The 70,798-nt window shown below is 42.7% G+C and overlaps 5 protein-coding genes and 1 non-coding gene across 13 annotated transcripts in view; 3 read left to right on the plus strand and 3 right to left on the minus strand.

The window, feature by feature from the left end:
- The first annotated feature begins 4,244 nt into the window (after positions 1-4,244).
- On the plus strand, positions 4,245-29,657 carry LOC139394159 (sodium/potassium-transporting ATPase subunit alpha-3-like). Of its 2 annotated transcripts, none has more exons than XM_071142208.1 (22): positions 4,245-4,510; positions 4,645-4,738; positions 16,910-16,990; positions 17,457-17,516; positions 18,020-18,223; positions 18,590-18,703; positions 19,119-19,253; positions 19,360-19,477; positions 19,956-20,224; positions 20,789-20,987; positions 23,056-23,300; positions 23,457-23,649; positions 24,006-24,318; positions 24,506-24,656; positions 25,027-25,195; positions 25,527-25,681; positions 25,916-26,039; positions 26,372-26,517; positions 26,778-26,908; positions 27,232-27,333; positions 27,982-28,073; positions 28,216-29,657. In XM_071142208.1, the coding sequence occupies exons 2-22, from the start codon at positions 4,733-4,735 to the stop codon at positions 28,242-28,244; spliced, it is 3,036 nt and encodes a 1,011-aa protein (XP_070998309.1). In that variant the 5' UTR covers positions 4,245-4,510; positions 4,645-4,732; the 3' UTR covers positions 28,245-29,657. The 2 variants fall into 2 exon arrangements, with proteins under 2 accessions (XP_070998309.1, XP_070998301.1); XM_071142200.1 differs by having other exon boundaries at positions 4,273-4,510; positions 16,871-16,990.
- Positions 29,658-31,431: 1,774 nt separating this feature from the next.
- Positions 31,432-38,417, minus strand: LOC139394175 (prenylated Rab acceptor protein 1-like). 6 transcript variants are annotated; one of them, XM_071142219.1, is made up of 7 exons: positions 38,314-38,406; positions 37,667-37,806; positions 37,232-37,255; positions 36,865-37,077; positions 36,537-36,634; positions 33,827-33,928; positions 31,432-32,611 (listed from the first exon to the last, which is right to left on the minus strand). In XM_071142219.1, the coding sequence occupies exons 2-7, from the start codon at positions 37,780-37,782 to the stop codon at positions 32,520-32,522; spliced, it is 645 nt and encodes a 214-aa protein (XP_070998320.1). In that variant the 5' UTR covers positions 37,783-37,806; positions 38,314-38,406; the 3' UTR covers positions 31,432-32,519. The 6 variants fall into 6 exon arrangements, with proteins under 6 accessions (XP_070998320.1, XP_070998338.1, XP_070998328.1 ...); XM_071142237.1 differs by having other exon boundaries at positions 37,667-37,761; positions 38,314-38,404; XM_071142227.1 differs by lacking the exon at positions 37,232-37,255 and having other exon boundaries at positions 36,865-37,110; positions 38,314-38,417.
- Positions 38,418-39,723: 1,306 nt separating this feature from the next.
- LOC139405937 (zinc finger protein 782-like) lies at positions 39,724-41,927 on the minus strand. The gene is made up of 2 exons (XM_071148390.1): positions 41,728-41,927; positions 39,724-41,331 (listed from the first exon to the last, which is right to left on the minus strand). The coding sequence occupies exons 1-2, from the start codon at positions 41,918-41,920 to the stop codon at positions 40,172-40,174; spliced, it is 1,353 nt and encodes a 450-aa protein (XP_071004491.1). The 5' UTR covers positions 41,921-41,927; the 3' UTR covers positions 39,724-40,171.
- Positions 41,928-59,302: 17,375 nt separating this feature from the next.
- Positions 59,303-64,000, minus strand: LOC139394224 (triosephosphate isomerase B-like). Its single transcript, XM_071142250.1, has 7 exons — positions 63,789-64,000; positions 61,867-61,990; positions 61,620-61,704; positions 61,198-61,330; positions 60,543-60,628; positions 60,209-60,296; positions 59,303-59,979 (listed from the first exon to the last, which is right to left on the minus strand). Exons 1-7 carry the CDS (start codon positions 63,895-63,897, stop codon positions 59,861-59,863), a joined length of 744 nt encoding a protein of 247 aa, XP_070998351.1. The 5' UTR covers positions 63,898-64,000; the 3' UTR covers positions 59,303-59,860.
- Positions 64,001-64,612: 612 nt separating this feature from the next.
- LOC139406222 (U7 small nuclear RNA) lies at positions 64,613-64,668 on the plus strand. Its single transcript, XR_011633946.1, has one exon. It is a non-coding gene; the product is annotated as a U7 small nuclear RNA (small nuclear RNA).
- Positions 64,669-66,720: 2,052 nt separating this feature from the next.
- The window catches only part of LOC139394236 (lysophospholipid acyltransferase 5-like), an 11,859-nt gene continuing 7,781 nt past the window's right edge, over positions 66,721-70,798 (plus strand). Inside the window, exons 1-2 of one of the 2 annotated variants that reach the window (XM_071142270.1) lie at positions 66,721-66,876; positions 69,384-69,491. In XM_071142270.1, the coding sequence (XP_070998371.1) occupies positions 66,792-66,876; positions 69,384-69,491 (193 nt within the window). In that variant the 5' untranslated portion in view covers positions 66,721-66,791. The remainder of the gene's footprint in view (positions 66,877-69,383; positions 69,492-70,798) is intronic. The other variant, XM_071142261.1, reaches the window with a different exon arrangement.

A 70,798-nucleotide genomic window follows, 5' to 3' on the forward strand; every position in this document is an offset into this window, starting at 1 on the left:
ATAATAAAAAATGGTTAAAAGTACATGTACATCCTTTCCCATAAACAGTTCCTTCATACAAGCTCTTTACATCCCAAAAAGAAAAGCAGAAGAACATTTATTCTATTGGCCCACCCCTTTATCTCTGTCATCCCCTTCTCTCATTCATTCCATCATTTGACACAGTCCTTTGTACCCCATGATCTCACTCCCTTCCTCTTTTTGTCCATCTCTCGCCGTCTCTCTCTTCCTCTGTTCCTCCCCTCCCCCTGTTCTGGACGCTGTGAGTGGAACATAGATTATGTCAGACATTTATAAAACCGGATTAACAAGGATCACCTTCACACACAGAGACAAACACACACACACACACACACACACACACATACACACACACACACACACACACACACTTTCTCTCTCTTTCTCTGATCCTCACACTCTACCTCCCACATGCTCCATGACACTCACACATCCTCCTTGCCGCCTTCACACATAGAACATAAACACACACCCTGTCCCTGACCCTCACACACACACCCAATCCTATACTGACCCTCACACACATGCTCCATGACACTCACAAATGCTCCATGACAGCATCTGCATCACACATTTCCACCCATCCTGACTGTCGCATACTCACACTCTCTACCTCCCTCGCTCTCTCTCTTTCTCTCAAGAAGCCTGACTTAAACCATTGAACAAATGAACACATTTCTATAACCCTTCTTTAAAACCTACGATTCATGCATATATTCCCACACACACTTCAGCCTCTCTCACACATGCAATCACACAGCTACTACATTAAGCAATGCAAGACTAACATTAGGGGGTATGTAGAGATACAGTAGGATGACATTTGCATAACCTTTCCTTAAGACACAAACACATGCACATCACGACCACACATCACAACCACTCAGCACGACCACCCATCACAACCACTCCTAAGACTAAGCTACTTTTAGTAACAGTTTAACAATCAGACACTGACATTCAGGGCCGGCTCTAGCCTTTTGGGGGCCCAAAGTGGGATTTGGTTGTGGAGCCCTCCCCCGCCAAGTGGGGAAGAGAAAAATTGTGGCCCCCGTCTTGCCAGCGGAGAAAAAATGTATGTTTTAACGTTCATTTCGTGCAATTCTATACATTTTGACATGGGGCAGAGAAAAACTGGCAATTTTATAACAGATTCCATACAATTCTACTTATTATGCCATGGAGCAGAGAGGCATTTTAGCAGTTTTAAGTCTAATTTCTACTTATTTTGCCATGGGGTGGAGTGACATTTTTTGTGGTTTTAAAGCTAATTTCCTGCAATTATACACATTTTGCCATGACTTATGCCATGTTTATGATATATGTGTGAGAGTGAGTAACAAAATCAATCACACATGGAGGTCAGGGGCCCTGGGCACGTGCCCTGCCAGCCCAGTTGGTATTCGGACATGATTACTATAAGTTTAGATAATTGCTAAACCAATTTACCAGTCTAAAAATTGTTAGCTAACATGGCTAATTCAGTGACAGTCAGTGACTGAGAAAACAAGAAAAAATTGCTGATGCAGAAACAAATCTAATTCTAATTCTAAAAGTCTAATTTACACCTTGTGTATTCTACTAGTTTAACTCTTAACAGTAAGTTGAGATCCTGACTGAGTTCCTAAAAATAAAAGAGGGGAAAAATCTGCAATGTCACTTATGCCTGACATAAGAGTAGAGGAGAAATAGGATGACACGACATTATTTACACATCAAAGGTTTGCACATTATCCAGCATCAGAGAATGAAATGATGGTGGGTTCCATTTAATCTCTCTCTCTCTCTCTCTCTCTCTCTCTGTTTCGCTATATTCTGTTCTCCATCTTGTTCAATCCTTCAATTTCTCTGACTCAGCAGTATGATTCGGAGACAAGGTCACCTGACTACTGTTGCTATGGAGACTGAGAATTTGGGGATTTTCCCCCTCCTCCTTCTCCCTCTACTGCAGGGCAGTGAGAGAGAGAGGGGGGGGGGGGGGGGGGGGGGGGTGGAGAGAGTGGTAGGGAATGAGAGACACGGAAGCAGGATGGCAGAGGTTAAAGAAGGATACTGCTGTCAGCCATTTTGTTTGAAAGGAGCTTGAATAACTTTATTAGTAGCCATACATGCGATGGCACAGTGCTATATTGCTGTATGGAATTGTAATGCACTGTACTCTTACCATCACTACATTACACTGCCTGGGGAGCAAAAGTGCTTTCATAGAGAAAGATATACAATAACTTTGATAATAATAAGTATAATAATAATAATTTGAAACAGAGCCAGTAACAGAGGTAATAGGGTAATAATAACCAACGTGAGACTACATTGCTCTACACTGATATAAGGCCTATTTCATGTCATCTATGTGCACCACCACTCCCCCTGATTCAGAGGGCTTGGGTTAAAATCGGGAAGACACATTTTGGATGAACGCATTCAGTTGTGCAACTGACTAGGTATCCCCTTTCCCTTTCCCTCGTTTCAGCCTGATCTGTGGAAATCACTGGGATATTTTATTGCCTCAATAGCAGAGCGAGTCAAGACACTGAAGGCAGTATCACCACAAGGACATACAGTACATCGCATTCTGAAATGGCATAGCTACAAAGGTTATTCCACTGGTAGTTAATCTGACACTGGGCCTGTGTCATGTCAAGTGCGTCCCTCATCTAAAGACCAGTGGGAATGAATTGGGACACCACCTTGTTAATAACACATATAACCTTCATTTAACCCTTGTCAAAGCTTTATTTCTTGTGGTTATTTTCCCCTCTGGTCATCCTTTCAGACATCTTGTGAGGGGCAGTGGAGGCAGCAGTGCTATGCATCTCAGTCGGAAGGTGAACCGTGACTGTGTGCTTTCCCTTGCAAATCAGCCGCGAGGCTGCGTGCAGCCTGTGTACTGCAGCATTCATTCTCCACTTACTATAATACAGATAGGGGTAAAACAACACACGGAAAATCCGTGACCTGCAATGGCAACTCACTCACTTCTACACGTAGGACAGCTGTCTCTTTCTCTCTGTCAGTTCCTCTCTGTCTCTCTCCTTTCTCATGGCCTCTCTCTCTCTTTCACTCTGTCTCTCTCTCCACTTCTAGCAACTTCATACTGCGTACTTCATGGTGCCACACCTCTGTCTATTTGTCTCACTCTTTCTCTGAGAGAGAGAGAGAGAGAGAGAGAGAGAGAGAGAGAGAGAGAGAGAGAGAGAGAGAGAGAGAGAGAGAGAGAGAGAGAGAGAGTGCTTTTTTACTTCAACAAGAAGACGTAGATGCATGGGTGTAGTCTGCCTGATAAGCAGACATACAACATCTGTAACAGACATGCAGATAGTGGTTTGCTTAACCCAGCTGCAGTTGGACACCACTGATAATCTCTCACTCTAATTTTGACGGTTGTTAGTTTTGTTGTTTGTTTTGAACTCTTCTCGTCCACATCTGTCGTCTCACACACACACACACCATACAGTAAATAGGCATAGACTATCACATGGAGAGAATCTGGTTGTCTGAGCAATGGGTGTGAGACCAGTCACAGCCTATCCATACTTACTGTCTGATATCGGAAATATTATTCTGAAATCTATTCGATTCTATACTACCCGGCACAGCCAGAAGAGGACTGGCCTGGTTCTTCTCTAGGTTTCTTCCTAGGCTCCTGCCTTTCTCAGGAGTTTTTTTCTAGCCACTGTGCATCTACATCGGCATCGCTTGCTCTTTGGGGTTTTAGGCTTGAGTTCTGTATAAGCCCTTTGTGACATCTTAATTATAGGACCTAGGTCTATTATCTTCTATCAGTGTAGCCTATTCTCTCCATCGTCTGCTATGTAATTGCAGGCCGAGGGGAGGCATTGAAGTGCAGTGACCTACACGACCAGAAAGACAGCGGTGATTATCACATGCAATACAGCACACAATGCCATCAATTTATAAAACATAGATAAGCTACATGAATACAAGACAAGCACGACAATAGTATCTAACCTTGTACGTCCATTTACACAACATTTCGGCCTAGGGGCTCAGGATGCTGATGGCCAACTGGCCTTGGAATTCTGCAGTAAAGAAGGAGGGGCAGATTAGGCCTTCTGTTGGCCAGTGTTACATACTTGTGACGATTGGCTAGATTGCCTGTCATCAGATAGTTGCTCAGAATTCCTATTGGCCAATTCAGTGGTCATTGGGCGGGTTTACGCGGTCCATGGTTTATCAGCTTTGCTAGAATGGGGCGCTGCGATCACTCACACCCACCGGCGCTTCTTCATAGGCGGAGTGGTAGTGTGTAGAGAAGGAGGTACTGCGGCAGCCAACAGAGCCGCGGAGGGAGATCAAATCCTAAAAAACCAGAGCAGTGCGGCTTCTTAGTTTCACCGGTCTTTTACCGCAACTATCAGAGCGCAAGAGAAGGACCCGCATCCTCGCGTGATGCTCTGCTTGAGACCGCAACATTTCATTTGAAAGACGTTTAGGTGGAGGGGGAAAATACTGTAACCTTTTGGAGGTTAGAGACACAATCTGTTTATTTAATCAATTAACCCATTTCTTTTATAGAAATTTGCTTGACTGACGTCTTTGTCGCTTTTTTTCGTTTTTACCTGAATAACTGAATACAAATCTTTCTTACGTTTTTAAAAGGCAATACCATTTTGATATAATTCCACCTGAGGGGCTGACACCTCTCAAGCTTTGCATCACCTGAGGAGAGAAGCCTGACTGCGCCAACATGGGGGTAAGCCCGGCGTCTACCAACTTTACAACTGCCTTATTGATGCATGAAAGTTATCAAATGCCTTGAAAACTGTTTAAAACCCCAGATGCTGACGGGGAAGGGCACCATACTGCAGTGTCATGTTTTTTCTGCTCTGGAAATATTTGAGTGACATTGACTCCAATGCGGATTTTTTTTTTTAGGCTATATAGTCTACGGTCTCATAGACTGCGACAAATTGATGTGACAAGTAGGCTAGAGCAGGCACAAAACAGCTCTCTGTAATGTATACTGCAGTTGTAAGGTTTCAACTTGACAATGAATTGGTCAGAATCTACTGATGGAATAATTGAATGTCATTTACTGTAATTTGCTGCTGTTTCCTTTGTTTCTCATACACTATGGAACGAACAAGTTAGTGATAAAAAACAATGATTGAATAGTCTCATTCAGGGGTTTGCCATATGCATTAATATAGGCGATGGGCTATATTAGGCATATCGTGACACTTTGTCTATAACCTTGCCATGGTAATCGGTTTATTCTGACAGCCGGCTCTCGTGAGAGAGAGAGAGAGAGAGAGAGAGAGAGAGAGAGAGAGAGAGAGAGAGAGAGAGAGAGAGAGAGAGAGAGAGAGAGAGACCACTGCGTATAGGCTTCACTTGGCATGTCACTGAGGGATTTCAATGAGACACAATGTTCTGTTATTCACCTGCCGTTATTATTAGCCTGTATTTGATGATTTTAGAATGTGTGGCTGTGTATTCGAATGGGCGCATGATTACAGTATCCCCTCCCCCTATTGCCATGTAAATTATCCTCGCATCATCGCGACCCAATTGTCTACTTCTTTAAATCTGCGATAGTGCAGGTAACTACTTCTACGCAACATTTGACGATAGATAGCTAGTGTGACATAGGAAACCCTATCCTAGTCTACCCGGCTACTGAGGACATTGCGTATGTCGGTATGGTATGCGATGCCTGAGCGCACTGAAGCCTCGTTGGCCCATGCGTCATAATGCGGTTACCGGGAATAAGCGCTTCACCAACTTTTTTCCCCTTTAATTTGTGACAACAGGGACGCGATAATCGTTGACAGTGAATACACGATATATTAAAAATATGTCCTGTGAATGCTGGGTGATGATACATTTGGGACTGGATTTGTAAGTGAATAGAATGCACACGAAGTTCTGACTCCCTCACTGCGTCAAATGGGGGATGCGGCCCGGCGCTGGATGATATTTTGGAAAATATCACGTCTCAATAAAAGTATCGATTGAAATAACACCATAATAACACCAATATTTTACTGTTTTGTAAAGCCAATAATAATTTGACTATGAATAGTTCTGTAGGAACATTTCGAGGTGATGCTGCGACTGTCGTTGTGGACTGTTGCGCAATTTCTGCCTCATCATTTATCTTGCGTATATGAGAGTTTAAGATTTAATCCCCGACTCGGTTCTGGGTGTTGACTTAATTTGATGACATGATGCCACAACATCCCAGTGGCTGATGAAGCTGGATCACCCACGGTTACCGAACATGATTGAAGAGACACCGACAGAGCAGGCACGAATGATATCAGCTATCTCCATCTATGACCTGGGCGGGCCTTGCAGGCATTTCTCCCGGTCGAAGTCTGCTGTGGAGCGGCGAGAAATGAAGCAGTCGTTGGTGATAGGCTATTCATGAGGATGCGATAATCATCCGTAGCAACAGGCACTGCGTCAAATGGGACGGAGTGCAAAAAGTGCTTACGCACGAACCACTTCCGTGGTAAAGTTAGATCAGCCCGTGTAGCCTATGTGTAAATGAGACAGGGGGTGGGGGTCCTCATCCGGCGCGCAAATAAAATATGTGTGTGACCTCTGATAATAATGACATTTTCAAATAATTGGAAGGCATATGTTCTTTACCTTAATCCATCTCACCCCTATGATTATTTGACAACATACAAGACATTCTGCGAAGTCGATCTGGCGCTTGACGCGCTGTGCCGTGGCACTGCCAACTGCCTGCCCCCAAGGCCGCAGGCTGCCGCGTCAAAATGGGGGCGGTGCCGTTCGAATGGAAATTCCCTTTAAAAAGCTGTGATTGGCGGACTCGGGGAGTCACGCAGAAAGGGATGTTTTAGCAAGGGATGTAAGGAAGCAAGCAAACACTGAGGCAAAGTGTCAGCGGTACTGAAGACAGGCAGACAGACAGACAGACAGCCTTTTTCATTTGTCACACCAATTGTGAGCAATAGAGGTTGCTGATGTGGCGAATGTGTGTATAGTTGCTCTGGTACAGTCAGTGATGGGGTAACCTAATGATGCTGAGAGAGAGAGGGGGGGGGGGGGGGAGTGAGTGAGAAAGAGAAATGGGAGAGGAGAGCAAGTGAAGACGGCTGCACACATTTCACCTTCAGACACATGAGCCATAGCGAAAAGGAGGGGGAGGACAGAGGGAGGGTGGGTGCAGGGCGAAGAAGGGAGGGGGATGAGATGAGTTGTGACTGATCTGCAAGTGTAGAGAGAGAGAGGGAGGGCTGTATCCTGTTGTGGGATAATGACCTGAGCTCACATTGCCATGGCTCCTGTTTCCCCTGCTTGCCTCTGCTCTTAGGGATTGGTTACCACAGAGACAGGAGGCAGATGGGATGACAGGACAGGGTGGAGGTATAGGTATTCAACCCCTATGGGATACAGAGAGGTGGTGGGGGATATCAGGGAGAGCTCACTGGACAGGGACTGAGGAGCATGAGGGAGCACTCCTTGATATCCCCCATCATCTCTCTCATTGAAAGGGAGAAAGGGAAGTGATATACAGTATAAAGCAAGGGCATATTGGTGTAGGTGGTGTGGAGATAAATCATTGCAGTGGCAGAGAGCTGAACGCTTGGCGATCTCCTTAACTGGCCAGGTGTACAGGACGGGTATAGGAAAGGGCAAGGGTGTAGGTATTTAGGTAAGGCTTGCTTGGTCATGATGGGACAAGGTACACTCTTAGACAAAATGGTCCCAATAGGGTTATTCGACTGTCCCCATAGGAGAACCCTTTTTGTTTCCAAATAGAACCATTTTTGGTTTCAGGTAGAACTGTTTTGAGTTCCATGTTGAACCCTTTGTGGAAAGGGTACTACATGGAACACAAAAGGATTCTACCTGGAATGAAAAAAGGTTCTTCAAAGGATTCTCCTATGGGGACAGCCAAAGAACCCCTTTAGTTTCTAGATTGCACCTTTTTTTCTAAGAGTGTAGATGTAGCTGTGGCCCAACCCAGTGTTTGGTGCAGAGTAGCTAGCCCACTCCCCTCCTCACTGCATCTGCAGTCATTCGTGTCCTGCTGCTGAGTCTGGAGGGTTTGCGCAGTGCACTGTATGTCGACCGAGCCGTCCTGGGCATCCTACTAATAGTCAATGATCAATATACTAGTGGGATATTCATGAGGGTTCTGTCCTTAAAGAGTCATTTGGAAGGACATGGTTTGAATGTTAGTCTTCTAGCATAGCTAGAAGGACCTACTTTAAGGGTAGGGTGATACGGTAGGGTAATAGGGTATTGTGTAAGTATTTGGGGACTTTTGGGGAAATTTGGCATTATGGTTTGTTTGAGTTTTGATGAGTCCCTTACCCTTCAAAGCAGACTGAGTTCCTTACTAAGGTCATGAGTTAATCAAATAACATAAACATTTGATCGATTGTAATGCAAGATTGGGCAGCCTGGTTAGTTAGCGTTGCTGCAATGTTCGGGAAATGTTAAGTGGGGGTTTGCAGAGTGAGAGACAGAGGAGAGTTGGGTTCCCTGCCAACACAGTCATTACTAATTCAGTGTCCTCCCAAGCTTGTGTGTGTGTGTGTGTTTGTGTGCGCGTGTGTGTGTATGTTTTCTTCCCCCTTTCATTATCAACTACGTCAATTGAATTTGTCTCATTTGAAAATATACAGAAATGCTTAAATGTATTTATTTATCTCAATTCTGCCCAAATGACATTTCCTTTCACAGAGCGTGTCACAGGCAACACAGTACTTCAAAGACCAGAAGACAAGACAGTACACAGAGCAGGAGTTGCTATGTGTTCTCTGTCACCTAAATCATCTGCATTAAACACAGAATATCCTCAGGAAACCCCTCATAGGAAAAAGAGAGAATCTACAGTTGTCCCTACAAGGGCCACTAAACACTCAAGATTTACGATACCAATCTAGACAATGCTATTCTCACTGAGGAGCACACACACACACAGACACTCACACTCACACTCACACTCACATCCACACACATGTACATGTACACCAGGGTTTCCGTTAGCCGACTTTTGGCCGATAATGCTTTTTAGTCTTTTCATCGATGGAAATACCAGTCGATTGTAAATGCATTTGACCAGTCATGCTTACTGGTCTACAGGTTCATTTGCATCCTTTCATGGAATTAAATTGCCGCGTGTATTTTCGTTAGTCGTTTATCTCAAGCGCACAACATACAGATACAGAGCCTATGAGCGAAAAAATCTGTCTGACAGTGCGAGAGCTGCTGCTACAGATTCTCAAACAGCTCATTTGTTGTTTCTGGAGTGAAACGTGTGCTTTTATAACAATTCTAAATGCAATTGCATGTTAAAAACAGTTTTGATGGCCATGATTAAAAATAACTACTATTTTTATTTCTCAACTGGTAATTGAAGCGCGCTTCCCATTCGCCATTCAAGTGCGCCACTTTTTCCTAAAGAAAACTCTGACAATACACTCACAATGGGTGAATGGTATACACACTGAGAGACAAGGACACATGCAGACTCTAAACTGGAGCACAGCTGCCTGCCAGGATGAACAGATCAGGGGATGGACAGATGGGCATGGGGGAAGGATGAAGAGATGAGGGTAGGGGAGGACAGGTGGGGTAATGCCATAAGATGGGATTTTGTTTTCGTTTTGCTGTTTTTTTTAGAAGGGAACACAAATTATTTGTCAGTGAGAGCTAAATTAGGATACAGGACATTTGGCGTGTGTGTGTTCACATGCACATAGATACTCAGTGTATAATTTCTGCTATAAGCAGAGGTCATGACCTCAGGGTCTGGCTGGAATTCCATACCTCTGAACATCAAAACAATTTAATTGAATTTAATATAACTTTATTTATATACAGTGGTGTAAAGTAAAAATGTGTGAAGTAAAAATACTTTGAAGTTCTACTTAAGTTGTTTTTTGAGGTATCTGTACTTTACTCTACTGAACAAAAATATAAACGCAACATGCAACAATTTCAACAATTTTACTGAGTTACAGTTCATATAAGGAAATCAGTCAAGTGAAATAAATAAATTAGGCCGTAATCTATGGATTTCACATGACTGGCAGGAGCGCAGCCATGGGTGTGACTAGGAGGGTATACGCCCACCCACTTGGGAGCCAGCCCTCCCCCTAGTGAGCCAGGCCCAGCCAATCAGAATATGTTTTTCCTTACAAAAGGGCTTTTGTATAGACAGATACACTTCAGTATCATCAGCTGTCCGGCTGGTCTGGTCTCGGACGATCCCGCAGGTGAAGAAGCCTGATGTGGAGGTCCTGGGCTGGCGGGGTTACACATTGTCTGCGGTTGTGAGGCCGGTTGGAGGTAATGCCAAATTTTTTATGCCAAATTTTCTAAAATGAAGTTGATAGAGAAATAAGCATACATTCTCTGGCAACAGCTCTGGTGGACATTCCTGCAGTCAGCATGCCAATTGCACACTGGCAAAACTGCACATTTTAGAGTGGTCACAAGGTGCACTTGTGTAATGATCATGCCGTTTAATCAGCTTCTTGAAATGCCACTGCTGTCAGGTGGAAGGATCTTGGCAAAGGAGAAATGCTCACAAACAGGGATGTAAACAAATTTGTGCACAACATTTTTGAGAAATACGTTTTTTGTGCGTATGGAACATTTCTGGGATCTTTCATTTCAGCTCATGAAACATGGGACCAACACTTTACATGTTGCGTTTATATTTTTGTTCAGTATATTTATATTTTTGACAACTTTTGCTTTTACTTCACTAGATTCCAATTGGGTACATTTTCCACCACTGTTTATATATTTATTAAATTAAGAAAATCACCATTTGAGAAGAAGTTGGGCATCCAGAAATTAAATTAACTGTCATTGTGACAAAAAGCAACACCAAGTATTTTACAACCAAGACGTGTCTTGATATGAAACCATTTTTAGATATGCACCTTAGAGGCTGCTGCCCCATATACATAGACTTGGAATCACTGGCCACTAATAACGATACATTAGTCACTTTAAAAATGTTGAAATAATGTTTACATACTGCTTTACTCATCTCATATGTCTATACTGTATTGTATTCTACTGTATTCTAGCCAATGCTACTCCGACATTGCTCAATCTAATTCCATTCTTTTACTTTTCAATTTGTGTGTTGTTGTGAGTTGTTAGATACTACTGCACTGTCGGAGCCAGGAACGCAAGCATTTCGCTACACCCGCAATAACACCCGCGGCAGTGGTTAGAGCGTTGGACTAGTAACCAGAAGGTTGCAAGTTCAAACCCCTGAGCTGTCATTCTGAACAGGCAGTTAACCCACTGTTCCTAGGCCGTCATCGAAAATAAGAATTTGTTCTTAACTGACTTGCCTAGTTAAGTAAAGGTAAAAAAATAATTAAAAAAACATCTGCTAAATATGTGCATATAACCAATAACATTTGATTTGATTTTCCTATAGTTCTTAATGCACCGATTTCCTCCGTTTCATTATCACTCTTTAATATGGAGAAGAACGTCTCTACTGGAAGTTAGCTAGGGAGAGGTACTGTATTTGGTGTACAATACAGTAGACTAATGAAGACAAGAGCAATCAGTCTAGCTAATCCTACTAGCATGAGCCTCCAGGCCCAACCACCGACCCAGCCCAGCCCCCCTACCCCTAGGCCATGCCCCCTGTGGCTACCTAGCCCTATTCCCCAGGGCTGTTGGAACCAGATGTCCCTATCAAATCAAATTGGATTTGTAACATGCGCCGAATACAACAGATGTAGACCTTACAGTGAAATACTTACTTTACAAGCCCTTAACCAACAATGCAGTTTATCCCCAACAATGTTGTACACACTCCCATATAGTATATAGTTCACATAAAGGCCTAAAGCAGTGATATTCCAGCTTTTTCAGCAGCGGGATCACATTTTTTCCGCCAGAATTTCTGGGGATGCCATTTTTTTCCCCCCAAGAATTTGTTGTGACCCCATCCCATCCCAAATCTAATAACACAACCTGCACATGCAGATTTTTACATCAACAAATCACATTTAATTCATTGCATTTTCATCTCCTATCAAAACGAAAAGAAACCAATAAATACATTTACTCAGTTTATTCACAGCAGGACTGAATGGACATATAACTGTCACCATCACTACCCTCCACCCCCACACCTTCCCCATTGGCTAGGATCCCTTCACATCAGCCTATCAACTAGTAGTGTCATGTGGGTCATGGCTGGCCTGATAGGCTTACAAGAGATGATCAAACTATATTGGGAGAAGGATGTTGCACAGCCATGATACAGCCAGATACTGTCACTTATAAAGTATAGTTATTCACCACACACAGGGCACAGTTCGTGAGGATTTGTCTCCAATGGCACCCTATTCCATACATAGTGCACAATCAAAAGTAGTGCACTACATTAGGAAAAGTATGGGTCTAAAGTATTGCACTACATAGGGAATAGGGTGTCATTTGGGAACCACTCAAGGTAATGAGGTTTATATAACTTGTTTCAGGAAGTGTGTAGTATGGAGAAATATATCTACCATCTTAGTCAATTCAAGCTTCACACACAATCAAACTGTTTTCCTGCAATAGTTACTATTTCCCCTTTTGTAGGTCCCCTAAAACGGGAACCCAAACAATGCAACTTCTTCCCGCCTCTTGTGAAACCCCTCACCTGTCATGCATACCAGGAGAGGCTGGGATGCCACGCCTCATGCCCAAGCAGGTCCATCACCGTTAGGGGGCATGCCCAAGCCTGTGTGCCCTAGACAGACAGACTGACAGACTGGCATGCTCCTGATGGAGGGTATTGGCTACTGTGGTTCACTGCAGTGTGGAAGTGTTCAACATATGAAACATGCCCCGTGTTCACTTCACTTCAGAACGAATGAGTCTGATTAATAACTGAGAAAACATTACATATAAGACATTGTCTGTTTTAATATCTCCTCCTAGTCTCCTATTTTTCCCTTCTCTGTTCCTAATACTATCTGCCCCCCCCCCCCCCTCACTCTCTCGCTCTCTCTGTCTGCCGCAGTGCGTGTTCTCGCTGCGCAGACAGACTGTAGCCACCTCGACAATGACTCACCTCTGCCTAGCTGTTGGCAGGCTTATAGCTTGCGCATATAAGAAGGTATCTCGTTCTTTCTTATAAAGATACACACACACACACACACACACACACACACACACACACACACACACACACACACACACACACACACACACACACACACACACAGACGTGTTGGCTATCTCCTCGAATGTCCAGTTACCGAGGCATCAATTATAACTGAGCGATCAGATCAGGGGGATCCTACAGTACTAGGCCACCGCCCACCACTAAGCCTCGGTCACCATGCCAACCTCCATGGTAATGTGACCTCCTAACCAGGCGCTTAGCTCCGGGAAAAACGGGACAAAACCAGAACAGAACATTAGAACCAGACAAACCACAGCAGCATGACATCGATAGAATGTCACGAACTCTTGCTCGTTTCTTTTCAAACATAGTGTACACACACCCAATGATGTTCTACTATCCCCTGGTAGATTAGCACACTAGTAGCTTTAGTAATCTGCTCCAAAGTGAATGTGCCTGTCTTCCTTGTTCCGGGCAGTCTGTCTTCTACTTGAAAAGATTAGAATGTGTGGAGGAGATGCGGTAATATATACTGTAGCATCTGTCTGGTTGTTAAGTCACCGACACCAGTTCCTCCAGTCTGTGTCTGTCAGTAGGTCCGTCTGTCTTTCTCTGTCCGTCTGTGTGAGAGCTAGTGGTTGTAATTTCAGCCTGCAGTCTCTGTTTCTTCTCTGAAACAACATCCTTGAATTACATTTCGCCCAACAGCAAATGGTAGAAACAGACTGGCAGACAGACCTACAGATAGACAGATAGATGACATGTTGTATTGAACAATGAGGAACAAAACGACGCTCTCTAAATGTTTTTGCTTGTAACTAAGGCGATAGTCGTGACCTCGTAACCACAATGAAGAAATCTTGCCACACAGCTTGAGAGTTGTGGGTGAAAGGAGAAGCTTGGGTTGTTCCTTGCGTGTCATGAAAGATTGAGTGGCATTAGCCCACACACACATGCCTGCACGCATGTTAACACCCTCACCACACACACACGGTAAAGAGCCAACATCCACTTTCTGGGTCGCAGGTTGTAAGGTCGCGACCCTGCAGGTGGGGTTGTTTGTTTTACAGTGTTATAGAACAATCTGTTAGAGTGGGATCCCAGTCACGCTGTCACTCACTGATATACACAGCCTGAGTCAACTGACAAAGAATAGTGGTCAATATCTAATTAGTGGTGTGAGAGAGAAGAGCTCTTCTCTCCCTCTCTCTCACCTCCCACTGCTGTCTCTCTTTCCATCTGCCCCATCACTGTCTTTCTCTTTTTTTCATTCATCTCTCTCTGTCCAGCCCTCTCTTGTAATGCCTGTTTCACCTGTCTCCGCTCTTCCAGTGTTTGTATTAGCATTAAATTGTGTGTGTGTGTGTGTGTGTGTGTGTGTGTGTGTGTGTGTGTGTGTGTGCCTGCGCGCGTGGGTGCGTGATGAGCAGGTGTGCTGTCAGACCTAACAATGTACTCTAAGTGCATTTCAATGGCCCACTCAGTGTTAGCCATTGGAAAACCTGCCTAGCTAGAAACTCCACACCTTGTGTGCCTAACCCAGACCTGTTAGCTTATCTATAATATCTACCCTACACTGTTTGGCTAAAGATGCTTATCTCGATGCCAACCAGAGTATTTAATGTGCATGTTATATTGAAGTACCCACACACACACACACACACACACACACACACACACACACACACACACACACACACACACACACACACACAGAGGCAGGCCAATCTCAAAGGGCATGAGTAGCAGTAGTCTTCTATCAGTCTCTCCTTTGTTCTGCATTCGGCTCTCTGGGCCTGTCTGGTCTTGTTGCAGCGAGAGCTCACTCACATTCTCGGTTGACGACATCCACATGCACATGTGTGTGTGTGTGTGTGGGAAGGTTGATTTTGTGCACTTTGTAGTCAACTTGTGTGTTGTTTGTGGGGAGTTCTGTTCGGGTCGACTGTTTGAACCAATCTCTTCAGGGTTAGTTTGTGTTCAAGGGAGACTCACTCTAGTGTGTTCCAGTATTACTACTGTAAATCAGGGGCAGAGTGGAGACCTGTAGTGTTCACTATAAATCCTCCTCAAACCTTTCTGACCACAATGAACCACTCAGACTGGTCTCTTTTACACGTGGAAGATTCTAGGCATCTGAAATTTCTCAACTGAACTCGCGTTAAGCACTGGGACTTTCAGTGGCAGGTTTACTCACCCATTCATGGCATTGTACTTCGTCAGTCAAGTGTGTTTATCAGGGCGTGGGAGATTAGGTCATGTATGTTTAGCTCGGTATAGGCTATTTATTTGGTTTGCGATGGACCAGGGCAAAAATGAAAACTTGACTTGAATGTGTATTTGCCCTTTATTATTCAGAATAAATTAACAGGTAGGTGTCAACCATACCCAAAGAAGGCCAGTGTAGGTGCAGGCTTTTGTTCCAACCAAGCAGTAACACAGTTGAAACCCAGTCAAACCTAGGCAGTAGGCCAAGCTTGTTAGAGCATGTCATCTTGACAATAGCCACCAGGGGGCTCCCCTGTGTTTCCTTGAACGCGACACCGTACAGTCACTTGGTGATGATGCTAGAACAAATAAAAGTGACCATATAGTCAGAATGGATGAGAAAGATTGAGCTACATGTTCTTAATGGAGGGTGATGGGTGTGGTAAGAGACAGACAGATTGCCTTTTGGATGTATTTTGGACTCTGCTGTCCTTTAACCCTTCTGGTCCTTCATTACATCACTGATTGTATTGATCCTGCAGCAAGGTCAGTTTCCTTGATGAGTTGGCTGTGTCAATGAGCGGCTTTTCCACTATAACCCTCCTGGGAGCCATTTTCTCTCTCTCTTTCTCTCTCTCTCTCTCTCTCTCTCTCATTCTGTCAACTGAGGGACTCTGGTCAGGGGCTTCTGTATTGATTTGAGCATCCGTTAGTGTAAATCGTAACTTGAGCTAATGCAACACTTTGTGCTCCCTAGAAGAGAGACATCTGTCTGTGTGTGTGTGTATGTGCGTGTGTGTGTGTCTGCCAAACTGTTTCATATTCAACACATCACAGTCACATTGATGTATCCAATCTAATTGAATAGATATTCATCTAATCTAGGGGTTCCCGAGTGGCGCATCGGTCTAAGGCACCGCATCTCAGTGCTAGAGGCGTCACTCTGGTTCGATTCCAGACTGTATCACAACCGGCCGTGATTGGGAGTCCCGTAGGGCGGCTCACAATTGACCCAGTGTCGTCCGGATTTGGCCGGTTCAGGCCGTCATTGTAAATAAGAATTTGTTCTTAACTGACTTGCCTAGTTAAATAAAGGTTCAATTTAAAAAATATATCTAATCATTAGAGAGGTTTTGAAGACTGAGAGAATGCACTGTATCTGCACTGTGTTTCTCTTTCAGGGCTTCTGTGCCCCACCACCAGCTAGTGTGTGTGTGTGCGTGTGCGTTTGCGGAGAACATACAATAGTCGCTGTTGACAGAAATGACAAATGAAGCAGGTGGCCAGTGGATACAAACTGTGATAGCGGGTCCCCGAGATGAGACAGACACTGCAGTAAAGCCAGACGGTCGTTTGATCCTTCTGTCTGTGATCTCTGTGAAGATCAAATGGGTATCAGAGAAAATAATGAAGTCCCTCTCCCCATCTGTTGTGTCTGGTGCTTTAACCATGTTTCTATTTAAATAATAGTGAAAGTATCCCCCCCCCCCCTAATCCCTTCCCCCCTCTCTTACTGTCCCCCCCACCGCCCAGTATGGGCGGTCGGACAGTTACCGCGTTGCTACCTCGCAGGATAAAGATGGCAAATCTTCTCCCAGCAAGAAGAACAAGAAGGGGAAGGACATGGATGAACTCAAGAAAGAAGTACCGATTGTAAGTGACTGGCACACAGTGGAACACACACACACTGCCCTGCTCAAGGGGCACGCTGGGCACCCCCATAACTATTATTGTAATACTAACATATGCCTCTCCGTAAGTTAGAGTATGAATATTGATCGAATACTTTCAGGGTACCCCCCAAGAGTCAATGTGTAACTGGAACACACACTCTCTAAATAGTTTGGAGAAAGACCTTAAAGTGAATGATAGTAATTAAGTCAAAATCCTACTAGTTTGTTTTAAATTCATTGTTATGATATTTATGGCATATTCTCAATGTTTCTCTGTTTCTCTCTCCCACACAAACACACATACATATGCACTCTCTCTCTCTCTCTCTCTCTCTCTCTCTCTCTCTCTCTCTCTCTCTCTCTCTCTCTCTCTCTCTCTCTCTCTCTCTCCCTCTCTATCTGTCTCTGTCTCTCTCTCTTTCCCTCCCTCCCTCTCTACCTTTCAGACGGAACACAAGATGTCCATAGAGGAGTGCTGCAGGAAGTTCAACACCGACATTGTCCAGGTGACTCCTCCTACTGTACTGTCCCATAGAGGTCTGTCTATGTTGTACCATGGAGACACGAGATGTCCTGCCGAGTCCTGCTGTGTCACTGACAGAGCCGCTACTAGGCCACTAGGTGGTGGTGTTTTACTATTTTACATTCACTCATGCCACACGGTCGGTGTGTTTGAGGGGATCAGTTGGAGCAACGTTTTAATGCCTTCTAAGACTACGCAAGACCCCTTATAAAGTCTCAATTATAATCTTATAATTATCCTTTCCTACGTTACAGCCTTTTTGAGTCGGGTGAAAATGTTCTACGTAAAGACAACACATTTTAAGCCTCGTTATAATATTGTAAAGACTCATACATGCTTATAAGTAGTCATAAAGCATTATACCTGCAGGCTTAAAGTTCTACCCATATAATTACATATTAGATTTAATAGGATTTTTATGGTGCTACCCCTAATTTCAACACACTCAGTACTAGGTTTAACCCACCCCACTCTCTCCCCACCCAGGGTCTGACCAACGCCAAGGCGGCTGAGTTTCTGATCAGGGACGGTCCCAATTGCCTCACCCCTCCCCCGACCACCCCCGAGTGGATCAAGTTCTGTCGCCAGCTATTCGGTGGCTTCTCCATCCTGCTGTGGACCGGCGCCATCCTTTGTTTCCTGGCCTATGCCATCCAGGCCGCCACGGAGGACGAGCCGGCAGGAGACAACGTGAGTCACCCACAAGCACACCCTCACGCACACACATGCACCCAAACACTAAACGTTAACACGGCCACAGAATAAGGGACCGTTAGAGCCACACACAGCCGAATCACACATACCTACGTTGACCAAACCTCACACACACTGACAGCAGCGCCAGTCCCTAACCTTAATTCTAACATACATCCACATGGCTAATGTACTTGGTCATTGACACTTCTTTTCTGTTTTTGCATGATCATCTAGTCTAGTGACTATTACCGTGTTGGTCTGTGTTCAGTTTGAAGCTAAATACTCCTGCTATGCATTGACCTGCAATGTACACAGTGTAACAGTGGGATTTCATGTCTCTCTCTCTCTCTCTCTCCTCAGTTGTACCTCGGTATCGTGCTCTCTGTAGTCGTCGTGGTCACCGGTTGTTTCTCCTACTTCCAGGAGGCCAAGAGCTCCAAAATCATGGAGTCCTTCAAGAACATGGTGCCCCAGGTAAACACACGACATGCCAAGAGTGTGCAAAGCTGTCATCAAGGCAAAGGGTGGCTACTTTGAAGAATATAAAATATAAAATATATTTTGATTTGTTTAACACTTTTTCGGTTCCTAAATGATTCCATATGTGTTATTTTATAGTGTTGATGTCTTCACTATTATTCTACAATGTTGAAAATAGTAAACATAAATAAAAACCCTTGAATGAGTAGGTGTGTCCAAACTTTTGACTGGTACTGTACTGTCACACACACTGAACACATACACACACCTTTCCAAGCTTTCTTTGCAATCCACACGCTCAACAAAACAAACAGTATTTTGTCTGAGGTGTGTGTGTGTGTGTGTGTGTGTGTGTGTGTGTGTGTATGTGCATGGGCTACCTAACCCTCCCTCTGTGTTCTCCCTGTAGCAAGCCTTGGTGATCCGTGAAGGCGAGAAGATGACGATCAACGCTGAGGAGGTGGTGGCAGGAGACCTGGTGGAGGTGAAGGGAGGAGACAGGATCCCCGCCGACCTCAGAGTCGTCTCTGCTCATGGCTGCAAGGTACCAATCACACACACGCACACACAGTTCAGATAACACACACTCACACAGCTACACATTTTACTTAACATTTTTTGGCCTTCTGGGTTTTGTCCTTCTTCTATAGGTGGATAACTCCTCCCTGACTGGCGAATCAGAACCCCAGAGCAGGTCACCTGACTGTACCCATGACAACCCCCTGGAGACCCGCAATGTCGCTTTCTTCTCTACCAACTGCGTTGAAGGTAACTGTAGAAACTGCTAACTCACAGACAAGCAGACAGACACATCAGCTGTTCTGTCCCTGACAATTCTCCTATCCTCTTTTCTCTATTCCTGCGTGTCAGACTCGACCTACCAAATTCAGTCAGCAGGGTCCTACTGCAGTATTGGATGCTGCACCCCAGCAGCACTAAGGCTTGCTAGGCTTTTGACTGGTTCAACTAAGCTGATTCAAACGTAATATTATACCATAGAGCTGCTGTTGACGCAGAAGTTACCCACATAAGCATACAAGAGTTCCCACTTTTACTTCTCTTCTCTCATTTCAACCTCTCTTTTTTTCCTGAATTAATATATGCCCTCTATTTCCCCCTCTCCCTCTCTCTCTCTCTCTCTCTCCCTCCCTCTCTCTCTCTCTCTCTCTCCCTCCCTCTCTCTCTCTCTCTCTCTCCCTCCCTCACTCCCTCTCTCTCTCTCTCTCTCTCTCTCTCTCCCTCTCAGGTACGGCGCGTGGCATCGTGGTGTGTACCGGCGACCGTACCGTTATGGGCCGTATCGCCACTCTCACCTCCGGTCTGGAGTCGGGCAAGACCCCCATCGCCAAGGAGATCGAGCACTTCATCCACCTGATCACAGGCGTGGCCGTGTTCCTGGGCATCACCTTCTTCATCCTGGCCGTCTGCCTGGGCTACACCTGGCTGGAGGCCGTCATCTTCCTCATCGGCATCATTGTGGCCAATGTCCCCGAGGGCTTGCTGGCTACTGTCACTGTGAGTGGCCCTGGCCGTTTCTCTGTGAATCCTATCTCTATTGAACCTCATACCTGTGGGTTCAATTCCCGGGACCACCCATATGTACAATCTATGCACTCATGGCTGTGAGTCATCTGCTAAATATCATGTATTATATCAGTGCATTCGGAAAGTATTCAGACCCCTTGACTTTTTTTACATTACAGCCTTATTCTAAAATGGATTCAATGTTTTTTTCCCCCCTCATCAATCTATACACACAAAGCAAAAACTGTTTTTTAGAAAAAAAATTGCATACTGTAAATGAGATTCATTCTAGATCAACTAGACTGTAGATCTAGACCAACTAGACAGCTAACTACACAATTAACACAGACATACTACACATTGATTAAGACAAGATCCAGACCAATTATAACTTCTACCAGGCATATATTATAGATCTCTAGACCAACTAGACAGCTGAAGCAAGCACACACATTTTCTCCAGAATAGGTAACCTTTCTAGTTTGTTGGTACTAGTACCCTCCTTCGTTCTGGCTCCTGGATAACCCCTGTCTTTCCCCTGTCTCTGTGCTGTAGGTGTGTCTGACTCTGACTGCCAAGCGTATGGCGAAGAAGAACTGCCTGGTCAAGAATCTGGAAGCTGTGGAGACCCTGGGCTCCACCTCAACCATCTGTTCCGACAAGACAGGCACCCTGACCCAGAACAGGATGACCGTGGCCCACATGTGGTTCGACAACCAGATCCACGAGGCTGACACCACAGAGGACCAGTCTGGTAAGAGGAGATCAGGAGGGTTAGGGTTGTAGTTGATGTTAGATATAATGGTAGAGTTTGGGCTCAGACACACCAATAGCGTTTTCTGGCCGAGAGCACTTCTGGCCGAGAGCACAAATTACACCTCTGAATGTAATTTGCGAACCAAGTGCGCAGCGATTTTACATGTAGAACTGCATGAAAAAATGAAATATTGGCTGGCGAATGCTAGATCCACATTCAGTGTGATGTGCGCTAGCCTTTAGAGTTTGGGTTGGAGTTAATGTAAGAGTTAGTGTTAGAGTTAGTGTTAGAGTTAGTGTTAGAGTTAGAGTTAGAGTTAGTGTTAGAGTTAGTGTTAGAGTTAATGTTAGAGTCAGTGTTAAGAGTTAGTGTTAGAGTTAATGTTAGAGTTAGTGTTAGAGTTAATGTTAGAGTTAGTGTTAGAGTTAGTGTTAGAGTTAATGTTAGAGTTAGTGTTAGAGTTATTGTTAGAGTTAATGTTAGAGTTAGTGTTAGAGTTAATGTTAGAGTTAATGTTAGAGTTAGTGTTAGAGTTAGTGTTAGAGTTAGTGTTAGAGTTAGAGTTAGTGTTAAGAGTTAGTGTTAGAGTTAGAGTTAGAGTTAGAGTTAGAGTTAATGTTAGAGTTAATGTTAGAGTTAGAGTTAGAGTTAATGTTAGAGTTAGTGTTAGAGTTAGTGTTAGAGTTAGTGTTAGAGTTAATGTTAGAGTTAATGTTAGAGTTAATGTTAGAGTTAATGTTAGAGTTAGTGTTAGAGTTAATGTTAGAGTTAGTGTTAGAGTTAATTTTAGAGTTAGAGTTAGTGTTAGAGTTAGTGTTAGAATTAGTGTTAGAATTAGTGTTAGAGTTAGTGTTAGAGTTAGTGTTACAGTTAGTGTTAGAGTTAGAGTTAGAGTTAGTGTTAGTGTTAGAGTTAGAGTTAGTGTTAGTGTTAGTGTTAGAGGTAATGTTAGAGTTAGTGTTAGAGTTAGTGTTAGAGTTAGTGTTAGAGTTAGTGTTAGAGTTAATGTTAGAGTTAGTGTTAGAGTTAGAGTTAGTGTTAGAATTAGTGTTAGAATTAGTGTTAGAATTAGTGTTAGAGTTAGTGTTACAGTTAGTGTTAGAGTTAGAGTTAGTGTTAGTGTTAGTGTTAGAGGTAATGTTAGAGTTAGAGTTAGAGTTAGTGTTAGAGTTAATGTTAGAGTTAGTGTTAGAGTTATTGTTAGAGTTATTGTTAGAGTTAATGTTAGAGTTAGTGTTAGAGTTAATGTTAGAGTTAATGTTAGAGTTAATGTTAGAGTTAATGTTAGAGTTAGAGTTAATGTTAGAGTTAGTGTTAGAGTTAGAGTTAGAGTTAATGTTAGAGTTAATGTTAGAGTTAATGTTAGAGTTAATGTTAGAGTTAATGTTAGAGTTAGTGTTAGAGTTAGTGTTAGAGTTAATGTTAGAATTAGTGTTAGAATTAGTGTTAGAGTTAGTGTTACAGTTAGTGTTAGAGTTAGAGTTAGTGTTAGAGTTAATGTTAAAGTTAGTGTTACAGTTAGTGTTAGAGTTAGAGTTAGTGTTAGTGTTAGTGTTAGAGTTAGTGTTAGTGTTAGAGGTAATGTTAGAGTTAGTGTTAGAGTTAGTGTTAGAGTTAGTGTTAGAGTTAATGTTAGAGTTAGTGTTAGAGTTAGTGTTAGTGTTAGAGTTAGGGTTAGAATTAGTGTTAGAGTTAATGTTAGAGTTAGTGTTAGAGTTAGTGTTAGTGTTAGAGTTAATGTTAAAGTTAGTGTTACAGTTAGTGTTAGAGTTAGAGTTAGTGTTAGTGTTAGAGTTAGTGTTAGTGTTAGAGGTAATGTTAGAGTTAGTGTTAGAGTTAGTGTTAGTGTTAGAGTTAGGGTTAGAATTGGTGTTAGAGCTGGAGTTTGGGTTGGATGTTGGTGTTAGAGTTCAAGTTTGGGCACAGTCACGTTTAGAGACAATTTTAAGTTTAGGAATCCCTCTTGAGTTTAAGTAGTTCTATAACCTACAGACAAGTACAGTTTAATTACAGGTTAGGAATAGATATTGTTTTATCATCTCTAATCGGCCACCTCTCTCTCTAGGTGCCTCCTTTGACAAGACCTCAGCCTCATGGGCTGCCCTGGCTCGCGTCGCAGCTCTCTGCAACCGTGCTGTGTTCAAAGCCGGCCAGGACCAACTGCCCATCCTGAAGAGGGACACCGCTGGTGATGCCTCCGAGTCTGCCCTGCTCAAGTGTATCGAGCTGTCCTGTGGCTCTGTCAAACAAATAAGAGAGAAGAACAAGAAGGTGGCCGAGATCCCGTTCAACTCCACCAACAAGTACCAGGTACGTAACACACATATGTGTACATACACACACGCACAAACACAACACTCAAATGGATTGGTTTCTAACACTGTGACCATGTCCGATCTCACCTCTCCCCTTTCTTCCCCCCTATTTCTCTCGCTCTCTCCCTTCCATCCTCAACCAACCCCACAGCTGTCAGTTCACGAGACAGAGGATCCCAATGACAACCGCTACCTGCTAGTGATGAAGGGAGCCCCAGAGAGGATCCTGGACCGCTGCACCACCATCATCATCCAGGGCAAGGAGCAGCCCATGGACGAGGAGATGAAGGAATCCTTCCAGAACGCCTACATGGAGCTGGGAGGACTGGGAGAGAGAGTACTCGGTGAGAGAGAGGGTGGGAGAGAGAGTACTCAGTGAGACAGGGAGAGTGAAAGGAGGGGGGGGGGGGTTTGAGAGAGAAATGTGGAGGGAAGGTTGAGAAGAAGGAAGAGAGAGAAATGGACCTTGCAGAACGCATAAGAGGAGTGGGGCGGGTTGTTAGAGGGAGGGGAGGGGGGCAGAGAGAAAGAGTCTGGAGGAGGAGGAAAGGATGGAAGGTCAGGATGTTGGTTCTAGGAGAATGAGTCAAATGTACCTTATCCAATAGTGAATAAAAAAATGAGAGCTGAAGGATTGACTGATTTAGTAGAGGATGAGTAGAACAAGTAAATCAAGCTAACCCCTCCTGTTACTCCCCAGGTTTCTGCCACCTGCTAATGCCAGAGGACCAGTACCCCAAGGGCTTTGCCTTCGACTGTGACGACGTTAACTTCACCACAGAGAGCCTGTGCTTCGTGGGCCTCATGTCCATGATTGACCCTCCCCGTGCCGCTGTGCCCGACGCTGTGGGCAAATGTCGTTCGGCTGGCATCAAAGTCATCATGGTGACAGGTGATCATCCAATCACTGCCAAGGCCATCGCTAAGGGCGTGGGCATCATCTCCGAGGGCAACGAGACAGTGGAGGACATCGCCTCTCGCCTCAATATCCCCGTCAGCCAGGTCAACCCAAGGTGAGAAACATAAGACACACACACACCCACACACGCCAGCACAATACATAATTTCACAATGACGGTGAGACCACAAGGGATCCCGTTCTGCTAATTCATTGTGCTCATTAATGTTCCCTCTCTTGTCACTTTTGCCCTGTCTCCGTGGATCCAAGCTAACTATTCTGATGTGTGTGTGTGTCTCCAGGGATGCCAAGGCTTGTGTGATCCATGGTACAGACCTGAAGGAATTGTCTCAGGATCAAATGGATGACATCCTCAGAAACCACACTGAGATTGTCTTTGCCAGGACCTCCCCACAGCAGAAACTTATCATCGTAGAGGGCTGCCAGCGACTGGTGAGACACACACACACACACACACACACACACACACATAGACACACACACACACACAGAAAGACACACACCACCTGAATCCATCACCCGATCAACAAAAGTGAACTTGCTTTCCACGACTACACTAATATAAGTCTGTGAACAAGGTTGGGGTTCATTCCGTTTTCAGTTCGGGGAGATTGTTGAGATTTTATTCATGCATTTGAAAATGAATTGATTGAATTGAACAGGGAATTGACCCCATCACTTCCCCCTAGTTTTGGTACAATAGTGACTTTCTATAGGCCATGCTCAAAAGCACTGCTAAAGTGCGCTATGAAGGGAATAGGGTGCCATTTAGAACACAGGCTAACTCTTCTGTCCCTCTCAGGGTGCCATCGTGGCTGTGACAGGTGACGGTGTGAACGACTCTCCTGCCCTGAAGAAGGCTGACATCGGCGTTGCCATGGGAATCTCCGGCTCTGACGTATCCAAGCAGGCCGCTGACATGATCCTGCTGGACGACAACTTTGCCTCCATCGTCACCGGAGTAGAAGAGGGTGAGAAATAGGGAGAGAGAGGAGAATAGATGGAAAGAGTAGAAGGGCGTGTGAGAGGGATAAGTGGAAGAAAGGTGAAAGAGGGCAGAAAAGAAGAAGATGGGAGGGACTGGTAATATGAGCCTGTATGTTTTAAGCATCGCAGAGTAGGTGCTGATCTCCAATCAGTTTGGACTTTTTAGTGAATAAGATCACATGGACAAGAGGGGCCTGATGCAAGATCAGCCCTCCTACTCTGAGACACTTTATGAATAAGGGCAGACCCTGATCCAACCTTGAGTGACCTTTGCCTTTGTCAGAGTTCAGTGTGTGTCCTCCTGTCTCCCTGCAGGTCGTCTGATCTTTGATAACCTGAAGAAGTCCATTGCATATACCCTGACCAGTAACATCCCTGAGATCACACCCTTCCTCCTCTTCATCATTGTCAACATCCCCCTACCCCTGGGTACCATCACCATCCTCTGTATCGACCTGGGAACTGACATGGTAAGGCACACACACACACACACACACACACACATAACACACACACGCGGGACCAACACATACACACACACAAACACACACAAAATACGAAATTGTGCATTGTTGAAAATAATGTCACATGTAAACTCGATATGCCCTATCTCACAATGGAGCAATCAATCAAATATACATCAATGTGAAATATTTGTTTCTCATACAAACTCACATCTGTGACCTGTGACCCCCCTCCCCCAGGTGCCCGCCATCTCCCTGGCCTATGAGGCAGCCGAGAGTGACATCATGAAGCGTCAGCCCAGGAACCCCACCAGGGACAAGCTGGTGAACGAGAGGCTCATCAGCATCGCCTACGGACAAATCGGTGGGTCCCCATTAGCTCCTCTATCTGGTTGGGGCCATAAAGACAGTGCATATGTAACTGGACATGTTATCATAGCCCACAGCCAGATCAATGATCAATACTTCCCCATGAAGTCCTTGAGCATTAGTCGTGAGATTAGTCTTCCACCACCCTGTTGTAGAATCTGACAGACTGATGAGTGTATCGATGCTTATAGATCATACATCTATGGCTAGTGGATTATAGTTCACAAGTCTATATGAGAAGTCAATGGCTTCTCCTTGTGGGATCCGGTAACATCATTTCCAGAGTGAACATGTGTTAATGCATTGTGTCTATGTCTGTGTGTGAAGGTATGATCCAGGCTCTGGGAGGCTTCTTCTCCTACTTTGTGATCTTGGCTGAGAATGGATTCCTACCCTCAATTCTTGTGGGTATCAGGCTCAACTGGGACGACCGCGCTTGCAACGACCTGGAAGACAGCTATGGCCAGCAATGGGTAGGTACACGCTACAATTATGAGCCAAAATAAGTATTCAAAATATAGCCATACAGTATATTACAAGTACATATGCAAATTCATTGTTTACACTATTTCACCATAGTTGATCAGATTCTATGAATAAATATTCCCTGACCAAGATTGCTGTCCTTTTAGTCACACTGCCGGGATGCCAATGTCCATTCTATTGTTCTATTTCATTCTATGATTCAAATATTGTGTCTCACTCCCTTTCTCCTCTCTCTGTGTGTGTGTAGACATATGAACAGAGGAAGATCGTGGAGTTCACGTGTCACACAGCCTTCTTCGTCAGTATCGTGGTGGTACAGTGGGCTGATGTCATTGTCTGCAAGACCAGGCGGAACTCTGTCTTCCAGCAGGGCATGAAGTGAGTCTGTCTGCCTGTCTGCCTGTATGTTTCTGTCTCTCTTTTCCTGTGTCTGTCTGCCTGTCTGTTTCTGTCTCTCTTTTCCTGTCTGTCTGTCTGCCTGTCTGCCTGTCATTCTGTCTCTGTCTGTCAGCCTGTCTTGTTTCTGTGTCTCTTTTCCTGTCTGTCTGTCTGTCTGTCTGTCTGTCTGTCTGTCTGTCTGTCTGTCTGTCTCTACATTTGTTAATATACAGTATGCTTGGTCTCTATGTATATTAGTCTCTCTCACCCTCTTATATTTATTCTCATTCTCATGTCTCTCCTCTGCACTACTCTCCTCTTAGGAACAAGATCCTGATCTTTGGCCTGTTTGAGGAGACAGCTCTGGCTGCCTTCCTATCCTACACCCCAGGCATGGATGTGGCACTCAGGATGTTCCCCCTAAAGTGAGTGGAGTAAACCCAGAAATACACCTACACAAACAGATAGACATAGACATACATCTACACAAACAGACATACATACATCTACACAAACAGATAGACAGACATACATACATCTACACAAACAGACATACACCTACACAAACAGATAGACATAGACATACATCTACACAAACAGACATACATACATCTACACAAACAGATAGACATAGACATACATCTACACAAACAGATAGACATAGACATACATCTACACAAACAGACATACACCTACACAAACAGATAGACATAGACATACATCTACACAAACTGAAAGACAGACATACATCTACACAAACAGATAGACATAGACATACACCTACACAAACAGAAAGACATAGACATACATCTACACAAACAGATATACATAGACATACATCTACACAAACAGACATACACCTACACAAACAGATAGACATAGACATACACCTACACAAACCAAACAGATAGACATACACATACACCTACACAAACCAAACAGATAGACATAGACATACAAACATACTGTACATACACCTACACTGACAACTATTGACCTATCTGCCATGCTGTGTGTTTATTAACCTCTGTCCACCCCCCCCCCCCCCCCCCCCCCCCCCCCCCTCTCTCCAGGCCCAGCTGGTGGTTCTGTGCGGTCCCCTACAGTGTCCTCATCTTTGTGTATGATGAGATCCGAAAACTGCTCATCCGTAGGAACCCAGGAGGTAAATGGCTGTCTCTTTCTCTATGTATAACATTTAGGCCCGAATCCTGTCATGAGATTTGCATTTGTAACTTCACACACACTAAAACAAGAAAACTCTCTAACGCCTCTCTTTTCTCTTCCCCTACCCTCTCCTCCTACAGGTTGGGTGGAAAGGGAGACATACTATTGAGTGATGGATACCGTCTTTACTCATACCCCTACATTTTCCATTTGTTTCTCCCCCCTTTCATTCCATCCCTGGCAAGACACGTCTTCAGATGCCCCACCCCGTAAAAGACAACGACCGCTTCGAAGCAATTTTCATCACAACTGCCCCAAAGATTAAAAACAGCAAAGCACCTTTACGACTTCCTACATCAACCCCCCCATCTCCATCTCCTATGATACTCTTTGCATGTGTTCTCTCACTGCTGTGTACATAAACCAATATATCTACCAAACGGCAGCTGCATATTGTGTATGTAGATTTGAACGAGCTATGATCTTAAAGGGAGTTTCTACGCTCGGCAAAAAAAAAAGGGCCATACCACTCCTTCCTCCCTTCCCCTTCTTTCCCCCCTCTATCTCTACACCTCTGTTCCTCCCTCTCTTCCTTCTCCTGCGACCCTTTGCTCGTCCTCCGGTCACACACAGATCTACGGATCACAAGCGAGATCCCACAGCTGACACCAATACGAGCCGTCCCCTCTCGCCCTCTCCTGTCTGCAGGAGGAAGAGCGGATGTCTTTCTCACTCCGACCGTTTCCTTTTTCTTCAACAGTGTTGTTGTTGTTTTTTTTATAATATGGGGTGGGGGTTCATTGGTTTTACTTGTTTTTTTATTTATATAATGGGAGGGGGGGGTGTGTGAGAGCTGCTTTCCCTCATTTAGGCATAACAAAGCACACCCCGCCATGGCGTCCCCAGTCCCCCTTCCCTTTCTGTCTCTCACACCCTCCTCTCCCCTCTACTCCCTGTTTGTCTGTATGTGTGCACTGTGTGAACCATTGTCCTTGTTAAATACTACAGTACACCCCCAGTTGGAAAATACAACTCAATCTTTCTGTGTGTTCTAGGAAAACTATATAATTCTATACCGATTTAAAGAAATAAAAATATGTTGAAAATAAAACATCTCAAGATACACATTCAGTGAAAAAGAACATCGGCGGCATTGTTGAGCGTGCTATGGAAAAAGAGGAAAGATCACTCTGTTTCCTTTTTTTGTATGGTTTCCAATCTTTTTTTCGCCAGGTTTTCAGAAAGCCGATGCAAAAATGTAACAACAACAAAAAAAGCGACAAGGTTGTGTTTTATTATTAAAACATGTGAGACAGAAACTATGGCGTCCATATTCCTACTACCACTTCCATGTTCCTGGAGTCCGGTCCAATCTAGGAGACCCAGTCCAGGTATTAAGTTCTGTGTGAATGTCTGTATTGGAGACCAGCAGAGGAACAGCCATTTCAGGCTGGGTCTTACTCAGAGGGCTGTAGGGGGTTGAGACTACAGATGACAAAAAAAAAAAACAGTCGTAGAACATGTGTGTGAAAGAAAACGAAACCAACACCAATAAAACATCTAGACCATTTAATACAACCTAGCAATGTCTGTGTGTCTTTATCTCTCCCTGCCTTCGACTCGCTACACTGACTTTCATCTTTCTTTCCCCCTCTTCTCTCATGTCAGTCTGATACTACATGGCTTAAATGCTAAATGTAGGCCTGAATTTATGAAATCTTGTAGGACAAAACTGATCAGTAATGCATCTTTTTTGTCTTCACCTGGACAACATTTGGGGTTGTATATACGCAATGAAATATCTGTAAGAGAATAAGAGATTTTACAAGTGATTCTTAATTTTAAGACCAGCGAGATATACTGTATTTAGTATTTTACTGTGTTCGTTGTTGTATCTATAGTGTTGAGGGACATATTGGCAGAGCGCTAGGACGCCATCTAATGATGAGAATCATATCAGGTTACACTGCAAAATGTACAATTGATAGAAGACTCTGAGTTTGCAGAAGCCTGTGAGTTTGCAGAAGCCCAGGGTAATGTACCAAACGGCCAAATCAAGTAAACGTTTTGGCTTTGATGTTGAAACCTAAACAAAAGTACATATGAAACATACAAACAGTTCCAAACAGAAAGAATGCAGGATACATGACCACGTGTGAAGCAGAAAAACAAAACAACAATTCTACAAAGCTCCCTGATCATATGGTTCCCAAGACAACTGATATTCCGCATTAATGAAACAAATGTATAAAATGTTCTGCGAGTAAAGAATATCATGTCATCAGCATTTTACATTTCTGAAGCTTTGTTAGTCTTGCCTTGTATTCTGTACCTACTGGTAACAAGAGTACAGATACAGTATGGGCCAGTTCCCAGACTGAGATTAAGCCTAATCCCGGACTAAAAAAACACTTTCACTCTCCCCAAAACATAGTTCTCAATCCTGGAGTAAGATTAATCTGGGCTAAATAGCTGTGTTCAGTGGCTAAAATCTGCTATAGATATTACTGTAGGTTAAAAAAAAACACACCACCTCATCCCTCACACATTTAGGGTTTGTCCGTAATGGCACCCTATTCCCTATATAGTGCACTACAGGGAATACAGTAGTTGACATGTATGATGCAGCTTTCCACAACAGGGGGGGTGGGTGTGGGGGAATAAACGCTTAGCATTGATCGAGATGACGAGGTAAACATAATGGGGGGGTAAAATGCTCTTCACAAAAGGTGTATAAACTGCATTGATACTCGCTCTCTACATCTACTACATCACTGACACTCGCTCTCTCACACACACACACACACCCCCCTCCCCTTAAATTCCCACATGTCCATGCAGCGAGCTCTTACAGACTCCTCTCCCCCCCCTCCACATAATAGAATATCGATCGCCCGGCTTTGCCGCAGTGTGCAGCATGCCAGTGAGTGAAGTGTGTGTGGATGGATGGGTGAACCTCCAAGGTCATCTCCATAGCAACCTGTGCATGGGGTTGTCTTGATGAGCAGTGTACAGGGGTCATGTATAAAGGGGGGGGGAAAGGGGGGGGGGGGGGTGGTTAGTACTGAAGTGTCAGAGGGAGGGAAGGACAGGAAGGAGGACACAGAGAGAAAGAGAAAAGTAGGGGGAAACTACATCCTCTTGTGGGGGGGGGGGGGGGGGGGACACATCCAAGGACACAAAAGGGCCTACAAAGTATTGCAATTTTGGCACATATACTGCACATACAGAATATAACACACAACCTTTAATACTTTTTAATGTAATGTTTTAAATCACCACAAATAAATATTATGCGCAAAAGGGACGCAAATATTTCAGAATTCATGCACGGACTTCCTCACACACTCACAATATCTTAGGTAGGATAGTTTATTGCACTTCCCAATTGTCATTAAAAATACCAAAAAAATAGCAAAAAGATAGCATGACAAGTATGAAATCTATATTTAAAAAAAAAAGAATATATTGATCTTTAAATATCAAAGCCATAAAGTAGAGCTAATAAATTATGAAAAGTTTACCCATCAACACTGCACCACATGCCTGCACACGACTAAAAGTAGATGCAGTAGGTACAATACAAAATATGATTTAAACATAATGCTTGATCACCATTAGGTATCTGGAATATCCACTAAGCATTGCTTTAAAGAAAATGCAATTTGTCTCAAAGAACCATTCCTTCTAGTTGGATTAATACATTGTAGAGCTGCAAATGGCACTTCTTCCACAGTCAGAGAAGCGTTGGCGATTTGATGTTCCTTCCCTCATTCAGTTTAATGGTGCTCACTGAGTACTTATTCAACATCAGCTATATAGGATTTTTTAAAACAAATCTGAATTATTACTGTGGCGATGTTAAAGCTCTTTGTAACATGTCAGGTCTTGAGTTGACCGAGGGACATTTTGTAATTATTAGATATCCACAAGGGAACATTAAAACAGAAGGTAGAGGCAATAAGCAAAAGGCCGACTGATATTAAACACAAAATGACAGGTATCAGCCACATTTGGAAAAGACAGTATGAAGTAGGCATACAGTATGAGGTACACGAACCACGTCTCAGTCACTCTTTGTGCGCACGACAGTCAATCAACATATTCTTCTAAATTGAGTACTATTAGGGTCTTTACAGAGTTGTAGAGGGTCAGTAACAGCAAATCACTTCAGAGGCATGACAAGGTGCATTCTGTGTTGTATTTTTTAAAAAAGGTCAAAGGTGAGTGTTGAGGGTCCACACAGAGAAAGATAAGAGGCCTCTAGTGGCCAAAAAGCTGTTTTAGCATGGGCAGCACCATTGAGGGCTTCCACTGTGCTTCTGCCATTTTAAAGTAGTCACCCGCGTGGGGATTCTTATGGGTTGTAGCCTCAATGGCGCTGCCAATGCTGTCACAGACGCTATAATGGCACAGATATACAGATTCTTCTATCACTATGCCTTCACACAGGCTCCATGAAAAGCTCCTCCATTTCCGATCCTCCCTCCAGCTCTCGGAAGGCAGCGTGAGAGCCAATCACAAACATCGTCGCGCCTGAGTGAGAAGTGAGAGAGTCAGTCAAATGGAAGGGATAGAAGGGGCTGAGAAAAAGGAGAGTAGAAGCCTAGGTTACATTTAGGGCTCCATTTTGAGACACCAAACACAATGGTTAATCTTAGCACTACATTCCTATCAATTTACAATTTTCATGCCGGGAATTAATGGACTCAAATCCTAGCGGTGTCGTAAAATGTAATATCCATGTCTCAAGGCTTAAAAATTATTTTTTATTAGCATATCTACACTGATTGAAGTGGATTTAACAAATTACATCAATAAGGTATCAACTTTACCCTAGGTATGTAAAAATGAAAATGCACACTGATTGTTTAAAGCAAAACTACCAAAACTATTGCTGATGGTGAACATGAACAATCCAAATAAAATCTATTGTAAGCTCCGTTCAGCAGGTATAGCCAGATGAGAGTTGTCTCCCCGGTAGCTTACTTTTATTCTGGTAAAACACCATTTTCAACAGCGCAAAGAGAACAATCTAGCAAATTACAGAGGTTGTAACTCAACTAATATAAAGCCTAATATCGTGCAAGCCATTTTAGCATTTGAATACAGAGGACGACCGCAGATGTGCAAGATCAGAAACAGGCCGCCTGCCTCACGTTGGTCGGCAAACAAAGCTGGGCCCAGTGCATAGTTTGACTAGGCTACTGATAATCCTTGGGGTTGATGACATGCAGAATTGCTCGTAGATCAATGACTATCAACCACAGGAGGCAAGTGGCACCTTCATTTGGGAGGACGGGTTCATGGTAACGGCTGGAACGGAATGGTATCAAATACATAAAACGCATGGTTTCCATGCGTGCGATGCCATTCGCTCCCTTCCAGTCATTATTATGAGCCGTCCTCCCCTCAGCAGCCTCCACTGCTGTCAACACAGTTACATGCTTAGTTCGACAATGAAGGAGAGGATGCATCATTTGTCACAAAATATGAGGTACCTTCAGCAGGTCGAAAGTATGTCATGTGAGCAAAACATGTCAGTGACTCGTAAAGTGAATTGATGTTTTGACTGATGTAAGCTACACTTGGATCGGTTTGGGCTCCCATGCAAATCGGGGAATGTTACATCCATAATCATTTGTCTCCTTCAAAGAGAAATACATTCCATAATGCATATCTAGGCCTAGGTCGACAGTTATCCCAGGTCTGATGTGTACAGCAAAGAGTGAGATGGGGGTTGTAACTTACCCAGGACCCAAAACACTGCAGCTCCTGCACCAGCCAACCAGAACACAGGGAAAGAGACCGCCCCAGCCAGACCCAATTGGTGAGGTCCGGTCACCTCTTTTCCTGTGGGCAAAATACATTTTTTTAAAAATCACTCAGATTTCAAACACTAGTCACTCTACACCCAAATTATGGATTGATTTCAGTGCCAACAAAAATTATATTTAAAATTCCATAAATGTTGAATTTGTATTAGGATATTGAATTAGAATTGTATATTTTCCAATTCGTAATGCCATTTATTTGAAACTGAATTGAATAAACATTGCATTCGGGTTTTAAAATTGTATTTCAATTTAATATTGGAAAATTAAACAGCAGGTTGAAACTGAGTGTAAAAGATGGTCGTCATGGATATTGTTTCAAAGACTGACAAAACAAAAATGGACAGGCTTTCTAAAGTGATGATTTCATCCAGAACATCCATATGCATATTAGAGCTTATGAGACCAAACCCGTAAAAAAAAACAGAATTAAAATTATGATTACCTACGGCATATTACACATGGCAGAAAAACATCAAACAAAACTGATTTAAGATGTATTTGGTACATAATTGGTCTAGCCTTTGAGTGTGGACTGTAAGAATTTGTTCTTAACTGACTTGCCTGTATGGACTGGTTTCCTTATGCTAAGCTCCAAAATATATCCATGAGTCTGGGAGAGAACGTAAAGCCCTAGGCTGTGCTGTTGGTTCGTTGAATGTGCAGGGCGGCATACAGATGGACCGCAAGTATAGTGAATTTGCATTGGATTTTGAATAGCCTAGTAATTACCTTTATAGCTACAAAATCTCACCACCAAGTCATTTACTATAAAATAATGGCATGGGACTTATAAGGATATCTTGTCAGCTAAATTAACAAGCCTACAACCATTGGCATGGAGAATAGCCAGATGACATACAATAGGTCAACTCATATAATGTTTCTTAAGACCTGACTAAAAAAATTATGGATTTATTGTGATGGTGTATATTCAATTGATTTATTAGACTTAAAAAATAAATAAATACAATTATATATATCTACACACAATACCCCATAATGACAAAGCAAAAAACGTTTTCATAAATGTTTGCACATTTATAAAAAATGAAAACAAATAATTATTCAGACCCTTTTCTCAGTACTTTGTTTAAGCACCTTTGGCAGCAATTAGTCTTGAGTCTTCTTGCTACAAGCTTGGAGTTTCTCCCATTCTTCTCTGCAGATCCATTCTCTCCAGAGATGTTCGATTGGGTTCAAGTCCGGGCTATGGCTGGGTCACTCAAGGACATTCAGAGACTTGTCACGAAGCCATTCCTGCGTTGTCTTGGCTGTGTGCTTAGGGTCATTGTCCTGTTGGAAGGTGAACCGTCACCCCAGTCTGAGGCCCTGAGCGCTATGGAGCAGGTTTTCATCAAGGATCTCTCTGTACTTTGCTCCCCTCATCTTTACCTTGATCTTGACTAGTGTCCCAGTCCCTGCCGCTGAAAAACATCCCCCACAGCATGATGCTGCCACCACCATGCTTCACAGTAGGGATGGTGCAAGGTTTCCTCCAGACGTGACGCTTGGCATTCAGGCCAAAGAGTTCAATCTTGGTTTCATCAGACCAGAGAATCTTGTTTCCCATGGTCTGAGTCATTTAGGTGCCTTTTGGCAAACTCCAAGAGGACTGTCATGTACCTTCATTATGGGGTTTTGTGTGTAGATTGAGGGGGAAAAAATATTTAAACCATTTTAGTATAAGTCTGTAACGTAACAAAATGTGGAAAAAGTCAAGGGGTCTGAATACTTTCCGAATGCACTGTATATTGGTGCTATGATCTCTCAGTATGAGGTCAAAGTGGGGTTAAATGTAACCGAGGTGGTTTGATGAACCGCGCTCTTTTGATGAGTAACCTTGCTGGAGACTTGAAGACATGATAGCTTCCTAAACTCACCCCTATGGGCTTTAGCTAAGCGGGCGAACAGTCTTGTTACATGCAGGAGACTATCCTTGGAAGGGCTTTAACCGGGCTATTCAACTATATTCTTATGGGGGGGGGGTGAAACGTTTGTGACACTCCCTTCTAACGTGTCCTGCACGGCTTCACAGAGGGGAACAGAAGGCACGTCCATGTTTCAGAGAGTCTAACCTTCCAGGAATGGGGTCATAATAGCTTATTGCTAAAACGGTTCTGATGCTAGAGCCAAATTCATAGGAAGAAAATAAATTCTACATGCCACATTGGCTTCAGAAACTGCCAGAAGCTTCCGTTTACCACAGAGAGTGTTTGATTCTTTCCTCTACCTTTCCAGGCTGGCAAAGTACCAGGATGTTGTCTCTGGTTTTGACTCTGAATTTAGAGAACTGAATCCGAATGCATCTGAGAAGTTGAATATATGAAACTTTTGATCAACTTGATAGTTTGTAAACTAGATACATAGACAATGAATGCAATATCTACCATATTGAAACTGAATAAATAAAATATTGAATTTGAATGTTCAATTAAATAAAGCAATGCTATATTCATTCAATTCAGTGTCAAATCATGAAATACAATAATTAAATTACTACATTTGTGCATTACATATTCAAAAATATTACATTCAAATTCAAAATGATGGAATTCAAATACAATCTGTTGGCACTGAAATTGCTCCATATAAATAATCTCACAGAACATGACTGCTTTACTCACCAAAGACGACCAGTTTAGACTCCAGGGACTTGAGGTGGATGATGTAGAAGGCACCAACAAACACTGCCAAAGCAATCAGCAGCATGGGAGAGCTGATACTGAGGTAAAGAGGGGGAGATTGGAAGAGGGAAAGAGTGCCTCTTTGATAATCACAGATTCTAAATCAATTCAATCCAGCATAGATCTAGGCCTATTCAAACTGAGATTTGGAATTTGAAAATAAAACAGGCTGCTGGCAGCAGTCTGTCTATATGCAATATGTAATTACTGTTTTTATATATTCACTGAATATCACAGTGTCTTTAAACTCCTGTCCCACAGCTCTTACATGCAGTAGAGGATGAGGCCGAGGAAGATGAAGGTGTAGTTGCTGTTGTAGGTGTCAAAGTTGCGCACCACCCTCTGGCACAGTTCACCAAAGTTGCGGGGCTTGGTGAACTTCCTGTGATCCACGAAGCCAGCCCAGGGACGGATGGACGCACGGCGACGATCAAACCACTCCTTGGCCACACTGGGCGAGAGGCCTTTGGGCAGCCACAGCCTGTGAGGCAAGGCAGAAAGCCAGGGTGGTAAACTAAACAAGAGGTATGGGGAGATGGAATAATTGTATAGCATTAAACCAAGAGACTGATCGTGGACAGAATGAACAACAATACATCATAGCCAGGTATAATACAAGGAAAGGACAAACTGACCCATCTAGTTCCTTTAGTGGTAGGCTAGATTAAGAAGAATATGAGACAAATTCAGATCACAACTTTCCCACACAATAATAGCCACAGAAGAATGACTACACATGAGGACTATATATAAAATGTATCTGGACCAGAACCAGTCACCAACCATGATCCGAGAGAGATACATGGTGCTACAACGCATCAAGTTGATTCAGGTGTGTTAGTGCTGGGCTGGAACAAAAGCCTGCACAACCTGTAGCTCTCCAGGACCAGGTTTACAGACTGCTGGCACTAGAGCAGGGCTCTCCAAACCTGTTCAGGTTATTTACAACTGGGGTTGGAGCAAAAACATGCAGGAGGGGGTAGCTCTCCAGGAACAGGATTGGCGAGCCATGTACTAGACAGATGAACTAACACAGATAGAGACAGAGCTAGAAAAACAACAGCACACACCTTCCCATGACACCTCCGGATCCAGCAGCGTCGGCTGGCTCAGCGCTGAAGAGATCCCCTGCCTTGGAGTCCATGTCTACAAGGCAGTTCTCACCCTTTGGGACACCAGATTGCATTAGAGTAACGGATGCCGATGTAGGCTAAAATACAACATGGCAGTGACAGAAAAGAAACATTAAAAGGTTAATGGCACTGTTTCACAAGCAATAACAAATCCTCTCACACAATGCAAAACTAGGCTTTCTATTGTTGTAACAAATTAATCATGCCCAGTGAAAAACCTAGAGACCGTCGGGAGAGTCTTGGGTTATGGAATGGAACATTTTTGTCATCATTTATGGGCTTGCCCACAGACAGTTCGATTGCAACATCGTTTAGTTAGGTAGTTAGAATATTAATAACTGAATCACAGAAACTAGCTAACACACAAGTTGTTCATTGTCATTACTCAAAACCTTGAATATCTCCCTTTTTTACATTTTTTTTTTTACACTAAATAACGATTCCGGTCGAAGACGCCACATCACCATTCCTTCATGTCAATTATTGCTACGCTTAGCCAATATTCTATCACTGCATATGAAAACGAATAGCTTTTGCTACATACAAAATAGTTACATAAATCATATTTTTGAAGCAATACTCACAGTTGTTGAAAGTGTTTACTGCACTGCTGTGCTCAGAAATACAAAAACACAAAAATTGACTTCTGCTGTGCTGTTGCTCAGCGGATGTGATGTGGAACGAAACTGACCGCTGGGTCTAACTTCCGGTATAATTTATTGTATGAATTTCAAATTAAAAGTCAAAAATATGATCAATTTAATTGGAGCAGAAAATGAGATAAATAACTGATAGCTATTTATGACTTATGAGTTATCAATTAACATTATGTAACAGGAATGTCCAGGTGAACAAAAAGGAGTGCAGTTGTTGATGAAGTCAAATCTAAAACAATCCGGTTTAATACAACAATTGAGGGAAACACCTACAGAAGAGAAGCATAGAAAATGTCTAACGCTCCTTATATATTAATCACAAAGCACCGAATGTTCTGTAAACACCAGCCAAAGGCTTGAAGGAAGTCACATCAGCTGCTACAGAATCACAGTGGCACAGATACATTATCAATGTGTCCTTAAATCCAGTCTTGGGTCAAACTTTAACCATAACATTAAACACCTGCAGACATTTCATACTGGCAGTTAAACAGGTCAAAAATAATATCATAAATAGTTAGTTACATTTGATAATTTTATACTAACAGGCACAAAGAGACTTAAACATAGATAGATACGTTACCCAAGGGAATGCATCTGCCTGTGTCTTCCCACACAATTATGTTTATTACATATCAACAGTAAATCAAACACAGGGAAAGAATTAGCCAAATCATTTCCCATTACAGCATATCTGTTATTTATTCTGTGCCACGTTCTGGATGTCTGGAAAATGTATGATCTAAAAATGATCATACATTTTCATATTTTATCATATTTAAGTTTCTGGTTGAAATAAGAAGCACACATTTCAGATGGTAGCCCATGCACATTTAATAGTTCACCTGGAACATAGCATACTAATTATTTATACCTGTCAATACATATACAATGAAATAGACAAGTATTTATTTTCTTTGCAGGCAAATTGACATCGAACTCAGAGGCATGACTATAGTTTTGGTATGAAAGCCATGAAGTAACGAACACTTTGAAAAGTAAGACAACAACATCACAACAGTGTTAAAAACAGATATGATGTATTACTGCAGAAGGCATTTTACTTTCAAGACAAAAAATGCAAAGTTTTGTTTTCAAGACACAGGACAGCAGCTCAAACGTGTGTCCTGTGTCATACTAATAAGCAGGGACTCCTGCTGCTCAGCAATCTGTTGCGCAATGTTCATGTGGACTTCTAGCAATGTTCTGTAAGTTCAAGCTAGTACAGTCATATCTTGTTGATCCAAGAGCTGGGTTCTTGTGGGTATGTACTAGATCCCATATCTTCTTACTGGTGGAAGTGAGAATATGCTTCTCAATCCTCTGTCTGATGCCCTTTCCCTGAAGGCCCTGACATGTTTTCTCCCTGTTGTGAATGCACCTTCCTAGTGAGTCCATTTGAAGAACTTGAAGCAGGGATTGCATGTAGGCCTACAATTTTTCCTCAACTAGGCTCCTTTGACACCTAGTTAATACACTTGTGATAAAGCATTTTCTATAGGACACTTGTATAGTCTCTCACCACTGTGTGTGAAACCTCAATCACTGTCAGATGAGCCAGATCACAGTTCTCTCCAGTGTTATCAAACTGTTGAAATGTTGTTGTTCATGCCGAGTTCTGACACGTTATACATTTTGTACATTCTCATTATGCCTTGCCAAATTTCCATTGTGCAAAGGCTTTGCCACAGTCACGAAAGAGATGTATTTCTCTCTTGGATTCTCAAGTTGGGTGGATGTCAGTGCTGAGATATTTCTCACAAATACAGCAATTAGCCTATAAGATTTATTTCCTGTGTGTCTTCATGTGCATTTTAAGATTTCCATTCTGAGCAAATCCTTTGCCACAATAATCACAACAATATGGTTTCTCCCCTGTATGAATCCTCCTGTGCGCACTCAGATTAGCAGTATTGCTGAAACATTTGCTACAATCATGGCAGCTGTATGGTTTCTCCCCTGTGTGAACTCTCATGTGTCCTGTATAATTTGATCTGGTGCTGAAACTTTTGCCACAAACAGAACAGAGATATGGCTTCTCCCCAGTATGTCTCCTCCTGTGCAAAACCAGATGTCCACTTTGAGTGAATCCTTGGCCACATTCCTGGCAGCAATATGGTTTCTCGCCCGTGTGAGTCCTTTTGTGTCCGATCAAATTGGCGGCATCACTGAAACACCTGCCACAATCATCGCAGCGATATGGTTTCTCTCCTGTGTGAACCCTCATGTGCTTTTTCAGCCTAAGCTTCGTGGTGAACATTTTACCACAAACATGACAAAACTCAGGCTCAGCTACGATGTGAGTTTGGAGGTGATCTTTCATATTCTCTTTAGAATCTAGGTGCTTTCCACACACACCACAGACACGTTCTTTATCCTCTATATGTGCATGACTTTGCACATGATTAAAAAAGGGACGCTTGTACCGAAAAGACCTGCCACAAACCTTACAAGAACAGGGAGTACATTTCATGCCATTTGCACTGCTATAAGTTTGTTTTCTTTTTTGTTTTTTTGTGGTCTTTGGTTTGTGTGACTTTAAAAGAGACTGGGCTCCTTTGCTTTCCATTCCATTGACATGTTCACTATTTGTACTCTGAGCTGAAGAACAGGTTGGTTCTGATATTCTGTAGTCCTCTCCATCAGGTTCTGTTTTGATCTGTCCAGTTACAACGTTTGGTTGAGAATCTCTCTCCCTATTTTCCTCACTTTGGATTTGCAAGGACTGAGTTGGGTCCTGATCATAATCACTTACACAGAAAGGATCAAATATGAACTCTCTGGTGTCAGACTCCAGCCACTGAAGTTGCTTTTTGAGTTCCTCCTGCTCCTTTTTGATCCATATGGGCTCGCTGTCCTCCTGTCCAAGACTAGGGCTCCAATCCTGCACACAGGGCTGCTGCTCAGGGTGAACCTCCTCGTCCAATACAGTGAGCTGCTGGAGGTCTGAAGGGAGAGAAGTCTACTAACGTTACATTATTTATCAAAATTGATAAAAAGGTCAAAAATACAGTTCTGGTAGATTTAACAGCTGCATAATGGAATAACATACTCAACGCTTTTGGATATACAAATCCATCAAATATTGACTGAATTATAGTGCATCAACAAAAAATCTAAAACGGGCCAAAAACAATTAGGCTACGTGGCAAGTGAATTTACACCCAACAATAACAGGGAATTAATGGCTGGAACGGGAGGAGTCCTGGGGGAGAGCATGCGCGTTGAATCCTCAAGAATGTCTAGACATAACGTTACTTTTGTCGACACTGGCTCTCAAAATGAAATAACTAAAATTATCAAGGTGTATGAAATGTAGGTTGAATAATAAATGTCACAAACCTGCTCTTTGTAACTTTATCTCAGGTTTAATAACGATGTCAAGAATATTCTGTAGACGGTCGTTCTCCTTTTTCGAACGGGAAACCTCTTCCTGGTACTCAGCTATCGTTTTTTCAACTGCCCCGAATATCTCATCAGCAGCCACAGTTAGCCGCTGGTTGAGAAACGCTCTCAACAACTGTATTTTAGACATGTTTACAGAATGCTAGTGCTAGCTAACTAGCAATCAGTGACAACGCTATTATTTGACAACAACTTCGTTCATCAATGATAGATGTTCATGGATCTGCTGTGCCAAAAAAAAAGCATGCGTAGAGTGCGCACCACGGCTTAACGCATTCTGCAATGTCGCTACCTACAGGAGTGGAGTGGACATCGTCAGTTCGGATTTCTATGAACATTCTCCATTTCATAAACGATAAGGAATATTAATTTCGCTCCTTATCTGTACCACTCAGGGGGAGGACCAAGTCATTATTGTTCGAGTCACAAACAAGTCTCAAGTCACATGATCCGAATCTCAATATGTGTTAATACCACACAAACTACCGACATTACAGGCTAAGAATGGACAGAGAGATAGGCCCTTGTGTTCATTTTATCACATTTCTCCAATGCCAAATCAGTGTGTCTTGTTTGCAACGAAACTGTCCCTATTTGCAAATAATTAAATATGAGACGTCGTTAGGAAACTGAGCGTGGTAAAAGTCAGGCCTACCTTTCCACCCTTAGAACGAGTAGGCCAACCGACGCGGACAAATGTAAGCTTTAACTGCTGGCTACTCTTCTTCCATGGCTTAACCCAATGTAAAAAAAAACGTTATATTGTACAGAAAGTGAATAGCTTAATCAATTCATGATCAGTCTCCTAGGCTATAGAAGGTTTTATCTCAGCCTCAATGGCAAAGAAACTAAACAATGATATCGCATAAGCATCGGAATCACGTCTTTCCAGGGTATTTTACAGCTTGTTTCTAGCGTCCCTCCAATTCGAGTCCTGGTTTTAACTTAACAGTCCTTCACTGACACGGAGGTAGGCTATTTAAAGAGTGCACGATGGAGGAATTGGCCTACAAAACTATGGATATAGCAGCCCAGTCCAATTTCTGTCAAACAGGTAGGCCTACCTCTTATTTCTTAAACATGAAGAAATAGGTTCCAACACAAAGCCCTCTGGTTGTTAGTAAAGTCTAACTAAAATGAAGACGGTTGAAATGAATTACTGGAATGCGCCTACTTTCAGCACCATGAGCTGTCCATTTTCGATTGATTGTGCCACGGCTGCTGATTCAAGCTTCAGCACCACAAAGGTTACTCGAATCTGGCTTATTGTGAAGTAAATAACTCGGATAAATACATAATGGGGATGAAACATGTTGTTTTTATTCCAATCTATTATAGTATTGTAACGACCCTGGGTTTATAAGCGCGGAAATCGACTCTTTTGCGGCACAGTCAATAGCGCGCCGGACCTCGGGCTAGAAGGTCAAGGGTTCAAGACCTGCTCCCTGCTGTTTCATTACATTGGTGTCAGAAGGGATCGGACCTCGCATCCACGACAGTGCGTGTGCTTGGCCGGTGAGCGCGTTCCTGCAAGACGTAGAGTCGCAAGCTAGCGCGAGGAATAGGGATAAGACTATGGCAACAGATGTGGTGTGTTACATTTATTATTTTTTTTTGCCTCCAATTGTGCACAGAAAGATCACTGAGGTAAAAAAAAATGATAGTAATGTAGGCATATGGAAAATGTTTTGGCTCTTGTGATCACTGAAGGAAAAGGACAAAACACAAATCAAAACAGATGTGACATTACACCATATGAACAAGACAAAAACAATATTTATGCACAGATAAGATACACCTTATTTGATTTATTTGACAAAGATAATGCACATTGATCAAGACTTATGCATAATTCCATCTGTAGTCCCTGGGAAGGTGGTTACAAACATGTTAAAAGACAACACACACACACACACACACACACACACAATAGCCATAGATATCCTATAATTAACTATAACATAGTGTTCACTTTTGTTATAGTGTAATTATATGGCAATAGCATATGGCATATTATATGGCAATAGTATATAAAAAGCATCCGGTATGTAACTTTCTCAGAACAACTATTGCCCTTTCCCCACACCAGGTAATGTCATATATTCTCCCTCTCGTGGGTAATCCTTATGTGCCTTCCAAGGGAGTTCATCCATTTGAAGGATTTGCCGCAATAATTACACCTAAACGGCTTTCCATCAGTGTGAATTGTCTGATGTCTATTCAATGCACTTGTTGTCATAAAGCATTTTCTACATATAGGACACGTATACGGTCTCTCCCCTGTGTGACTCCTCACATGCGCTTTCAGATGATGAATATTGTTGAAACATTTGTCACAAACACGGCATTGCCATGGTTTCTCTCGGTTTTCCTGACTTTGTATTTGGTAAAGATATGAGGACTGAGCTGCCGGGTTCTCTCCGTCTTCCTCACTTTCTATTTGGTGAAGGTATGAGGACTGGCTTGGGTTCTCACTGTTTGTCTCACTTTGTATTTGGTCAAGAGGTGATGAATGAGTTGGGTTCTCTCTGCTTTCCTCACTTTGTATTTGGTGAAGATGTGATGAATGAGTTGGGTTCTGAATCGGATCATAGTTACTTTTCAAACAGGCAGGACTGAATGTGAAGTCTTTGGTACCAGACTCTAGCCATTGAAGTTGCTCTTCCCTCCGACTGGTCCGGAGTTCCTCCTGCTCCTTTTTAATCTGTGTGGCCTCTGGACCATCTTGTTCCAGACTTGGGCTCCACTCCTGCTCACAGTGCTGCTGCTCAGGGGGAAGATCCTCGTCAGAGACAGTCAGCGGCTGGGAGTCTGAGGGAGAATGGATAAAAAATATAGAAAAAATATCAAATAACATGATGAAAGCAATAAATGTATGTAGTAATAAGTAGAAAACAAAGACACGCCGAGTCTGGATTCAAACCACAGCCGGGATTCGAACACCTGCCACTCATAGCTTATGCTTCCTCCCACCCGATGCACAAGATTGTCTTTTGATTCTTACTTTGTAAAACCTACAGCATAGTGAGCAGGCCAGGCAAACCTGCATCTTTTTGGGGTCTGACAAAACGTGTAGAATGCAGGTAGGTAGCTATAGAATGAGCTCTCAAGAATCCAAGGGGCTATGCTGGCAATGCAATTTGAGTCAGAAGGGCAAATATTGATGAGCTTCACATGAATCAGTACTAGCTAGATGCAGTAATATCAAAGCAGTAGAAGCTAGTTAGCTAGCTAGTGCCCATATGCGTTTTAAAATGTCCCAAACCTGTTTTTTGTAACCTTAGCATCCTCCGTAGACGGTTGTTCTCCTCTTTCGTGCGGGACACTTCTTCCTGGTACTCTACAATCGTCTTTTCAATTGTCCCAAATATCTCATCAGCAGCAGCTGTCAATCGTTCGTTGAGAAACAATCTCAGCAACTCTATTTTTGGCATTTTGAGGAATGCTAGTCGAATAGATAACCCCAGTAACGTAAACAAAGCAGTGTGAGGTTCTTACATCCGGTCACGTGTTTTTCTCTCACGATTTTCTAAATAAAAGTCCAGTCGAGCGCTCTGGAATGGGATAAACTGAAATAAAATATGAAAATTGGATTATTAAATTGAAATTGGATTGACTAATAATTTATGCATCCATAATAAAATGATAAAGACAAAACTATTTAATAACTATAACTGTTTATAACTATATATGTGAAATATTTTGAGAAAACCTATAATCTATTGATAGATTGTCGAAATGGTCTAATGGTCTGCATCTCAGTGCTAGAAGCGTCACGACAGATCCTGGTTGGGGTCCAGGCTCTATACCAACTGTCTGTGTTTGGGAGTCCCATAGGCAGCGCACAATTGACCCAGCATCGTCCGGGTTAGAGTTTGGCCGGGGTAGGCCGCTATTGTAAATAAGAATTTGTTCTTAACTGATTTGCCTAGTTAAATAAAGGTTACAAAAAATATATATAATAATACATAACAAGAGATTAATATAAGAGTGTAGATTGGTTAAATTGCCAAATCAAACACACACCCGCTCTAAATCATTTGATACCTGCTTCCCAGTCACTACCACCAGGCTGGTCTGTGTCATAAGATTTCATTGTGTTTTCAGTTCAGTGTCTAGGTAAGTATAGCAGGCAAAGCCCCCTTCCAATGTGCGCTGCATTAATATCATGGGTTGCATGTTTCGTCAAAATACTGTTTTGGACTGATGCCCGACTGAGCATTCTACGCAATGCATCGTCAATGAGCGTTGAAGATTTAATCAAAAGTGCATTACAGTGGCTTGGATATACAATGACATTCAATTAGTAGGAAAACCTTTTGTCATCGTTTTGATGTATCCAGATTGACTTTAGATGCAGTAAAACGTTAGCTAGCTAGCTAAAATTGAGGGGAGGCCACCGGATTTTAGCTAGCTAACGTTCGCATTGCTAGCTATTTTTTTAAACTAAATACTAAATACTAAATACTACTTTAGCAATGTCATAGTGTTTCCAGGCACAAAAGTGTTAGCCTCCGTCCAGAATGACTGGCATCACTATCGCGCCGCCGGTAGAGGGCGGCTTGAGAACGTTCATAACAATGGCATGACGCGACCGAGTGACCGAGGTGCAATCTATGAATAGACATTGAATTTTACCATGCAAATATACAGTGCATTATAAGGAATTATAAACTGGGTGGGTCGAGCCCTGAATGCTGATTGGCTGACAGCCGTACATAAGACCGTATACCACGGGTATGACAAAACATTTATATTTACTGCTCTAATTACGTTGGTAACCAGTATAGTAGTAGCAATAAGGCACTTCGGGGGTTTGTGATATATGGCCAATATACCACGGCTAAGGGCTGTGTCCAGGCACTCCGCGTTGCGTCGCCTTAAAACATGCAGACATGCTCGCATTTTGCGTACCGACTACGCAATTATCTGTCCATGTACGCTTGTACGAGAACCGAGTTAAAAGTACGCAGAAATTAATAGGGTCTGATTTTTTTGTTGCACATTTTTATGAAAAATAAATCCACTGAGTAAATCTAACATCACAATTATCGAGCTACAACACAGAGGCATGTACGGAGTTTGTGTCAACGGACATGGAGATGAATACATCATTATTCCACGTAGCTACCCAGTGTCTGCCCCTCCTGTTGTGATGCTGAGTTTGCCGACTGGAAAGGTAAACACTAATTGTTTCAAGCTAACGTTAGCGAACATAAGATTGTCATTTAGTGGTCTCTAAAATGCCAGCAGTTCACTCGCATTTGCTAGTGAAATAAATTAAATGCAAATACGAAAAATAACTGGTCGCATTTGTGCGAGTGTGATATACATTTAATTCTGTATTTTCCACGTAACATTACGAGGATCACGCAACCTGAAAAACTGTAACTGTAACTGTAATTATGATCCAGTCACAAAAAGTATAATCAAAAATAAATATAAACATATTGGCATTAAATGGAGTCTGGAGTTTAGAAGACTGCGCGATGAATAATGAATGAGTGTCCGGTATTAGCTATAGAGGCAATGCTTCTAAAATGCCTTTGCACTAGATTTGCGAGTTGAATCTCCAATTTGCCGTGCCCATCTGGTACTCTGAAAAATTGGACAGGATTGGCAGGTCTGACTTGTGTATGAGAACAGCCCTTAGCCGTGGTATATAGGCCATATACTATATCTCATCCTTGCATTATCTCATAATTAGACAACGGGTGGGTCTAATCCTGAATGTTGATTGGTTAAAAGCTATTCCAGCCAGTGTCTATTCCACAAGTTACCACTGGGGCAATCTATGACGTTAAAATGAATATTTACTCTGTTCCATCTGACTGAGCAATCCACTATCTCATCAGCCCAGCCAGGCAATTTATAAACTTGATCTCCACAATAAAAAGCATCTAGACATTATCTCTCTGTTAGTCTAACATTTAGTTTTCAACAGTGGAGATTTGTCTAAACCTTGCTGTCTGTCTCTCCAACATTTGCAACATTGTCTCAATGTTCAAATTCGATCTCCAGCTGTCCCATAGTAATGAACATGTCGTGAGTCGTCATGAGACAGGCAGGCAGGAAACGAAGCGCAGCTAGTTTCCCCTAAGGAGACTGAAAAGATTTGGAATGGGTCCCCAGATTCTCAAAAAGTTCTACAGCTGCGCTATCCGAGAGCATCCTGAACAGTTGCATCAATGCCTGGTATGGCAACTGCTCGGCATCCGACCATAAGGCGCTACAGTGGGTAGTGCGTACGGCCCAGTACATCACTGGGGCCAAGCTTCCTGCCATCCAGGACCTCTAGACTAGGCAGTGTTAGAGGAAGGCCCAAAATATTGTCAAAGACTCCAGTCACCCAAGTTATATTTCTGCTACGGAAAGCAGTACCGGAGCGCCAAGTCTAGGTCCAAAAGGCTCCTTAACAGCTTCTAACCCCAAGTCTTAAGACTGCTGTACATTTAATCAAATGGCCACCCGAACTGTTTTCATTGTCCTCCCCGATGTACAAATTACCTTAATTACCTCAATTAACCGATACCCCCTGTATATAGCCCCATTATTGTTATTTTATTGTGTTACTTTATTGTGTTTATTGTGTTTATTGTGTTACTTTTTTTTTACTTTACTTTATTTAGTAAATATGTTAACTCTATTTTCCCAAAACTGCATTGTTGGTTAAGGGCTTGTAAGTAAACATTTCACGGCACCTGTTGTAAGTAAGTAAGTAAGTAATACACCTGTTGTATTCAGCGCATGTGACAAATACAATTTTATTTGATTTAGTTTTCTGTCTTTCCAGATTCAGTTTGAAGTGATTGTGTGAGTTGTGTTGTTGGCTAGCTCCTCTGAACAACGGTGTTCTGATGAGAGAACACATTTTCTATGCCAGGCGAGATCGTTATGGATGTACCCAAATAAATGTCACTAGAAAACAACTTAAACAAACGCAAATGCAGCTACTATGCTGCTATTCTGGCTGCACTTTTTGATGTGACTGTACATTAGCCATAGTTGGCTGGCTAGCAAGCAAGGGATTAGAATGTTGCCCGCCAGTATGGCAATGGAACATTTAGAACGAACAACTGTATCAGGTATAAAGGTAAGACCCAGATGCAGACACGTCGAATTAACAATGGTTTAATGATCCAACGGGCAGGCAATGGACAGGTCAAGGCAGGCAGGGGTCAGTAAACCAGAGGTTTGGCAACGGTACATGGACGGCAGGCAGGGTCAGGGTAGGCCCGAGGTCAATAATCTAGAGGAGGGGCAAAGGTACATGTCAGCAGGCTCAGGGGCAGGCAGGCAGGCTCAGAGTCAGGACAGGCAAGGGTCAAAACCAGAAGGGTGAGAAAAAGAGCGACTGGGAAAGCAGAAGCTGAGAACAAAAACACTGGTTGACAAACAAGACAAACTGGCAACAGACAAACAGAGAACACACATATAATACACAGGGGATAATGGGGAAGATGGGCAACACCTGGAGGGGGTGGAGACAATCACAAACACAGGTGAAACAGATCAGGGTGTGACAGACTGGGTCACGTCCATTGATACAGAAGAAAAAGACTGAACGACTGGGTCACGTCTCTGGCAACCAAACCGATAGAACGAACGACCAGCCGGTTTGGGTAGCAACCCTAGATTTGTGTCAGGACTATATCTTGTGGAAGGAGGAAATAGTATGAATAAATTGATCAAAATACATTTTTTAATGAAAATATGTAAATCATTATTTGAATATGTTGGTAAGACATTGTATAAAAGTGATAATGCTCTCGAAGCCGGTGTTTGGACTTCGTCTCGGGCCTAACAACACCTGTGCCAGCATATCCTCCAAACATGGGCTTTTTGGGCATTATCACTTAAATAATGCACACTCTAGAATGACCTTCAAGCCAATCAGAAACTATTGCCACGCGGGACTAGGTGGGTGCAGGAATCCGACGCAGAGAGAGTTCCACTGAGGTTAAGTGCTTTACTCAGGCACAACAAAATAATAAGCCCAACAAATACAGGGCGCGGGACACACAACGAGACAACCCAAAAACCACAGGGTGCCAAGTTAAAGTAAAGAAAATCCACCACTACCTAAAATGCACACACACGTAACATAAAGACAGAAAATAAACACCCACAAAACCCAGGTGGAAAAAGGCTACCTAAGTATGATTCTCAATCAGAGACAACTAACGACACCTGCCTCTGATTGAGAACCATACTAGGCCGAACACAAAAACCAACATAGAAAAACAAACATAGACTGCCCACCCCAACTCACACCCTGACCATACTAAAACAAAGAATAAAATAACAGAACTATGGTCAGAACGTGACAATTATTCAACAATACCATGGTTTAATTAACCAATAAGGTCTGACGGGATGTGGTAAATGGCCGATAGTCCAGCACTGTGGACACATCATAATACCCATAAAACCTAGCCATTAATCCGGTAATGGTTCCAATTGTTTTTTCACCATTCATTTTTGCATCCGGGATTTTAGCACTACTTCATATAAGGTCTGTGTTTAGTGTAGGCTTAACAGTGTAATTCTCTCTCGGACAAGGTGAGTTTTATCAATATATTTGCCTCAATTTACAAAATATTGAAATGGTAATTAGCAATAGAGAAGACCTCAGCAAGACCACAAATTCCTGCTGGAAGCTCCTAAATATCATCTCTAGCTGACACTATCAGCTACAGTTCACCAGCGCGATCAGAGACCTTCTGTGTCCAATCCATGAACTTCTTACGTCCCCTTTCTCTGTCTTATCTAGCCACTGACTACACTTTAGCTAGCTAGTTAGCAGAGCGATATATAAAAAAAATGCCTAGATAACTGTTTGTACAGTATGTTGACTTTGGTGTCTATTTCAGACCTTATGTTATTTTTCAAGGATGAGCGTGAGCATTCAAAGGGGAGAAGACTGCCCATGTGGAGAAGTGCAGCTATAGTGAGGGAAAACTTTGTACAAATAATACGATCCCATCAGTTTTCTATAGGCTAGGCTTACTATATTTATTCCTCAACTTTTCTAATATTAAGCACATTGCTTATCTTTACAACAGGATTATAGCCTACCTGACAGGCATGAAAATGAGCCACGAGAAAAGCGTCCTCCATTCGCTATTTAAGTGCATAGATGTATTTTTTCCGCTGCCCCTGTTTCGAGACAGGTGCATGATAATGGTTGATTCTGAATCAAAACAAATTTCACACATATATTATTTAGTATATGTAAAGACAGGCTAATATTGTCACCCTTCAGACTTAATCCTATAATTTGTGAATGATGCCAGGCATAAGGCAATAAAATATGCCTTTTCTTTGCGACTTTTTCGAATCATAGTCGCACACCTCATGTAGCCTAGCCCAAAGGCCTATATGTTTTAATAAGGTTAGTATCACACCTCATGTAGTCTAGCCCAAAGGCCTATATGTTTTAATAAAGTTAGTATCACACCTCATGTAGTCTAGCCCAAAGGCCTATATGTTTTAATAAGGTTAGTATCACACCTCATGTAGTCTATCCCAAAGGCCTATATGTTTTAATAAGGTTAGTATCACACCTCATGTAGTCTAGCCCAAAGGCCTATATGTTTTAATAAGGTTAGTATCACACCTCATGTAGTCTAGCCCAAAGGCCTATATGTTTTAAAAGGTTAGTATCACACCTCATGTAGTCTAGCCCAAAGGCCTATATGTTTTAATAAAGTTTGTATCACAACTAAAGTGGCCAAATAACTTCTTAAAATGAAGCACATTAATCCGCTTTAAAGGGGTTTAGAGTCTAACTGGCATACATACACAACGCGTGAGTTTCAAGTTTGGGGAAGATCATTTTCACCATAAAAAATGCACCTTTTATAATAAAAGCATTACATGCATAATCGCATTTGTGGTCACTTTTGATAATGGTGTTTTCCCGCTAATGGAACATTCGTGCTTATAGCCTACTGCCATGTGTGTATTGCTGCGTTGATAATGTGAAGAAATAGCCCAACGGGTTGACTACACCGCTCGCGTCTCGTGTGCGAGCATTGCAAAATACATTTAAAAATCTATATTATTCAATTATTGCACCCACACTGCTCATGCGCACCAACGAGCGTCTGCATTGCCAAGGGCTAAAATAGAAGTCAGTTCAATTTCTGACGCAGATCGCGCTGCAAGTCCTACCTCTCTCATCTCCTGTTAAGGGAAATTTTTATCAATGATGACTAATTACAGTGCCTTGCGAAAGTATTCGGCCCCCTTGAACTTTGCGACCTTTTGCCACATTTCAGGCTTCAAACATAAAGATATAAAACTGTATTTTTTTGTGAAGAATCAACAACAAGTGGGACACAATCATGAAGTGGAACGACATTTATTGGATATTTCAAACTTTTTTAACAAATCAAAAACTGAAAAATTGGGCGTGCAAAATTATTCAGCCCCCTTAAGTTAATACTTTGTAGCGCCACCTTTTGCTGCGATTACAGCTGTAAGTCGCTTGGGGTATGTCTCTTTCAGTTTTGCACATTTTTTCCCATTCCTCCTTGCAAAACAGCTCGAGCTCAGTGAGGTTGGATGGAGAGCATTTGTGAACAGCAGTTTTCAGTTCTTTCCACAGATTCTCGATTGGATTCAGGTCTGGACTTTGCCATTCTAACACCTGGATATGTTTATTTTTGAACCATTCCATTGTAGATTTTGCTTTATGTTTTGGATCATTGTCTTGTTGGAAGACAAATCTCCGTCCCAGTCTCAGGTCTTTTGCAGACTACATCAGGTTTTCTTCCAGAATGGTCCTGTATTTGGCTCCATCCATCTTCCCATCAATTTTAACCATCTTCCCTGTCCCTGATGAAGAAAAGCAGGCCCAAACCATGATGCTGCCACCACCATGTTTGACAGTGGGGATGGTGTGTTGCTTTTACGCCAAACATAACGTTTTGCATTGTTGCCAAAAAGTTCAATTTTGGTTTCATCTGACCAGAGCACCTTCTTCCACGTTTGGTGTGTCTCCCAGGTGGCTTGTGGCAAACTTTAACCGACACTTTTTATGGATATCTTTAAGAAATGGCTTTCTTCTTGCCACTCTTCCATAAAGGCCAGATTTGTGCAATATACGACTGATTGTTGTCCTATGGACAGAGTCTCCCACCTCAGCTGTAGATCTCTGCAGTTCATCCAGAGTGATCATGGGCCTCTTGGCTGCATCTCTGATCAGTCTTCTCCTTGTATGAGCTGAAAGTTTAGAGGGACGGCCAGGTCTTGGTAGATTTGCAGTGGTCTGATACTCCTTCCATTTCAATATTATCGCTTGCACAGTGCTCCTTGGGATGTTTAAAGCTTGGGAAATATTTTTGTATCCAAATCCGGCTTTAAACTTCTTCACAACAGTATCTCGGACCTGCCTGGTGTGTTCCTTGTTCTTCATGATGCTCTCTGCGCTTTTAACGGACCTCTGAGACTATCACAGTGCAGGTGCATTTATACGGAGACTTGATTACACACAGGTGGATTGTATTTATCATCATTAGTCATTTAGGTCAACATTGGATCATTCAGAGATCCTCACTGAACTTCTGGAGAGAGTTTGCTGCACTGAAAGTAAAGGGGCTGAATAATTTTGCACGCCCAATTTTTCAGTTTTTGATTTGTTAAAAAAGTTTGAAATATCCAATAAATGTCGTTCCACTTCATGATTGTGTCCCACTTGTTGTTGATTCTTCACAAAAAAATACAGTTTTATATCTTTATGTTTGAAGCCTGAAATGTGGCAAAAGGTCGCAAAGTTCAAGGGGGCCGAATACTTTCGCAAGGCACTGTATGTATACATTACAATCAGGATTGACTAATCAGAATACTATTATGTTACTGTATATGTACTAATCTGAATACTATTATGTTACTGTATATGTACTAATCAGAATACTATTATGTTGCTGTAAATGTATGAGTTTTCTTTCTTGATCCCAGTACTGAATATAATGTGTGTGAATGTGGTCAAGAGTTAGAACAATGACTGTCTGTTCCTTGGTACAAATGAATCAGACTGGCTAGAATGCTTATCTACACGAGAAAACCTTGACTCGTAAATTATATTAAATTGGTAGGGAGACGGATGTGGGAAGGCTTGAGATACAGCCTTTGTACTGGAACGGAGATGGCACGGGTTGGTGTTGGAACTAATGACGTCATTTTCAGTTTATAACCTGTGGTAACCTGTATCGTGTGGAGTACTCTCGTGAATAAACTCTGCTGTTTGACTTTAAGACTGGGCTCTGTCTATTATTATAGAATAAGGGTCTTACATATCCTTATGAATTGACAGAGTGTTTAATTTTAATTGGGTATTAAAACATAGAGCAATTTAATTCCTTTAACATCTCCTCATTGGTTTATAGAAGCAGGTACCCACGTGCCATGTCCTCATTGGTTATACCCACGTGGGTGACTGAAAGACGAAATAGGTCAGTGACGGTAATGCACGTAATTTATGAAAGTTGCCAATCACAATATAAAGTCAAGAGAAGAAAACGCCTGGAAGGAGGAGAGATGACTATGAACGATTCGGTTGACCGTTTTATGCATGGATTAATTGGTGGAGTAGAGGACCTTGTGCATTTCAGGTAAAATAACAACTCAATGTTTATATCCCAGGACAAATTAGCTAGCAACTGCAAGCTAGCTAACTAAATTTCCATAAATGTTTAATGCTTTTCGACCTGTCCCCATATTAATATAATTGGTTCAGAGTTTGTTTTGATATTTTAACATGCGTGTCGTGATCGCGTTTGGTGTGGGGGGACAAAATACATTTATGCACGATGGCGCATGATGGTGCACGCTCGCAGCCGGTTTGGGTTCCGTGTAATAGTTTATCAACAAAGCTAAACGTTCTGATCTGTTGTGTCAGCCACATTACGTAAAAAAGTTTTTTTGATGCTAGCTTTTGTATTAACTTGGGATCTATCGCATCCCAGACTGTGTTTGGAATATTTATTTCTCGCACAGAATTGAATAGGTCAACTTTTGTACTATGGTGGATAGTAGATTGACATAGGCTAGTGCTTCTGCTTTTTGTTAGGCCTACTCATGTTGTTGGCTGACGAATATGTGTGAAATTTGTTTTGAGTTAGAATGGACCATTATCATGCACCTGTCTCAACAGGGTCAGCGGGAAAAAATACCTATCTATGCACTTAAATAGCGAATGGAGGACGCTATTCTCATGGTTAATTTCCATGCCAGCCAGGTAGGCTATATTCCTGTTGTAAAATAAGCAATGTGCTTAATATTAGGAAAGTTGAGAAATTAATATAGTAGGCCTAGCCTATATAACGCTGATGGGATCCTCCTCTTTTTAATAGAGGCCATTACTCTGTTTTCTCACACAATTGCATAGCCTATAGAAATGTTGCAAAACATGAGCTCATGGGCTCTCATGAAGTGTTTGATTAGATTTTTGATACATTTGCATTGATGTCAAAGTGACTACAGGGACAATAGAGTGCAGAGTACCAGGCAGTTAGCAAGTTTGATAGGCTACTAATGACCATCAGCAACATCAGAGCTTGGAGAATCCTAATTACCATGACTAAACGGTCACGTGGAATTTGACTGCTTCATGACTCGTGACTGCTGGTGTGGCGGTAATATGGTCACCGCAACAGCCCTAGTCATGCAACCTATTTTGGTGGTTCACAATATCGGGCTTACGGATGTGGAATGCGAGTTGAGGAAGCCAGCCGTGCCCAACCAGGTGCAGTCAGTGGAGGACCTGTACCCAGTTGAAGACAACCCTCTGTCCCGAGAGCCCACAAACAAGGATCTTCAGTGGCCAAGGAACCATCTCCGGGGCAGGATCAGAGGGACGGCATGTCTCCTTGAACCTGAGCCAGAACATCAGCTACCCTCCCTGTCACCCTGTCTGTACCGGCCCCTTTAAAAAAAATTTTTTTTTTAAATGACATACCCAAATCTAACTGCCTGTAGCTCAGGCCATGAAGCAAGGATATACATATTCTTGGTACCATTTGAAAGGAAACACTTTTTCACAGTTTGTGGAAATGTGAAAGGAATGTAGGAGAATATAACACATTAGATTTGGTTAAAGATAATACAATGAAAAAAGCGACCATTCTTTTGTATTTTTTTTTAACCATCTTTGAAATGCAAGAGAAAGGCCATAATGTATTATTCCAGCCCAGGAGCAATTTAGATTTTAGCCACTAGGTGACAGCAGTGTATGTGCAACGTTTTAGACTGATCCAATGAATCATTGCATTTCCGTTTAAAATGTTGTATCAAGACTACCCAAATGTGCCTAATTTGTTTATTAATAACTTTTCATGTTCAAAATTGTGCACTCTCCTCAAACAATAGAATGGTATTCATTCACTGTAATGGCTACTGTAAATTGGACAGTGCAGTTAGATTAACAATAATTTAAGCTTTCTGCCAATATCAGATATGTCTATGTCCTGGGAAATGTTCTTGTTAATGCTAATCGCATTAGCCTGCGTTAGCTCAACCGTCCCGTGGAAGGGATATCCCGAAGAAGTTTTAAAAATAAGCGCACCTGGGGCATGCAGGCATCCTGGCTGGCATGGCGTGGTCAGCAGAGCAGCAGGAGGCTATCTGTAACAGGGTTGGTTATGTTTCCACTTGCCTCTAAAGAAATGTGTATTTAATGTTCAAGCATTATTATTGGTTGGTTCAACTCTGATGACAATAAGGTGTGTTGTGATTGGCCCCGCTTGCAGATAGGGCGAGATCGCGAAAGTCAGGTCTTCCCAGTATGAAAATGTGATGCAAGGGGTAGGTCACGTTCTGAATACTGTTTTATATTTTACAATGTGTACAAGTTTGCTGTAGGTTACTGATTTATACATGTGTGGGTATATGGTACCTGTTAGGGATTGAGGGGCTTTCTGGGATGTGCTTTGGCATATGATTGCTGTAAATACGTGTGTTAGCTAGCTTACACCGATGTAATGGTCACATAAGCCCACTGCTAACACAGTTGTCTTCATGCTACAGATTTTGCCATCGACAGCCATCAATATCGGTAAGCCCTGCACAACGTACGTGCTGTTTCCCATTTAACAACAGCAACAGAAATAAATTATGCTCAACTGGGACCACTGGCTGATGTGATTTATTTGGACAAAACACAACGCAAGGAGAGTACGATTTACATCTGTTACATATACGGCAGGCAACAGTTGGACAGCGCACCAACCCCAACTGGCACACCATGAGGAGAGGGAGGTTAACTGCCAGAAATTATGGAGCAGTGGTTAGGGCCAAGCGCATTACTCTGTCGCTGCTATAAAAAAGGGTCCTCAGATCAGTCATTGGATGGGATGTTGTCTGTAAAGTGGGCTACAGATAACGAAGAGGAGGGCATCAAGGCATTCAAATGGCTACAGGGATGGATATGCAGGAGTCCGGGCTTTAGATCACGGGGTCTGGGATCCTGGGTGCCTCACCGGAGGGTCTGGTGGGCACCACAGTAGTGGTGGAGGTCAAGTGTCCCTATGGTGCATGGGACCTTACAATTGAAGAGGGAGTGAGGGAGGGTCTTACTGGCACAAGGTCCAAGGTCAGCTCCACATCACTGGAAAGGACATCTGCTTCTTCATTGTGTGGACCATCAAAGCCTCCATCCCCATCTAGTGTGACAACCTCTGACAGACTCATATTGCTCCTCCTGTCAGTACCAGTTTTCTGTTGAATTTAAACGTTCACTGACAGGTGCACAACCATTTGCCATTATTTTCTCTTTCAGAAACTGACACATTCCTTTGCCGGATACAGCATTACTACAAACGATTAAACCATTCTCCCAACACAGTAAATAGACCAGTAGTTTATGTAAAATATTTGACCGTATGGGTAGGCTACAGTAGCCTATTACTGTGCGATATATCAGGGGTTCACAAACGTTCTCACTCCGGTCACCCAGCATTGGGGAACATCAAACTGTTCACACCCCTCTTGTTGGTGGAGAGAACATTTAGTAGGTTTAAAGCTTATTTCTTGCAATTCCACACATCAGGCTGGTTCTTATCCCGCCGCTCCAGCTACCTCGCGACCCAGTGTTGGTGGCTATTCAGTCCCTCCTTTGCACCTTGGCGGCTCGTTATAAGGGGTGATCTATAGTGTCTACCTGCCTGAAGACCAAGATCAGCATCTTGCTGTCCTCCCACGAGTGTGACTGGAGGGTCGTGGCTTGTGAAGATGTATCAGCCGTCTTTAAAACCTCTGTGCCTAGGCTACACTATATCTTTTCCATCGCAAAGTTTGTGCTAGCATTTACAATTTACCACTTTTTTTTGCCATGTTTCCCCTCAGGAGAAGAGAGCTTCATAATTACATATCTTAGATTAGCAGCTGTGGTCATCCAGCATGTAAATCTTGGTGGGGCAAACTCAAGAAATTGTTTAGATGCATGCCAGCAAAGCCACTACACAACACTACATTAATTGGACTATGACGGTGACAAACGGTGCCCACAAAGCTGTCCCAACACCTTCCACTGCAGAACAGTTCATTGAGTCTTATTTACTACCTTTGAAAATAACATGTGACTGACTTGCTTAAAACAAATGTGGTTTGCGATTGTAACTTTGGCATAAGGGGACGAGCAGATAAGAGGCAATCCGCAATTTAGATTAAGACATGAATGAGCGAGCTAGGACTGACGCAGTCATTAGAACTATTTCAGCACTTTTGAAATGTACAGCGACAGAATTCATAACATGGGCCTTTCTTACAGTATTGTCCCTGTACGGCAAGTCAAAACCATAGGATAAATAAAGGGGTCATGAAACAATGAAAGCTCTTACAATATTCAATGAGATTTCACTAAAACAGGCTATAGGCAACAACAAAACAAGTATTCAGACCCTTTACACAGTACTTTAATGAAGCACCTTTGGAAGCGATTACAGCCGCGTGTCTTCATGGCAGTGGTGATTTTAGCATGTAAATCTTGGTGGGGCAAACTCCCCCAAAATTGTTTAAAGGAAGGGGGCATTGAAAGTGCTTAGACTATTCATTGACATTTCTCCAAAACAGGCTGTAGGCTACATGTGCACCAACAAGTCAGAACAGTAGGCTAAATGAGGGGGAAAGGGATGGGCTACTAACAGCTTACGACACTACATACATTACTTTCTTAGCTACAGATCTCCCTGGCATATTACATCATTTGACAGCTTCAGAGTTCAAGGTAAGGTGCGAAGAAGCCGCTAGAGAAAATATTTTGACCTTTATGAACAGCTCCACTTTAAGAACGCTGCTGAAGAGAAATACATTTAGTTGATGATTTGGTGTCGCTTAGTGGACATGTAAATTGCACCATTATCTACATGAACGCTCAGGAGTTTGGCGTCATGCTACCAAAGTACCACCAGATACTGTAGTCTGACAGGCTTTACACATGAGTAGGAATGCAGCCTCGTAGCAGTCATGATCATGCAGTGTCCACAGACATAAAATAAAAACAAGACACAACTAGCCTAAACCTTTTATTACAATATTTCCTAGGCCCCCACCCCCTCAGTCGGCCATGACCAAACATGGACATGTAAATGGACGCCTCCCTCCTGACCGGAGGGGATCATGTGTTCTATGGGAAGGGATAAGCCATAGAACATAGTTACAAAGACTCAGCTTTAGTGCAAAGGCAAGTGAATCTGATTGACGTTGCTAGTTGACACTGTATACATAAAAGCTTGTAAACTTTCAAGTAAAAGGCATGGGTTGTTCCATCCAGAATGGTGTTGTCAAGCGCAGTCCCTTTAAACAGTATTGGAGGCCAGTACAACAAAAAAAAACACCATCTCAGTGGAACGAACACCTTTCACTGCTGTATAGTATGCTAGTCAATCTGTCCCTTTTCTTTGAGACATTCAACCAAAAAAGGAAACGGGTAAAGACATCGTCACAAATACTTGAATAAAAAAGGGTAAGGGAAGGGGGATCTAAGTGCCGAGTTGAGGATGATGGTTCATGTTTCATCTGAATGGAGTTGGCCTCAAATATGGACATGGGTCTGACCACGTCAGGGTTTTTATTGCTTGGCGTTGATGATGTCAACGAACTCTGGCTTGAGTGCAGCGCCGCCAACCAGGAAACCGTCCACATCCTTCATGCCTCCCAGCTCCTTGCAGGTGCCACCTGTCACGGAACCTGAGAAGAGAGAGAGAGAGAACAGACGGATATGAGTGAGGAATGGATTTATGAGAGAGAGGGACAGAGTGGTGGGGAGAAAAGAGTCCACTGTACGCACCTACCACTGCATGTCCCGGACTTGAATTAGATTAGCTACGCAATGACAAAACTTATTAATCCCCACTTTGGTGGTCGTGGCATTAACAGCTTAAGTGTGTTTAAACGTGAAGCAGATGAGCGGTCTCACCTCCATAGATTATCCTGACAGAGTTGGCTACTGCCTCAGACACATTGGCCTTGACCCACTGCCTCAGTTTGTCATGAACGTCCTGGGCCTGAGAGACAAATATAAGAAATAAAAGACTCAAATAAAAACATGAATATGGGTTCCAAAGTCCAGTATGTTCCGACTTCAGTCTTCAATTTAGTGATGAATCTCAAATGGACAACACATTCTGCTCCAGTCTAGACTGAATATATACAGTGTGAAGAGATTCAGGCTTTTAGTCACGTCCCCATCGGTCCCATGTTCTTTCCATTGAGGTCATACAATTGTAAGGACGACAATAGAAGAAACTTACCTGGGCAGGGGATGCGGTCTTGCCGGTGCCGATGGCCCACACGGGCTCATAGGCCAGAACAACCTTGGACCAGTCCTTAATGTTGTCTGCAAACAGAATTGACATGATGAATACAGTACTGCATTCACATTCATAAAAAGGGAGAACTCAAAATGGATAAAGTTCCATCATGGACACTAGATATAACCAAGATAACCATGTAACACACTGTACATACAGTAATTGCAAATTCACTGCTTGCTTTCCAGATACAAAAAGGCCTATGCAGTTTATACGATTGTTATATATTACTGACATGGTTCTTGACATGTTTAAATGTAACAGTATAGACTTCACGTCCGTCCCATCGCCCCGACCTGGGCGCGAACCAGGGACGCTCCTGCACACGTCAACAGTCACCCTCGAAGCATCGTTACCCATCGCTCCACAAAAGCCGCGGCCCTTGCAGAGCAAGGGGAACCACTACTTCAAGGTCTCAGAGCAAGTGACGTCACCAATTGGAACGCCACTAGCGCGCACCACCGCTAACTAGCCAGCCGTTTCACATCAGCTACATAAAGGTCAGGGCCCATTTTCAAAGATATAAAATGCAAACTGATCCTAGATCAGCATTGATAATATGTGTACGCCTGATCAGTGATTTCAGTGACGATACCTGCGAAGTGCTTGGTCTGTGCGTTGATGACCTTCTCCGTGATGCCAGCCTCCCTCTCGTCCAGCTTCTCACCAATGCAGGCAATGACACCCAGGCCATTCTCCAGGGCGTGGGCGCACTTCTGACCAATAAGCTGTCAGGACAGTTAGCCAATCAGACAGGTTGTTGTAATATTGTTAACATTTCCTCTACTTGAGCAACACCTTGAGTGTTTATCAAAAAATAAATATAAAGGAGATTCAAATGATTCGTCACTGCTCCTCAAATTCTGTCATTTTAAAAAGGTCAATTCACTGTTGAAAGACATAATCCAATACTGTGTCATGGCCCTGTTCTTGTGATTAGTCATTGGAGGTGGCAGACGACTCCTCCCAAGACGACACATTCATAAACAAGAGCACTCCATCAAATAAGCCATTTACCGCATCAGTCTCTCCAAAGACCCAGCGCCTCTCAGAGTGGCCAAGGATCACCCAGTGCACGCCAACGTCCTTGATCATCGCAGGGCTGAGGAGAGAAAGAGAGGGGGCATAAAGGAAGAGCGAAGGGGAAAAGTAGTGTGTGAAAGGAAATGTACTTTGTTAATCTGTCAGCCTACAATGTTTGGTTCAGTAAAGCCTGAGAGTCCTGAAGACACTGGCATGTGCAGTTATAAGTCATGTCCATTACCTGATCTCCCCGGTGAAGGCACCACCCTTGACCTTGTAGCAGTTCTGAGCGGCCACTCCGATCTTAGGGTCCAGCTTGGCCCTGGCGAACTCAAGGTAGATTGATGGGGCACCGCAGACCACCTCTGCAAGCACAGAGAGAGAACCAACACGGTCATGTACTGACCACTATTCTCAGGGTTTAAAAAGCAGACCGACTTACACTGGACCAGTTTGTATTCTTAGAGGTGAATTCTAAATTCCGCTTCAGTTAAAATTCTCACCTCAGTCGTCATGCATTGATGTCAACGTGTGAGACGAAGTGAAATTTCTAAGTGGAAGTCAGGATTTGCCCCTTGATGTTTACATGGATGCCCATGTTACAGTAATCTTTTCAGAAAAACTTAAGTAGGATGGGTACACAGTGATTGGTGATATTGAGTATCAGTGGTGACAAATCCATGTAGCGCCCCACTTCTATTCACTTCAGTACATAAAGCAACAAGGCCTACCGATCAAAATTATTAGGCCTATTTGATCCACAGTGTTGGTTATACAGTCCAATACCTGAGTCTGCAGCATTAGTACACACTGTACAACTGGGATATCCCTAGTGTTGTGGCGTACAGTAGGCATACACTGACATTAGCAACGTAACTGTATCTTGGGGTTAAGTGAGTCTATATTAAACCGCCAGTCACTATTCCCTCTGCAAAGGTCATTTATCCCTGCCAACAGTAAATCCCCCGCTCCAAAAAGGTCCTAGTTCAACCGCCAAAAGGTCACTAGAACTCAACTCACAAAAGTCACATTCTGCTGGGGTCGAACAGGACCTTAAGTTCAAAGGTCAACCACAGGATAAAGAATTTAAAATACTCTGCAGGTTCATAAAACGGCCCAGGGAAGTAGTGACTGAATATTGACTTTACATTTCTAGAAAGAGACACATGGGAAAAGCCTACGCGAGTTTGTCATCTGCTGGCACATGCAGCGTCCTGTTTCATGCGTCAGTCAGTGTGTACTGTGCAGACGAGTTGTAAGGGGTGGCCCTTTCTGTGGGGTGAAGTCCGTGGCTGTACACTGAAATGTAGGCTACTACACGGACAGAACGTGTCCTTCTTATATTTGATGCTCCAATAAATACCCATGTGCGTATCCTGCAAAAAAAGGACACAAAATGTGACTAAGTACCTTTAGCCTGTTCTTGAACCGGTGTTCAAATGCAAACAGGGCATATTGCATTTACGCGTCTGTGGCAATTTGGAAATCCACGATAGAGAATGGCGGAAGCAACATTTTCATGGCGGAGAACTCAATCATTTTAATAAAATGAGTATATTGGGCATAAATTAGTTAGTGTAGAATGTATTTCTACATTAAAGTATCGTGATGGTGCAGTGAACCACAGTTGGTCCTCCTGGTAGTTATATGAACAGGGATCGCGATCGGATGGATCATTATAATACATCAAAGAACAGACATTTCGCCCCTCGCTTGCGCCAGACAGTAGTGGCTACGTGCTGTAGGGAGCGTACGCCCACTGACAAAAATCCACTTAACAAGTCATGTTCTTCTATCCTAGTTCGTTTTAAAATACTGGTTGAAATCCCCTGACAATGGCTTTCGCTGGTTGAAAAGGAGTATAGTGGGCTTCAGTACCAAAACAGGCATAGGCCTATGTATTCTGCATTGGTGATTTCTGTTCCACAAATTGTCGCTATCGCACCACAATTAGACCACAATTGGGGTCAGGGTATCCTAGAATTTAAAACCCTTGTGAAAGTGGCAATAAAAAAAGGGACCTACCGGAGTATAGCTGGGTTTGCCACCCATTGATTCGTGCACACCTACACCAGGACACCCAATACGAGTTACGAGTTACACAATTTCAAAGATCAACTGCCTACTACACGAGTCAGACATTAAAGCACAGAAAACACGCACCGGTGTTGGGGTCGAGCTTCGCAGAGTTCAGGGTTTTGATGAGTTCGCCCAGGCTTGCCTTGTCGCCATTCATCTTCCAGTTACCACCGACGAAAAATTTTCTGGACATATTTGCAGTTTGGGGTCGTTCCTCGGCCTTAAAACAGAGCTGCTTGGACCTAATTCGGGGAGAAGCGCAACTACGCGTGAGCAACTCACTGTATTTATTATGACTGGCCACGTAACCCCACCTCTCAGTTTGTTCTATTGGTTTACAGAGACACGCCCAGAAAAGCGTTTCTTTATATACAATGGTAGCCTTTTATTTCAGTAGAATAAAGAGTCTAGGCTCCAATTTCACAAAAAAATAATGTTCTTCAAATTAGGCAATCTTTGTTTTAAGCGTGAAAATAATATTTATGTTTCAGTATATGGGGATGAAATACATAGAAAACATGTCGAACATTCTCACAGAGAACCTACTGAAAATGTGCGGTTATCTCAAATAAATGGCCATTCCTACAAACGGCGAGCAGGGCCTGCTAAATCGAATGAACCCATTCTCACACAGGAAAGCTGAGAGAATTCAGAGGGTTGATTGGCTAGCATTCAATCTTGTAATTTGCATACCCAGCATGCATTTCGCATTTTCTTAGGCCATCTGTCTTTAAAATTGCTTTTTTAAACAACAAAACAAGCCATCTTATGTAACATTACAACATGTTTGTCTTTTAATAATTTAATAATTATTAAACATATTTTTTGTTCGCATGTTTGTAGCTAACTCTGGCACAAACACTGACGTTAAAACCTACAAGAACGCTTGTGACCTTGAAATGGTTATGGAAAATTTGCTCTTTTAGTATTTGTCAAGTAGGCATCTTCAATTGAAGAAGCCCCCGATCTCTGTTGAAAATAGACGATACATTTGACCCTTCTGTTACAGATTGAAGGAGAGTGTATATTTACGCAGTAAGACATAAAGGTGTGGTATAGTGACCATATACAACAAACCCCCGTAGTGCATATACATGTTTTGTCATACCCCTGGTATACTATACGTCTGTCAGCCAATCAACATTCAGGGCTCGAACCACCAGGTTTATAATTGGGAATCACTCACTCACTGTATGTTTTAAAATCATGAATGGTGCAGCGGTCTAAGGGACTGCATTGCAGTGCTAGAGGCGTCACTAAAGACCCGGTTTCGGTATCACAACCGGCCGTGATCAGGAGGGCAGCGCAGAATTGGCACTGCTACGTCAGGGAAGGGTTTGGCTGGGTAGGCCGTCATTGGAAATAATAATTTGTTCTTAACTGACTTGCTTAGTTCAATAAAGATTTTAAAACATTCAAATTAAATAATGGGGTAGTAATCCTGATGTAGATTTGAACACTCAGTGATGTCAACCCAGCACATTAGCTATTAGTTACGCCAAAAGATCAGAACACCTTGACGAGGTTTCTATTATTGTGTTAAATTTGCCCCCTTTCTTCGGAGTGCGCGTCCTTACGCTTTACTCTAGTAAATTCCTCACACCGGCACATTTGGAATGTGCTCTCGATGGCCACAACTGGAGGCCATCCCACTTCTGACACCACTGTAGCAAAGTCTGATTTGTAGTCCAGACTGGTGCTTGAACCAACTGTCAACCCAACACCTGTCGTCTTGATACAATAGGCCTATTTTCATTTTTGTAAATTTACTGATGCTGACAAATTAACTGGAACTGAAAACTGATGCTGACTAAACAAGTAGATCATCTCTATCCTCCTTTTCATTTTTTTGTACATGTGAATAAATCCCACTGTAGGCAATATGCACCCCACCATGTTGCTTTCATCTGTCCTGTCATTTCAGATCATCAGTGCAGAAGATGAGGGGTGAAGTCAGGTAGAGAAGCCGATTCAGGCTATTAAACTGTGTCACCTTGTTTGTACATGATCTGATCAATCTTGAACAGTTTACCTTCCCCAAATTCTAGGCCCATTTTATGATATTTACAGCCATTTCTGATCATTAAATTAATAATATTGTAGTGTTTCCAGGGGCAGAGCGAGATTTCGAGGCACAAACAGGTTTCCAAAGGCTACGGTTTGGGGAGCGGTAATCGGTTTTTAGAAAGGTCACGTTTGTTACCTACCTCAACTGAACGGGAAGCAAGTCCTTGTGCTTCGCCATCTTTCAGGGCCCAAGCACACCCGTCCGTGCTTTCGGTGGCCGTTACAGGTCATCCCTATCCCACTTCTGACACAACTGTGGTGTTAATCTATAATGATAATGCCCACAAATTCTTGAAAATAGCTTTTATAAATGCCTCACTGTACAGCTTCAAAATCAAGTTAAAACTGTCATGTTGTTGACCTCATGTCATGCACTGTCAGTACCATACATTGCAACATCTATGAATTTAAGTGTCCAGCCCCATCCCTCAGTTTAGGCCTATATAGAAAATCGAGTGGCTGAATAACGTTTTTGTTGTTTTTCGAATTAAAGAGTGAGCCTTTAACCATTGGGGGAACACGAAACTGGTAGTGCATGCACTTGCCTGGGCAAACATGTAATTCCTCACTCACGCCACACGGGGGGGATTTTACACCACTGTAGAGCAGCACTGACAACATAATGCAATATGATATTAGGCAGTGGATGGAGGCAAATATTTTCTACTGTATTGATGGTGTGTATATACAACCTAATGTATTTTGCCCACAAAAAAAAGTTTGATGATTTTCTTAACAATTCAAGATCAAAATGCACTATATCACAACAGCAGTAGGCTACATATTATTGTACTTGAGTGAGAGAGGTTGGAGTCGATTGAACAGATGTTGCGAAATTTGGGGGCAAAAGAGATTGAAGGTCGATGTGGTGACAAAGGGGAAGAATGAACATTAAAGAAAGAGGAGGGGGAAGGGGTGGGGGGAGCGCTGAATCGACAAGGGCAGATAAAGGAGAGAGTGGAACGCTCACGAAGGTACACATCTACGGAATCACCAGAGCCACTTCCGCCCACACGAAAGATGGCGGCTCCCTTGATGGAGAAATTGTCGGAATCTTTAGGTTCCCCAGAACCTGCGGTTCGACTGATTCTGTCCGTTTTAGTCGGTGAGTTCAATTTCGTCATCTCTGACAGCTTTCAGTAGACGCTCTGACATAACCATGTGTCAATGTAATATTGAGTTACACTGTTTTAAAGGTGTAACTACACACACACTCCGCTAAACCTGGTAACGTTAATGATGTCTCTTGCTCAGCTGCAGTAACTAGCCAGTCTAACGTTGGGCTAGCTAGCGAGTAGACCCGCTGGCAAGCCGAAAGATTACAGTAGCCAAATGCACTTAGCTAGCCTTGTGTTTGACAAGCTGACATGACAGACGGGCTGCAAGGTTGAGCGTGCACAAGACTTCGCACAATGCATTCTTCTCTGCTGACTGTCAGAAAACACATTTATTTAATCTTTTTAGCTAACGTTAGCTAGCTAGCGATTATAGCAGACGAGGTTACTACAAGCGGTTGTGGCATACGGGTTTACTTTACAATGGTCGGTTTATCCCAGGTAGCCGGGTGTCTTGTCATCTCTGAACTTTGCTCTGACACATGAGCATGTTTTTCTACTGAAGTCACATATGCTGGGATTGACAAACAAATAGTGCAGTATAACAGTTACGTTCATTGCCTTAATGCAATTGCAGTTGCTTTTCAGCTTCTGGGGCCCTGATATGAGTTATTCTTGCTGTAGCCTATAATTGTAGATATCTTACCTTTGGCCCATATTGACAATCTTGTAAATGTTTAGAATTTATATGAACTACAATACTGCCTTTACCAGTCATCATTGTGATTGTGACACTTTGACGGTATCAGATTGCAAGTCCTCCCCACCTCTATACTTTATGGAAGTACATTTAAATGTGATTACAAGCTTTTAATTCTGGTGCCAATGTCTACCCTTGTAGACATTGCACTAACCTTAACGATATGCACCAAAAGCTCATATGACAGCAAAACTACAGGCTCTTAATTAATAAACTGCAGCCATTCACAACCAAATAGCATGTGATTTCTGTGTAATAGTCAGATAATGACATTCCAGTGGAGTGACTTTTCATATTTAAACATGATAAGTCACTCTGCTTTTAGGCATAAACATTTTGAGCTGAATCTCTCACTTAAGTGTCCATGAAACTAAAACATCAACGATTGGTCAGTGTTTCCAGAATCTTTTTGTATTTTTTATTTTTTTAGCAGTAAAATGACTGTGGGAAGGTCAGTTCTGGTGACTTTTTAAAAGGACATTCCACTACCATATAAATGGAATAAAACTATGCTAACACCATCTAAAATATAATTTGCCCCTCCAGCCCAAAACATAATGGTCCATATTATCATGATCTGGCAGGTGTGCTATTTAGCTAAAAGCGTTAGGCTATCACCTGGCTATAGCCCAACTGATGCAGTATGTTGGCTAATAAATGGGCTGAAGAATGGGATTAGCTACATCACAAACTCTAAACATGATCTTGTTGCTAGTTAACATCATATTGATGACTTGAATGTCCCAAAAATACAGTATGTTACTGTAAATACCAAACATAACTTTTGTTTAGTGGTATTACAGTAAACTTTACAGCAAAGTATTGTTAAACCAGCTTATTTAGAATTGACAGTAACTTACAGGTAAGTTACCGTAAAAGTTACAGGACATTTAATTTTAAAGTGTAGGCCTACCTGTTACACCTGACCCATGTTACATTTGGCCCTTATCTCCTCTATGCCCTTATCTCCTCTCGTGAACAGTGAGGGTTAAACGCACCTAAGCCATTCTGCCCACTCCACTTTGGAAATGGTACAGTTAACAAATGTGTAGGATTTGAGAAATAATAAATACAGTAGTAATGGAAAGCTGGGATCCCCTTTTTTTAACAGTTGCCATTAACCCCTTTCAAATGTGTAGTTGTGACGGTGCAATGCATTGTATGCCCGGCCATGTTTTCTTTTATCCCTGTGGTACATACAATTTGAATGTGTCTCGAGATAAATATAATTTTCTCGCGTGGAATGTGAGAATCCAATTGAAAAGGTCAACTATTCTACTATGTTTGTTTTTTTCTGATTTTGGTGTTCGTTAGGCTGCTCATGTTGTTGGCTGAGGAAAAGTAAGTGTGGTCTGCAGCATCTTCAAAGTGTGTCACAGCAGAAGTATTTTTTTGACATGTTCCACATTTTTGGGGGGTCTGTGGGCAACAATTTCATAGTAGTTGCGCAGGCTGTGCAAGCAGTCAGAAAAGTGGGTGCACAGAGTCTCGTATGTGTTGACTACATTGGGTGGGAGACACGGGGTACAAAACCATTTTTCAGATTTGATTTTCATTAAATCTTGTTGTAGGCAAAAATCATATAACCTAAGGTACAGAACCTCAGCCCCGGCGGGCCCCAGACCAATTGCATCGCTGGGTGTGCACTGATAAACGTCTCTGTTTTTTATCTTGGGGTTACAGCACTGAACTACAAGGTCTTCATTTTGCTGTCAGCACTAAGGGCTCTTGTCTAGAATGATTCACTCGTGTTGATTGCACATGTTAACAGTCTCCTCCTTTCTGTCGTTCCTACAGGGTACCCCTGTGCCCTGCTGTACCGCCGCTTCTTCTTCCACCAGCCACCCACTGTCATTCACCTATACCACGCCATCTCCGGACTGTCTCTGGCGGCTTTCAACTTTGGTGAGATGCGAGGGGACGGAGGGAGGCAAATAGAGAAGGAGGGAGGCAGAGAGAAAGGAGGTGGGGAAGTGGTGTTGGGGGAGGGAGAGAGGAAATGAAGGAGGAACTTGGTAGGTATTTCGGCTCATGCCTATACATTTGTAATACGTTAAAAGGATTGAGAAGTTTGCTCTGACCAGGAGCCTCTTTCTGAGCAGTGCTACATTAAGTAAATAGTGTCAATGGCTTATAACAATATTGGAACATCCCAACTTCAGGTGAAGGAGAGGTGAGAGAGCAGGTGGGTTGATGACCCTGTAGAAAAGTGGCTGGGGAATGAGTGGTGGGGGGGGGGGATTGTGGAGGAGATTGAAAGTGTTTGGGTAAAGTGGCTCATTTATGAAAACCGTGTTTGCCTAGCCATTACTTTGGTGCGGTGGGAGTCGGGTTGCAAAATTCTGGAAACTTTCAATAAATTCCCTGGTTTTCCAGAAATCCAGAAATGCCCTCTTTGTTTCAAATGAAATATTTTGGTGTTTGCAGCTTTTGATTATTGCTTCAGGGGCTTCCGTGCTGTACTAAGAAACCACCCTAGTGTTTAACGCTGCAAGGGATTGGCCTAGAACAGGACAGTATCTTAAGGGCGGGATCTGTCTAGCTCAGGGATGTCAAACTCGTTTCGACCCGCGGGCCTGATTCGGTCTTCACCGAGGTCCGGAGGGCTGCACACAAAATTGGTTATGTTTCCTCACTGTCTAAATGACCAAAATACAGTCCTCTAGCCATCGTTTTTGGATTTTACGATGCTCCCCGACTTTCTAGCTTTCGTGTCACTGATTGATAGAAAGCTGGACAAAGTGAAGAGACTATAAACCTAGTTCCTTTATAATTTCTACCCAGTTTTGATTTGGTTGAGCTCATTCCCCACCCCAAAATTATTATTTTTTAAAAGTATTTTGCTCAAAACACCCGCGGGTGTATGTTAGACCTTGAGCTAGTCCAGGAGTGTCAATCATTCAATTTGTATGCTATAGCTAGCCTAAGCGGTAGCCACCAAGTCCTGAGTAATTGTGAAGATGTAAAGAGAGTTTGACAGACTGAGGGAGTCTAGAGAGGGATGGATGTATGGATGGTTTGAGGTTTACATGATAGTACGAGATTAATAATGCAACATTTCTCCCCCTTGTTCTCTGCTGCACTTGGATTTTACAGCAGGTCTGTTGCACTTTCTCTGTCTTTGTGGAATCTATCTTTTTTTTTTTTTTATCCTCTTCACTTCATAACCTGTGTTGACCTGCTCATCTTCAATTTGCAAGAATTGCACTATT

The sequence above is a fragment of the Oncorhynchus clarkii genome, chromosome 3 (assembly GCF_045791955.1).
Source record: "Oncorhynchus clarkii lewisi isolate Uvic-CL-2024 chromosome 3, UVic_Ocla_1.0, whole genome shotgun sequence".
In the NCBI taxonomy this organism is placed as follows: domain Eukaryota; kingdom Metazoa; phylum Chordata; class Actinopteri; order Salmoniformes; family Salmonidae; genus Oncorhynchus; species Oncorhynchus clarkii.

What these genes read in the sequence shown, in the direction of transcription:
- LOC139394159 (XM_071142200.1), top strand. An exon ending in TCGACCTGGGAACTGACATG is followed by an intron (nt 25,682 to 25,915) that starts GTAAGGCACACA and finishes CCCCTCCCCCAG; the next exon opens with GTGCCCGCCATCTCCCTGGC. An exon ending in CTCAGGATGTTCCCCCTAAA is followed by an intron (nt 27,334 to 27,981) that starts GTGAGTGGAGTA and finishes CCCTCTCTCCAG; the next exon opens with GCCCAGCTGGTGGTTCTGTG.
- LOC139405937 (XM_071148390.1), bottom strand. Translation starts at nt 41,920, where the DNA reads ATGTCTAAAATACAGTTGTTGAGAGCGTTTCTCAACCAGCGGCTAACT. An exon ending in GATAAAGTTACAAAGAGCAG is followed by an intron (nt 41,332 to 41,727) that starts GTTTGTGACATT and finishes CTCTCCCTTCAG; the next exon opens with ACCTCCAGCAGCTCACTGTA.
- LOC139394175 (XM_071142227.1), bottom strand. Translation starts at nt 37,782, where the DNA reads ATGCAATCTGGTGTCCCAAAGGGTGAGAACTGCCTTGTAGACATGGAC. An exon ending in TCCGGAGGTGTCATGGGAAG is followed by an intron (nt 37,111 to 37,666) that starts GTGTGTGCTGTT and finishes CCTCTTGTTTAG; the next exon opens with TTTACCACCCTGGCTTTCTG. An exon ending in GTCTAAACTGGTCGTCTTTG is followed by an intron (nt 33,929 to 36,536) that starts GTGAGTAAAGCA and finishes TTTTGCCCACAG; the next exon opens with GAAAAGAGGTGACCGGACCT.
- LOC139394224 (XM_071142250.1), bottom strand. Translation starts at nt 63,897, where the DNA reads ATGTCCAGAAAATTTTTCGTCGGTGGTAACTGGAAGATGAATGGCGAC. An exon ending in GAAGCTCGACCCCAACACCG is followed by an intron (nt 61,991 to 63,788) that starts GTGCGTGTTTTC and finishes CTGTGCTTGCAG; the next exon opens with AGGTGGTCTGCGGTGCCCCA. An exon ending in TCTTTGGAGAGACTGATGCG is followed by an intron (nt 61,331 to 61,619) that starts GTAAATGGCTTA and finishes CTGTCCTGACAG; the next exon opens with CTTATTGGTCAGAAGTGCGC.